The sequence below is a fragment of the Apaloderma vittatum genome, unplaced genomic scaffold, assembly GCF_000703405.1.
Source record: "Apaloderma vittatum isolate BGI_N311 unplaced genomic scaffold, ASM70340v1 scaffold23351, whole genome shotgun sequence".
NCBI lineage: Eukaryota > Metazoa > Chordata > Aves > Trogoniformes > Trogonidae > Apaloderma > Apaloderma vittatum.
Window position 1 is genome coordinate 10328 of NW_009698863.1, and position 72089 is coordinate 82416.

At 37.7% G+C, this 72089-nt stretch overlaps 1 protein-coding gene across 1 annotated transcript; it reads left to right on the plus strand.

The window, feature by feature from the left end:
- Positions 1-6394: 6394 nt before the first annotated feature.
- Positions 6395-55546, plus strand: NFATC3 (nuclear factor of activated T-cells, cytoplasmic, calcineurin-dependent 3; the record flags this gene model as incomplete). The annotated part of the gene is made up of 9 exons (XM_009878186.1): positions 6395-7526; positions 17331-17493; positions 30802-31001; positions 32141-32313; positions 33066-33206; positions 35168-35223; positions 35833-35959; positions 37037-38089; positions 54979-55546. Coding segments are annotated over 9 exons (3170 nt in total), but the record flags the coding sequence as incomplete, so codon positions are not given.
- Positions 55547-72089: the final 16543 nt, after the last annotated feature.

Sequence of the window (72089 nt, forward strand, 5' to 3'; positions counted from 1 at the left end):
ACTTCCGGTTGCTATTTTTTGTTCTTGTAACTGAACTTAGAATGACTAATTCTTGTTGAACTTTACAGCTACAAGCTGCATTCTTTACCTGCTTTGTACATTGTTTTATCCATGTATCTCAAAGCCCTCTGCCATGAAAGATTACAAGATTTTAGTGGTTTTTTCTTTAAAAAAAAAAGGGAAAAAACCTTGACTGAGATTAACTCAATTTGTTGCAATAGAAGTGTATAATTTTCTGAAACATACTTATGGCTTAAGCAGATGCATTTGATATTCATGTTTATTTAGTCTATTTTTCTTACACACCAAATAAAATTTCATTACTGCTATTTCCTTATTTGGAACTTAATTCTGTTACTTCAGGGTGAAGCTGGATATACACTTAAGACAACCATTCTGATTTAAATGCATGCCAGGCTACGGCCTCTAAGGGTTTAGTTGCATGTTAGATTTTTATTTGATAGTGAAGACACCTGCAGTTCCTGTCCTGGTTGCTCATTTCTCCCCATGTCCTAGGGCTTGCCATCCTGTCAGTTGTATATATACAGGTGTTTATGTTAGTGCACTGCAAATCTGATTGCCCAAATCATCTGAGCTAAAAATAATACTTCTCATTTCCCCTACCCTTTTGTGTGTGGAAGGGTGGTTGTTGCTGAGGAAAAAACCAACCATCTAGTTACACCCTGAGAGCCAGTATGTTCTTATTTTGTTCAATGTCAGTTGTAGACGTGTGATATGCTTTATTATTCTGTTGCTTAAACTGCTTAGCACGGCTTCGTTATTCTTCTGCATTTCTACCAAGGATAATGAATTCTCATCCGGGCTAGAATTTTAAAAAGACTCATTGACGAGCTTCTGCTGTTGAGAAGATTGTTTTTCTTGTACATTTTCAGTATTCTTGTTTAGCTCAAGAAAAGGATTGAAATTTTGATGGGCAGGACAGAGCTGCCTCTAGAACACATAACTGACAGAAGTAAAATTTATTGTTATCCTTTTTGAGTAATCTGATATGACCATGAAACAGAGCACAAATTCATTGGAAAAGGAAAACGGCTTCATAAAATTACACTCTTTGTAAATCATCCTTTTCTGAAAGCTTAAACTTGCACTACTGTTTCATGTGTTGCTAAACTTAGTCTGTAAGGATGTGTCTTCCCCCTGCTCCACCTTGCTACCTTAATTGTTTTTCACAATTTATACTTTTTTAGTACTGTATTTAGTGGGTTACTAGTCAGTTATACTCCTTGTAAACTAATGTATTGCTGTGTTTTTTAGGGTGGTTTGGGGCTGTGTTTTTTGAGTTGATGTTCAAGCTTGTAGGAAGTGTCTCTGGAGAACTTACAGCTTGCAATGGAAAACTGAAGCTAAATATCCAATTATTGAGCCTTAATGTGGTAGTATAACAACAAGAACTCTGACTTATTTTAAGTGTACAAAAGGAGAACTATGACTATTGGGTATTTTGGGTTCTTTTTGAAGGTTAAGACTCCTGTTTCATCCCAAGAACTATGTCAACTGCTGCAAATCAGTAGGATGACGTAATTAAGAAATGGAGCTGCATATGCTTTTTGTCCTTATTTACAGATATTTCTGTGACATTCTTTATAGTAACATCGTGTTGTGAAGAAGATAATGAAAACTGTCATGACAGAACTGTAAACATTTTTAAAGTCTGGGAGTGGGGAACACACATGTCTGTGGCAATGCCCAAGTCTTTCCTCATGCTATTTAAAGAACTTGATTACTGATCCTATTTTCACAGTAGTATTTTTGTAAGACCTAGGTCATGTTGCACTTTCTTAGTACCTTGTAACAACTCCTACTGTCTGAACTTGTTTGTTTATGGGCTTACCAACCTAGAATAATTAAGTGGTTTGAATAATTTTGGCACAGGGCTTGTGTTCAGACATTGATAGTAGTTGACCTTCCTTCTGTGGAGAAATGGGGCTTAATCCACAGCTGCACATAGGCATATGCCAGTGCATTGCTGAGGAATGAACAACTGGTGGGCAAGCATTCTAGTCCTGAATGTGCAGTCTGATATGACAAATAGCGAGCAAAATGTACTTTAGGAGCAGTTGTTCTGGATATTATTTAATTATATTCTTCAGTTATGGCAGCTTGTGTTGAAGTGTAGTTAGCAGCTTAGTAAAGGATGAGCCAGTGTTGTTTTAATATTGAAGGAGAGCTTCTGTAAACTAGTCTGTTTCCAGAGGGTAGTATAGGTACGTTCAGAAGAACAGACCTTCTGGTTCTCATTGATAAAGGATGACACAGGTGCCTGATATAAGATTGCAATGGCAGTCTGCAGCTTTATATAGCTTATGCACTATGTCAATATAGAGCATCTGATTATTATTGTGATCCCTCAGTAATAAACCTGATCTTGGCAAATTTCTAAAGACTTGGTGGCTTCTCCATGTCTAGTAGTGTTAAAAGGCTTAGTAAGTTAAAACAAAGATGAGTTTCTTTCTATGTTCTCTATCCAGAAAACCTTCTTTGATCAAAGAACACAATTTATCTGACACGGTTTTGTTCTTACAAACACTTACTTCTTGTTTTGTTTCCCTGTCTCCTGTTAAAGGTATTAATACTACTGCTAAAAGTGAAGTTAAACTTATTGGCCCATAATTCTTCAGTGCTTTTTAACCTTGCAATTAGTCCAGTTTTCTTTACTCTGCATTGTTATTTGATAGCAGTTTACTCAGTTGATGTTACTAAAGAAAAAGCATTTGACACACCTGCCTTTTCAGGGTCGTGGCAGGCTTTTGATGTGTGTGGTACTATTTCTCTTGGTCTTTGTATTTTGCTGTGTCTGTCCTATCTAGCGTCATGCCCCCATACGATTATGGTAGTTTTTATGCTCTACTTTAGTAATCTGGCCTGGCTTCTGTCTCTTGAATGCTTCTTCCTTATATTTTACAGTTGGTGAAGATCTCATGACTTGGCCAACTTCAGTTCTTTACTATCTTTCCTTCCCTCATAGGATTATTTGGATGTAAAAGCTCTTCTATTAAGTAACCAGGTTTCCATAACTCCATTTTTTTGCCTTGGGCTTCTCTGTGACTCTTTTTGGCCTTGCACTTGTGAGACGTCCCAGAGTTTGTTTACTCTCTGCTTTCTTGAAGTCTTGTGTTAGATTATTTTTTTTTGAGCTTTTCTCACTCCTTTCCATCTTAAAGGTTGTCAGGTGTTTTCATTTGTTTCCTTTCCCATTTTTTCCCATTTCCTTCATTCAAGTTAGATTCATCTTTGTATGTTTACTAGTTCCTTCATATTTCTTAGAGGGCTCTTCCAGATTGGATTCCCTCTACAGTCTTTAATAGGACAAAAACAATTATTGGTAAATAATGTAGTAGAATTAATGCACTGTTTGTAAAGGTCTTGATAGTTAGTGTTGTCTTTGTATGAGCAACTAACAGGTTATTTTAACACATGACTATAAAGGGGAGGGTTTGTACTTGCAAACTAAAATAAATCTATTTGTTTATTGATCGTGTCTCAAAATGGTTTGGGTGATTTAGACTTCATAATATTGTTTCTACAGTCTTAAGCATGCTCTTGGGATTTGTTGTTCATTACATGCATAATTCTTACTCTAGGTTTCTAACTTCCTGGTTTTTGAGCATATGTGTGTATGCTACTGGGGAGGGGTAATGGGAGAGCAGGGTGCCCAACTTATTAGAAGCTGTTTCTTGAGGAGAAGTGACGGAAGTAGCCTGATCAGAAGAGTGCTCTCCTGGCTTGTCCATCTCTTCCCCAGTACTTCCTGGCTGATGTTGGTGATTCTGTGCTACTCTCATCTCCCCACATCATCACCACTCTTGAAATTCTGAATGTACTTCTGGTTTTTGTAAATCCCAGTGGCATTGAAAAGTGGACAAACTGTCTTAAATATTTTAAGACTTCTTGATTATTGCTGCAAGAGAAATAAGCCTCTTTGCAATGGTGAGAGTTTTAGCACAAACAATGTGTGGCTACTGTTCGTAAAGCCATTAATGACAGGTTGTGCACAGGATTTGCAGACTTCCAGCTGTTGCTTTTGTGTAGCATTTTTATTAATATTTCAAAATTTCTGTAACTATAATTGTTTTATTTATAAGTTTTGAGCGGTGGATAATTGTGCTTGACCTATGCTTCTAATACTGAGTTAGGAAACAAGGACATCTATGATCTTGTACATGAATATGGCGGTAGATGTGGAAACCCTTTAACTACTGGCTATCTGCATTTTGTGTTTTGATGGGGAAATGGCAAAAAGACAGACTCGTAATTAAAGTTTTAAAAAGTATTTGTTATCTTAGTGAAAAGATAGCGAAATGCATTTTTGATAATGTTCAACATAGTGAGCTTGTAGTAATTATTTGAATGATATACAAGAGTCCTTCCTGAGTATCCTGATCCTTTTAGTGTGTACATATTTAGAAATCAACCTATACTGCTTTTTTATGCTCTCAATGCATATAATAATGGTTAAAGATATAATTATTTAATACATATAGCTATATGTAACAATTATCTGTAATACATATAAAAATCACACAATACATATAAAACTACTTAGGACTAGTCTGAAATGTAATTTTGTGCCTCCTTTAATAGATTACTACTAGAGCTGCTCCCTGCCCATGAACCTTCAGCCATTTATTTTTTTAAAGTCTGCGGAACATAGTCTGTTTCTTGGTAACAGTATGCTTTCTCTCCATTTGAAAATGCTTTCTTGTTGTCTCTGAGGAGATGCTGTTTTGTTTTTGCTTTAGTTAATTTTAAGCTGATGGCTATTAGTGAAACTGACTTCATTAACATACTAATTTTTTTTCATCGTGGAAAGGCCTAAAATACATGTCTTCCTGTCTGGATCCTTTATCTGATTGTGAGAGACACTAGTTTAATTTTTAAAAAAGTATTAATATTCTACCAATACTTAGGATAAAAAGCATTTTAAAATAATACCCAGAGATGCAATTACTGTCATCCAGCCTGGATTTATGGAAAACAGTTGTATGAACATGGTATTGCATTATCACATTTGACACAGGAGCATTTTAGTTTGCAGAAACAGAAACATTTATGCTTCTGCACAATACTCCCCTACTAATGAAGGGAAAAAAAAAAGCCCCAGAACTAACTTTGAAAAGTAAAAACATGCAAAGCACTAGAAACTCTCTAATTTTAATGATGATGTTAAATGTTAGTGATGGGTCAAAAGCTCTTAAAGCATGAAAACAAGTTACTTGAGTTGTAAAGACAATGTTAACAGATTTTGAGACTGGTTTTAGTGTCTAGTGAGGATGGTCCAAGTATGTTTCATGTCACCTGCTCTAGAGACGATAAATTAGTGAACTGCCTGAGGTGTCCTGCACAGTTATTTCTGTAGAAGGAAAGCTCTGTTTCAAAAGGGGAAACAAACAAGAGTGGAAGCATAATGGTTACAAAATAAGAAAAAAGCTGTGTTCACCATGCTTGTTTCAGACAAATGTCTCGGACTGGCAATTAAATCAATATTGAGAAGAGAGGCAAGAAAGTCTGCTTCAGTTCTGTGTGACAGAGCTGCTGATTTTGCTAACTGGACTTGCACTCCCTCTCAATTGCTTGTTTTCTCTGGAATATTTTCTGTGTTTTGGATAAGTTAATGCAATCTGAGAATATGTTGTTTTGCCTTTTTTTATGCTGAATAAGTTGAGCTCAAACTTCATGAGACTGCCCTTGAAAATTCTATTTTGTGGGATGGGTACTCAAAGAGTTTTCTAAGCAACTAAAAAAGATCTTTGAAATAAGATTCCTCATAATAGCTTTAATATTCTTTGTTAAGCCTCTTTTGAATGTTTTCAGTTGTTTATAATCTTCATTGAAATTTGAGTCACTGTAAGATGCCTTCCTAGTGTTAAAGGAGATAAATATTATGTATGCGATATTCTGGTGCTTGTAAGTATTGACTAGCGTGCTTGCAGAAAGTATCATAGTCCTATTTGTGTCAAAAGGTTAATTTTTAATGGATTATGACTAAAATGTTTAATTATGAATGGAATGTAGTTATGAAAGATGGAATTTGAATTGAGTGTTCCAGCTTACATATTTTCAAGATTTTAAGCCCATTGTCTCTGTGTATTATATCTTCTGTCTTCAGCCACTGAAGATGTGTGTAAACTGTGAAATCCATTTGAAAACAAGATTTATGACAGAAAAGTACGCTGTAGTCATGTTTAGCTGTAAATATGTCTGGGGAAAATTTAAAATTAAGAACTAGTTTTATTTTGTGTGACTAGAGTAATGGGAAATGTGTAGAATGTTGAAAACCGGCCATACCTAGGAAACAAAGGATTTTGTTTATGGAATTTTTCATGTATTGCATTCTGACTGCTCTTTTGTCTTTTTTACTTTTTTTAACCTTCAGATCTTGAGTCAGATGACTGTGCGTCTATATACATCTTTAATGTAGACCAACCATCATCCTCTGTAAATCAGCCAATTTGTATTCCTCGCCATGGATTGCAGTCTCACTCCTCTCCTCTGTCACCACCTACAAGACTTCAGGGTCATAAGAACTACGAAGGAACTTGTGAGGTACCAGAATCCAAATACAGTCCACTAGGTGGACCCAAGCCCTTTGAGTGCCCTAGTATTCAAATTACATCTATTTCGCCTAACTGTCACCAAGGCATCGAAGCCAATGAAGATGAATTGCACACAAATGGCACAGAAAATGAGTATCTGGAAAGGCCTTCACGGGACCATCTCTACCTTCCTCTTGAGCCGTCGTATAGGGAATCATCCCTTAGTCCAAGCCCTGCCAGTAGCATTTCGTCCAGAAGTTGGTTTTCAGATGCTTCCTCTTGTGAATCCATTTCCCATGTCTATGATGATGTAGACTCGGAGCTAAATGAAGCAGCTGCCCGATTTACCCTTGGCTCTCCTTTGGCATCTCCTGGTGGTTCTCCGAGAGGTCCCAGTGATGAATCTTGGCAGCAGCCATATGGATTTGGGCATGCTTTGTCACCTAGACAGTCTCCCTGTCATTCTCCTAGAACTAGTATTACAGATGAAAATTGGCTAAGCCCTCGACCAACATCAAGGCCCTCATCAAGACCTACATCGCCCTGTGGGAAGCGACGACACTCCAGTGCTGAGATTTGCTATGCTGGTTCTCTCTCTCCTCACCATTCTCCAACTCCATCACCTGGCCATTCTCCCAGAGGAAGCATAACAGAAGACACGTGGCTAAACACTTCGATCCATAATGTACAAGGCCTTAATTCTGGCCTTTCACCATTTCAGTGTTGTACAGAGACTGATATTCCTCTAAAAACAAGAAAGACCTCAGAAGATCAGACTGCCACTTTATCTGGAAAAATAGATATCTGTCCTGAAGAACAGGGTAACTTATCGTCATCCCTTGAAACTGCAGTAGATGAATGCTCTGGATCTCAGCACACCTTGAAAAAAGATTTGCCTGGAGACCAATTTCTTTCGGTTCCTTCGCACTTTACTTGGAACAAACCAAAGCCTGGTCATACTCCTATATTTCGGTAAGTGATTAGATAGTCCATCCCCTCCTGGTTTTCCCCTGCTGTGTGTCTTAAATAGACCTATTAATGTGCTTCTATTTCAGTGATGCATTGAGACTTCTTGCAGGCAGGTAGATGGTACAATTAGGAAAAAACAAGTTGAGACACCAAATAATTGTGGTTTTGCTTTTTTAAAAATACAGTAGATGCATTGTAGCATAGGATTAGTTTTATTTGAGTAAAGTTTATTTGCATACATGCTCAGAGCCCAGCTGAATCAAATGTATGCAGATTTTGTGCATCCTTTGCAGTTCCTCTTATCTGAGCAGTTAACTTTTTAATATAGCAAGAGAAACCTGACTTGCATGATTTTTATAAAACTGAGACCACAAAAGAGGTGGAGACTTTATTTGCTTTTGTTTGTACTTGCTTCTTTGGGCTGACAGAATTCTAGAAATAGAATAGAGATAAAAATTTGCATGTCGTACTGAAAATTGTCCAGAAAGAACTGATTTCTGGACTGTACTTCCAAGTGTATTTTCAAAGGTTTTTTTTCCTAGCAGGATGATTTGTGGAGTCTCGGAAGAAGGAAGTAGTTGGTTGGGGGAAAAAAATCACCCTCCTTCTCATTTTGTTACTTTTTATATAGCAGTTCTGTGATCTTTCCAACTATATGGCTTCTGGAATCACTTTGCCAGTACAATGCAGTGGGCGGAGTAGAACTGACAGCAGCATTGCTGCTGGATGCACACATATTGTGATTACTCAGCTCAAGTTATTCATTTGATTCCTGAACCTTTTTCTTGCTCCACTTGATTTTAAAAATAAAGAGTATGGAGGTATCAGGAGGAAGAAGCTGTGAAAATTTTTTGTGTGGACATTTTGTAACAAAGGCAAATTAATATCTGTAAAGAACATTTATCTATATAAACGCCATATTATAGGTTTAAATGCCAATCTTTCCATGCTAGTCTGTACTGATTTTAAAACAGCTTTGGTTAAAACAGTATCATTCCATCCACAGGCAATGCTTAAGATTTGCTTTTCAAGGATGTAGTGGATGAAGCAATTCCTCTTACTTAGAGTGCAGGAGTGGGGAGAATAGAGTAGAATTCTCCACATACATGCTTTATTCTGAAAAGGGCAAAGCTTAAGTCCTAAAAGGGAATGACAAAATATAACGTTCATCCCATTGCAGTTATCTTTGCAAAGCACTTTTCACACTCTATATTTTTAATTTTAGAAAGAATGGCTTAGAAAATATTCATGGTTTTAATATTTTCCTTCCTTCTAGCTCCAATTCCCCCTAAGTAAGTGAAGCAAAATAAAGAAACGTTTCTGACCAAGCTTCAGAGATGCCCTGTAGGAAGCTTTTTGTAACTGGCTCTCAGTGTTTTAAATTCTTAGCAGAAAACTAGAATAAACTATTGCCCAGTAAGCCAAGCTTACTGAAGAGGTATTCTTTTCAGGGACCTCCTTCAAAAGCACCATTTGTCAAAAAGGGGATGCTGGCTTTCAGGGCAACATATGAGTTTTAATATAATTCCCCTTTCTAGTGACTTTTTCCAAATTCAGTTATCACTCTTGCATCATTTTAGCATTTTGATGTAGTACTTCCTGGCGACTTGTCAGATGAACAAGCCTGTTGCAAAAATGTTTTGGAATACTTATTCTCCTTCTCTGTTGGGTACATGAGTATTCTCAGGGGCGATCATCTTGTGGAATATAGAAGTGCTCCGCCATCCTTTAAAGATGACTATAGCTGACCCTTTCCATGCATATTTCAGGCAGAGAACTAGTGGAGAAAATTCAGCTGTCATTTTTACTATTGAGTACCTAAGAAGGTAGTTACAAACACAAATGGGTGAAGTATAAACTAATACTTTCAGGGTACAGTGTAACATCCTTAAAACTAATGGCAAATAAGTGAATCATAGCTTTAAAAGCTTCATGAAGGGAACTTCTAAGGAGTACTATCAAATAGTCATCGATGTTCACCTGAATTCTAACAGTGAACTTTCAATTCTACTGCTGAATGTATCCCTATGTGTTGATAGATCTGTGTCATACAGAAGGGTCTTGTTTATTAATACATATCTTCTATTAATTTTAAAACTAAGTATTGTATAAATTCTTTAATAGTTGTCAACTAGCTTAGACTTAATATCTAAATATATTTAAACAATGTTTATTCAGCCATTTTGCCATTTTTTGCCTGATTGTATAACCCCAAATTTTAATTTCTCCTCAGAAAGTTATTAACTTTAGTGAGTAGAAGTGTGGGGAGATTGGTTTTTTATTTGGCTTTTTTTCCTTAACATCCATCCATGTAACTGTTCACGAATGTGAAGTTTAACAGTAAAGATGCAAAGCTTCTAGCTGGAAAATTCTGGTTTACTAGATCTGAAACTACTGTGTTGACAGATACATTAACTGTCTTGAAGTTTGGTCGTTTTTATTAAATTCTGTTGCAATCTGCTCATCTATTAATAAAAGGTATTCAGTCTGTTTCTAGAATCTTTTTGTTCTAACACAACAATAATTATTTTTTCTTAATTGTGTACTTTGGAATTGTATTATATTCATGTAGGATATTCACCAGTCCTAACTTGGCTTTTTTTCTTAGCTCACAGGCTAACATAGTTGAGTGCTACTGACAGGTAAAGCACAGGAGCATACAGACATGTGGCAAGATGGGGCATGGATCTTTTGTGGGATGACCAAAATAGTTACGAAAATAGATACTCGGTTCCAAAAACAGATACTCAGTTAAACCTGCTTCCTACCAGTTTTACTATTTTCGTGAAGTAAAAATACCTTTTAAAATATCAGAATTCTATTTAGAAGCCAGCACCGTGGAACTTTCTAAATCAAAAATGGGCAAACAGGCAGAAGACAGTAAGTCCTTATTGTCTACACCTATTCACAAGTAAACTAAATAAAATGATTAAGCTGCATACATTTGGTGCCAAAAATGTAGTCTGACTATTGAATTAGTGGAAATGGCCACATTAGCAGCTGTATCCTCAGTGCAATGTTGAATTACTTAGCAGCTGTAGCTTGTTTCACAGATGCTGTGAGAGTATGCATCTTCAGTATGTTGAAACATTTCATTCTGTCATATAATACTTTATAATTCCAATGCTTAAAAAGTAGGGCAGCTAAGCTGACTCTTATTTTTTATGAATACAGATGAAATTCAGAAAGACCCACTGTTTCTTAAATAGTTTGTGACAGTGACCAAAAGTGAGCACTTCAGTTGCCGTAGAGTTTGTACCTTTATTACGTACTTTATGTCACAATTAGTATATTACTGTATATCTTACAGCATGTATTACAATTACCAAGCTTTTAAAATATGTTGGCTGTATTGTCAGGTACAGTGTAGTGCATGACGTGAACTGGAGCATTGGTTCCAAGCATATGAGGTGACTGACCAGTGTGTGCACTCAGCTGCCATAAACCCACTCGTGGGAGCAGCTGGGGATAACTTGCCTCACATGTGACATGGTGTGAAATGTGCAGATAGCACATTCTTCTCTGAATGCTAGCTAAAGCTATGTAAAACTGTAATCTAGTTTATCAATCACGTCATGATCATGTTTTCCTTCTTTCATCTATATTCAGTTTAAGTGTGCAACACTTAAAAAGTTTTTAAAAGTGCAACATGCTTTTGAGCATTTAGTCATATTTCAGATGCCATCCAAACAGTTTTGTTAGGTGACAGCTTGTTATTTGGTCACAGAAACCCATAATATGCCAGTGTGTTGCATATGAAAAATGTATTTTTATGATGTGTCCTGACTCATGTTTCTGCTCCTTGACAAAGATTAGTCTAGACAAGTGACAATGGACAGAACCAGAGCAATTCCTTTCACATAGGTAAAGTGAGCTAGATAGTGTCTTCTGTATCTAGGAATAGCAAAGGTATCTGTTAATGATGTCATTAACCAAGTACCTTGGCAGATGAGCACTCTGGATGGCAGATTGAATCAAACATTTTACAGAATATTCAGCAATGAAGTTATTTGATTATATTAGTTATTACATTATTAGTCTTATTACTGTTATTTAAGTTACCTCTTTCTGCCACCCACAGCCTCCCTCTAGGATGATGGATAAGAAATGGCTTTACCTGTTTCTCTCCTGTTTTCCTCCCCTTGGAAAATCCCTTTTTTTTTGAGGGATCTAAGTGTAGTGATAGTAGATCTGACATCTCCCCACTTGCTTATTGCCCCAATATTTCATGAAGATGCTGAATTTATTACTTTCTCATAGATCTACTATTAGAGCCTGAGTTAACTCACAGAAAAGAAAATAATTTTTTTCACTAAATACTGAGCAATTAGTGTAGTACCTTTTGTAACTTTGGAAGTCTGGGGAGAAGAGAGTAACAGAATTTTTATGTTCTTTTTTTAAATGTAACTATTGGGACTTTGGTCTTAAAGAAGAATAAGTTCTTCACTGTGAGTGGACTATATGCAGACTTAGTGTACTAAGTACTTGTCATCTTATTTTGATAAATAGAAATAACACCAGCTATGCCTCGTTAGCAAAACTTTAAAGTGAAAATATTTGCAAATCGCTGACTTTGAAGATAAGGACCCACTTAAATGAGACAAGCAAGAGAACTTTGAACCTCTTTGATTTTTAATAAGCTAGGCTATTGCTGTAACGTTTACAAACGATTAATGAATTCAGATAAATTCAGGTAGTGTTTGATACTGGACCTTTGTGCTGTACATGTGATCTGCCTGTCTACTTTGTTCTGAAATGATAGAATACAGATTTTACTTGGCAGCATACTGTATCAGTACTCTGAAAGCATAGCTAACTGTGGATCTGCTAGTAGGAGAACAGAGATATTTTAAATGTAAACAGTATTTTAAAAGTCTACTGATAAGCTGCTGTGGCAACTGGAGTGGCCCCCAAATTGTCAACTCTGAAATTATTCCACCAGTGAAAATGTTACTTTGTTCTAGATACTGAAGATCAACCACAGCTGTATTTTGGCTCTGTGAACGTTCTTGGAAAGAACTGTAGTACTGGATCATAGTTATGACTTTATATTCATGGGAGTTTATTGTATTGCAACATGGACTTGTCACAGGATACGCTGTTGGTTAATCTGCAAAAACATGGAAGGAGGAAAATATGTGGAATATCCATTGTGTGGTCAGTGAGTTTTTTCCCTTTTGATATGTTGTGAGGAGCTATAAGTGGAAAATGTTATTTTTGCTGCAACTAAGAAATAATCAGTCTAGAAGATCTGTGAATCTTAACCACTGAAGAAAATACAACTTTTTCACAAGCATCTTGAGATCCCATTGGGTATCTTTGGGAGGTTTTTACTAGAATTAGTGACTATGAAGAGGCAGAAACATGCTCATACAGAGTGGCTAAAATGACTTCTTAGGTTTAGAAGGTTTTCAAAGACAGATCAGTTCCACCTGTGTTCAAACAACTTCAAACAAGGAATCCAGGAGAGCATGTGAGCTAACGGCACATGCGTTTCAGCTGAGTTACCTGGGTTAGCAGCCTGTCTGCACAGAGCCCTAGCTCTTTGTCCAAAGAATTACCCAGGAAGACTGCTACACGTGGAAGGTAACCTTTTTAAGTTTTTAACTGGATTATTTTTAATGGCTTTTGTAGGCTTTGTTCTTCCTTCCAACCCACAGGTACTGGTGTGGGGTCCCAGTCAAAAGCAAACAAGCAATCTTGTTTCTGGGGCTTGTTTCTTCCTGTACAGGAGAGGCATAGTCAGTCCGTGAGCTGGGCCCTGACTTCTACAGGTCCAAATATTAATACTAAATGCTAATATTGATTACTGTGTGTCCATATGGACACATTTAGCTGTCCTTATGCTGAATATTAGAAGTTTTCTCATCAGTTTGTGCAGCTTAAATTGGTTCTGCTTTAGAGATAATGGTTGCAGAAAAAGAAGGTATCAAGTTAATACTGATAAAATTATCACTGGAGTGATAACTTTAAATGCAGTGGCTGCTGCTAAGGATGCTACTGAAAGGTTCCTTCTTCTGAGTTTCCTTTAATAGCTGCTGTTCTCTGAAGCCTTTAATCTTGATGTGATAGGAGCATGAGCTTTTGGAGGCTTGCATTAATCGGATCGTAAAACTGTTGGTATTACTGGAGGAACATTTGTAGGTTTACAGATTGGTGCTGTTTCAACAACACGCTAAGACTTGATTTAATGAAAGTTTTAGAATGACTGTCACTCATTATTTCTCTTTCCTGACAGGTGATTTGATGTTTTGTAGTAGGTTACTGTGTTGTCAGTAAGGTTTTTACTGTTAGAGAAACTTCTGTAAAAGCTGTTGTAATAGTAATTTGGTGATGAATCAGGTAAAATTTTGTGGAAGTGTCTAAAAAGGTGTTTCTCCCCCATCAAGTCTGAAAAATGAGGGGCCTTATATAGCAAAGATTCTTATTTCTTTGAATCTTTTGATCTGAAATGACTTGGGAAAAACCTCACAGTAGCTGATGTAGATTCTGGGTTCTGAATGCTATCGATAATGCAGATGCTGTCATGCTGTGTGTAAGCTGGGTGAGACAGAAATCTTTTTGTAACATCAGATTTTTTATCATTTCTGAAGCAACTGAGCTTTTTAAACATGTGCTGGGTATTTTAAGAGTGATGCAGCACTACATTTTGCACTTTTATAAGTTCTGAACTATCAGACATCACTGCAGTTCAGTGCAGTGATAAAATAACCATGGTGTGTTAAAAGTTTAGCTTTCTTTCCGCTGCTCCTCACCTAAGAGTGTAGACTGAACATTTTCCTGAGAACAGATCCTTAAATGTGGTAAAGCCAGCAGTTTCAGTCTTACTTTCCCATGTCCAGCATCTGCTACAAAAATAGCATAGCTTCATATTGAGAACTGTTCAAAATGTAAGCAAACTTGTTACTTCTTACTGCTCAAATGCTGAGGTGTTTCTTCTCATTTGATAATGATTTCTACATAGTATAAAAAATACCCAGAATTTGGTCGACTATATTTGATATTTTTTTAATTTATTTAGTGAGCTTGTGTGTTCATGTGACTTTCAGCAGGTGACAGCGCTAGCTAGGAAGTTCCCACTCTGCTTCTTTTCCACTGGTTCTGTTTAAAAAAACTGTATAGACAACTGGGGCTCTAGAAAATGAATAGAATTCAAAAATTCACCTTTCAGAATTATAAATCCAGGTCAATTTGTATCTCTGCAACATTTCTCTCAAAAAAGGTGAAAGGCTGATGTGGAAGCAGAAATTCATTGAACTGATGTGCTCACAAGGCAGAAAGGTGCATGACGGTGTACTGTAAAATTTTTTTAAGATTTCATTGCTGCTGAGAAGTTGAGGGTGACAGAGACTACAAGAAAAATGTTCCGAGAGAAAAAACAGTGTGGCTGTCTGACATCAAACTCCAGAGAGAAGCAACTGTAGCTCTCTAGCCTGCTACACCTAGAAAACATTGATATGACGCAGCACAGCCTCAAAGGCTATGTCATTTATTTGGGGAACTGTGTTTTGAAAACTTTCCGGTTTTTTGGTGTTTTAGGCATCTGCGCATGCGCTGTGTACTTGCTTGCTCTCTCATGCTGATATTCTGTTTGTTTCCAAAGAATGACAAAATCTTGAGACTTGGTTATTTTCCTGTCTCCATGTTTGTTCTAGTATTCCAAATATTTTTTCAGGAGATAATGGGACTCCGATACAGCTTGTGCCACGTTTTTATTAGTCAACTGCAGAAGGAGTAAACCTCTCTGAAAGACTGTATGGAGAGTGGTCACAAGCCACAAATACTTTTATCTTAACTAAGTTTATTATTACATTTCCAGTAATACCTGCCAGTAATTGGCATATAGTCTATGGTGTGCGTGTTATATGAAGTGCTCGTAGGGCCATATCTGTTTGTTGTATATGCCAGGTATTTTGACCTAGAATTTCTGGTTATATTGAGGGGTTAAAAGGTTTTCAAAAATACTAAAGAAAAATTTCTCACATGCTACACTTCTCTTTAAACTCTTTTTAGTACCTTCTAATCCTGACATTTTCTTTCCTTTTTCAGACTGAAGACTTGAGTCCTCTTCTCCTTCAGTAGCTATAAAAGTGAATGGCAAGGTCTAGTTGATAGCCAATAGTAGCATTTAGGCAGTACGACTTGGCCTGTGGTAAGTATCTGGAAGGACTGGGCTTGTACTGCATTGCTGTCAGTTCACCTCTTTTATTGCTGACACCACCACTCCTCTCCTACCCGGTAACTACTATTGCTGGGGAAGGACCAGTCATCAGACCTCCGTACTGGGGGAATAAATCTTTGCTGTACACTGAATGCTTATGGAGGTGATTTATTGCTCACATTTCTTCCTCTCAGTATGAAGAAAGGGAAATACTCCTGTTCCTCTTGTTGCTCTCAGAAAGGTGCTTCAGGAGATAAGGCTTACACCATTAGCTCTCTCCTGAAGTGCGCAGTAGAAGTACCTCATGAAGTAGCAGGTCAACAGGCTTGTAAGTTATTCTCCTGTAGGAGGAGCCCAGCAAGTGGTGCCATTTTTTTCTCCCTCTCTTTCATGCTTAGTCACAGTGATTTTTGTAATAAAAGTTAGATGTATGGTGCTGCAGGCTGAGCCCAAGTCCGTCCAGATACTTGCTAAAGATAGAGCTTTCTTTTTCTTTTTATTCAGTCCAAACTTTATCATCTTTCTCAACTGTGGATATGTTTGATAGGTCTTACCTAAACTCTCCAGAAGGTATAATTTATCTTTCTTGGACCTGTGGCTATTCATGTTTGTGGAAATTTGCATGGCTTTAGATTGGTAGTGGGGTTTTTCCTGACTTTCTATAAAGTGGAAAGAAATTGGATTGAGCTTTCTCAGATGACAAGAAAAACCAGTATTTGTTCATTTCTTAACAACTGAATTTGTTTTCCCTGTTGCTCAGGGTAAGGTAGTTACAAAGCTATTTTAATAGAAGCTTATTTTTTATTGTAAATGTTCTTGTTTGGTACACAATGCTATAAATGTTGACAAATTAATTTGCTCTACCAGGTGATTATTGACTTGAGTCTGACTGTTCATCTTATTAGAATCATAAGTCTATAAATCTGTGCAGGTAAAGGGTAGGTATGAAAGCACTGATGATATCATGCAGCTTATTTCCCCTTGAGGTTCTTGTATTATTGTATTTTGTTCTCCTTCTTCCCTGGAATGATTTTGCTACTGTGAATAAGGGTATATGTAATCTGTGGATGGGATAAGCATGTACTTTAGGTGTTTGTTGCAGTAAGACTTTATGCTTAGGACTAGTAGCTTGAAAATTTTGTTTTGTCATATAGTGTTTATTTTAATGATGTTAACAAACTGCAATGCTTAGCAGTCTTAGGAAGACGAAATCGACAAGCTGGAAGGTAATAATGCAGAGAGTTAGAACTTTATGACTTAGAGACTAAATTTATACTGTTCCCTCTAAAAAACATTTGAATTTGCTTGATGATACACTTGAGGATAAAAAATTAAGGTGAAGATGTTATTGAACAGCATTGTTAATGTGGGGCAGAGGGGGTCATACAGCCAGTAGCTTTCTTTCAGTTGTGCTTTAGAAGGAAGAAATTCCACTCAGTCCCAAAAGAAATATTTGATTGAAGATTTTAATGCACCAGCAAAAATTTGGATTTTTCAAGTAACAATTTTCAGCTAGTAGCTATTCTGATTTGGTTGTCATTTGTAAGGAAAGTGACATCATTGTCTGCATTTTACAGTGAAGTTACTTTGTTCTGGGGCCAAATGACACAGTTTATTTAACCATAGCGTGCTCGTCTTGATTGCAGCACATCTTCATTGCCACCTCTTGATTGGCCTTTACCAAGTCATTATGGGCAGTGTGAACTGAAAATAGAAGTCCAGCCTAAAACTCATCACAGAGCTCACTATGAAACGGAAGGAAGCAGAGGAGCAGTAAAAGCATCTACTGGAGGACACCCTGTAGTGAAGGTAGGAAGTCTGGCTTTCTTGAACACAAGATAATTTTTAACTACAATTATTGGTATTTACAGCGCTGTGAATTGTTACCTCATGTGAAGCTTACAGTCCTTCCTGGGTAAGATTTTCTCTCTTAAATGTAACTTATCCAATACAAAAGTTTGGTTTAAATGTTTAAAAATTTATGGTTTGCTACAGTTACAGTGCATGTCACAATTTTATGCTCTATGCATCTTTATGCTTGTGAATGGATTCAGAGTGCAGTAGTGTAACATGAACTTTAAGGAGGAAGGAGTGTGCGGGGGACAGGTAAGACAAGTCACAATAATAGATTAGTCAGAGCTGTAGTGAAATATAACATAGCTTTGAATCAAAAATCAAGTTTCTTTTTGTGTTGAGACAGGTTCTGAATACTAGAAATGCCTCTTGTTCATGTATTTATTAGGTTACTTCTGTGAAATGGTACCCATAAATTCTGTTAATTTTCATTTATATGTTTAGAGTGAACTACATGTGACTCTTCTTCAGCATGAACTAAAGGTTATTACTCACAGCAATGGTAGCTATCTCCTTAAAAAGTAAGGTATCACCTGGTTTGATTAGATTTGGACTGGTTATCTGAATAGGCAAGTAAGACTTTTTTTTTGGTTTTGCCTTTTCTTTTCTTCTTTTTTGACATAACTTCCATTGTCTTAACAGAATCATGCAAGTTTTATCAAAACTGTTGTAAGAGACAATCAGTTTTAAGAAAATGCAGTATTACAGGCAACAGTGCTCATCTGGCTAACAGAGGGCGGTGACTGTTTTGGTAACTGCTACCTGCCATTAACTCTTGCTTTGGCTGGCTTCTTTAGCTAATGCTAAATTGGTTAAATATGTTGCAAACACCATCCAGTTATTGTTGAGCTCAGAATTAGATGTAAGGTCCCAGTAAATTCGGCCCGGCTTTCATAAGAAAGTATTGCCATTGTATTCTCTTTGAAGGGGAAGATGTCTGGGTTTGGTGTTGTGGGTGTAACTGCAGATGAGCTGTGATGTCCTCCTCTGGGCTTTCGGAGTTCAGGTGTGTACACAGATATTTTACTCTATGCTGGGAAGAGTTCTGGGTTAGTTAGGGGTAGTCACTGACGTCTTTAATATCTGTGGTGCCAGCTGGCACATGCAGCTTGAAAGGGAACCCACCCTCTCATTCACTGCACATGGGGAAGACTGTGCTGAGGAACTATGCGACTTCTTAAGATGCCTTGATTTATTAGCTTGCCACATCCTTGGGAGAAAGCAATGTCCCCTTACTTATTCACCTCATTCTTCCTTAATGGGCTTTATCTTAATCCCAAGGCAGGGTAAGATAAAATTGAACTGTTCATTTGCAATTTGTATCAGACAACTGTTATAAAATTCTTATTTAAAAAGTAAGGAAAAAAGATAAGGTTACAGCAGGGTTTGTCTTTTCCCCCAAATCCAGGATATTTCCTGTTCTTTTCCAGCAAAGTAGCAGTCAGGGTTTCAGTCCTTAATATTACTACAGCAGTCAAATAGATCAAATACATTTTTACTATATAATCCTATTTTGGTAGTTGGAAGTAACTCATTACTATTTTAGACCACATGCAAAGTGCTCATAGGACTGGCATAATCAGTCCCCATTCTCCTTCTCCTAGTATAATCTTATTGCCTTTTCTTTTTATAGTTTATTCCTCCTCTCTGGCAAGTGAATTCTGCATGCTTTGTAATTACATCAGTTTTGGAACAGCTCTAATGTTGTTATACCTGTATAAATAAAGACATACCAGCAGAATTTAAATGTATTAGACTATCTTCTCCTTTTTCCTTGCCTAAGCAATCTTCGCCCTCGAAGCTCCTCACCTGATGAATTTCCTTTCTGAACCTGACTCCTAATCATGTTCTCTGGGCTGTTTATCAGACCCTCTTTCTTCTCTGATAGTTTATCTTGAATTTTTTTATTCCTTCTTTTTTCCTTTTAAGACTTTGTGTCTTTCCTTTCTCTCTCTCCAAAAAAGGGCTGGTTATGTGCATTCCATCTTCTTTCGTGAATGTCTTTCCTAATCCTTCCATTTCCATTCTTAATCTGAGCTCTTCATCCAACTTTCACGTTCCCTATAAAGTTGCTCAATGTTTTCCTTCTCGTCACAATACGATGACCTAACCAGCTCTGACTTTCTCCTATTGTCAGACCTATTATATTGCTTAACACAGTAGATGCAGGGGCCAAGTGTGTATCAGGGAAGTCCATGCTCCAGACTAGAGCAAATGAGGAATCTGGAAGTCAGCCGGGCACCTATCTTCATGTGGAGCATTGCGGTGCTTTAGGGGGTGCAGAACAAGGAGACACAACTTTCAAATGCCAAGGTGCTGGAATTTAATGCATCACTAATGACTACAAAAGCTTGAGAGGTTTTAGCTGACAAAATAAGTCTCTGCTGAGCTTTTGTGAACTGCATTCAATTACTTATTTATTTATTTCCTGCCCTAGCATTTATGTCTTGCACTAGTATTTGCATTAAGGAACTTGTTTTGCTGGTATTTGTGATTTAACAAATATATACAGGTTTTGGTTTGCTTACAGAACTAGATGCTTCTAAGCTGCAGCACTAGATGCAAGTTAAAAAAAATATATCTATAATCTATGTGACTTAGACCAATAGTTTTAAAAGCTTTGTGTTACATTCTGAAATACCTTGCTATGACGAGAATACGGTTTTAAAAACAAGGATAGTATTTATGTGTCTAACAGTCTCATGTTAAAACACATGGATTGTACTATGCCTCTCTAAATTAAAATGAATACAAATGCAAATCAATATTCTGTTTTGCAATTTGGTCTCTTCCAGCTGGATTAGAAATTAATTGTGCTCGATGGGAGAGAGGAAGTTGTTATGAAACAAAACATCGATTTGTATTAACTTTTTACTCACTGCTGGGAAAAACAATATGTTAAGGGTGAAGTTTGCTGTAAGGTAAATACTAAATGACTGTGAGCAGTTTAAAATTACTTTATTTAAATATAAAAGTGAAATCTTTTCTAGTGCTTCCAGAAGCTTATTATGCAAATCCAGTTTACTTCCATGTGTGTGATCATTGCAGTAAAATACTCGGCATTTTCTTGTGTGAAATAACTCTAAGTTAACCAGTGTCAGAGACAAGAAACGATGTGGGCGTATAGAATATTTGAGCTGAAAGGGACCTGCAATGATCAAATGCAACTGGGATATCTTTGGGTGCCTGAAGGCCTGTGTGCTTTTGCTTCCTACACAATTTGTTTTGCTCTTGAACGTTGTTTTATAGAAAGCTAAGAGTATTTAATTTCTGAACTGTGAAACCTCTATTGTTCTGCGTGTGCGGCTGATCTATTATTTAAAATAAAGATTTCTAAGATAGTACATAGCTTCAAGCCATTAATCTATTAGTGCATGTCATTAATCTATTACTAACACTGTACCATACCTGTTGCTAGGAGACTAAGCTTCTGACAAATTTGGCATCATCTGCTGTGCATACGTTTAATCAGCTTATTTCCAAATGTAAGGAAATGAAACGAGTAGAGCATCGTGCTTTGCTTCGTAAGTTCATTGCTCTTAAGGAAATAAACTTTGTAATGAAATTCTCTTGTTTTCAGCTTTTTTAATGCAAAATGTTTTAAATAGCAGATACTTGTCATTTTAATCTGCTTTCTTGGGAGTCTGTTCCAGCTAATCCATGTAATCTGAAACAATTTCTTTTACACTGGTAGAGAATCCGCAAGATAATGCTGACAGTTTTCCCAGGGAAGGAATAAATAACTTGGCATAAGGGTCAGCAAGCAGAAAGGTAGCATGTTCTACTTCTGTCATCCAAATTGTGTGGAAATTTTGTATTGTGTTGTTGAGAGACATAGAAAGCCTCTGAGCACTGTCTACTTTTACCCTCCTAATTCCATAGGTTAAAGTACTTACTTTACCCTCTTCACCTTATTCTGTGAAGCCTTTTAAACAAATAGCTGCCACATTTCATCTAAATGAATGATCATCAATGCTTAAATTTCCTACCCTTCCCGTAGGTCAAACTGTACAGAATAAAATAATGTTCATGCTTAAAATTTGCTAGAATGAGTTTTGACCGTTTTCTAAAACGGTAGGGTTCTTAATCAGACTTCACTTGAATAATGATTATGATTAAAAGCATATAAGCCTTTTAGAGCAGGTGGACTGTGATAAGGCTCTCTTGGGGATTTTTATTTTTTATTTCATTTTCGCTTTCTGATCTAAATTGACTCTTTTTTTTCCCCAACTTGTTTTGTATACTGTGTTCCTGCTATTCATGTCAACTTCTCCAAGTTTATGGTATTTTAAATTTAATTATGTCTTTTTGAAGAGCTGCAATGGAAGAAAAAGCAAACTAACTGAGATAAAGTAAACTAACTTTTAACTACTTTGAAAATTCAGAAACAGAAATCTCTTCTGAAAAAGCCTGTCAAACTCTGTTAGAGTAGAAGAAACTATAACCTACAAGAGAGGATCTAACCAAGCAATGTCAGAGATAATCCAATAAAAATAAATTAACATAGGATTGTCTAAATGAGTGTATGTTTCCTGGCCTGTAATTCTGAGGCTCTCACCTTTTCCCAGGTGTTCTGTGTGGCCAGTTCATGAATTCTCATGTTCTCTAAGCCAAATAAACAGCAGACTTTTTCTGTTTCATGACTCTTCCCAATCTTCCTGCCTTTCATTTTTGATTTTTGTCTTAAATTCTCCCCTATTTTGTATATCACCAGAAGGCAAACTGTATCACAGCTCTAATTGCCTACTGTTGTTTTGTGACAGCAGCCTACAAATAAACCCAGAAGGCAGAAAGTGGTAAGTCTCAGCCTGTGTGAACCATACAGTGGTCTGTATTGAGAAAAGAAAATTGACCATTGGATGATATTCTAAAAATACCTGGCTTTCAGGAACAGTTTGATGCCTATTTGGGTGGCTTCTGCTCCAGAACCCCCAAAATATATAGTAAAAGCCATATTAATACATCTATTCTGTGTTTGAATACACAGTCTAGAACATGCAATAGTTAATATGAAGAATGTTTAACATGGGACACTGGTTGACACGATTATCTGCTATAATTTATTTACCACAGTGTGGAAAAGTAGTAATTTTTTACCAAAGTAAAACCAATTCATGGTGGGTTTTTTTCCTATGGCTTATGTTAGAATAACCTACTTCTATCCTGGAAATGATTGTCCAAAAGCTGTCCATAGCAAAGTTTAGCACTGGGAGTTGGTATTTCAGCAATAGCACATTTTTTTTGACTGTGTAAAGCAGACTGCAGAAGGGTGATATATTGTGATGGCTTTTTAGATGTGAGTGGCAATTCTGCACTGCGTGAAGTTGTACTGTTAGTCTAACTTTTAGGTATGAGTTGATCAACTTTTTTGAATAGTGTAGAATGGGATGGACTCTGAGCTAAAACATTCTTCAAAATATGCCTGAAATTAGTATTTAAAATGCTTTCAATCCTGTTTGCAAGCAGTGTGTAAAATGTGAGATTTCAGAAACAGAAATCCAAGTTTTTAAACCTTGAAGGATGTTCTGTATGTTGTGTAAACATATGGTATCATGACCAATAGTGCACTGATATTTGCAATATTACTTGTTTGCTTTAGTCCTTTGCAGGACCTGTTTGTCTTTGATGACCTTTAAAATGTTTCTCAAATTGGACTTGTGCCCCTACCTAACAGTTTATTAAAGTTTGTTCCTTTTCTGTCTCAGTATTTTTTTAGAATTGCGAAGGTCTGTACTATTTTAAAGTCTTCAAATCAGTGTACTCGTTAAGTTTATTTAGTAAAAGAGGAAGGAGAATGCTTTTTTGATGCACGTGCTTTTCATTCTCAGTTGATAGAAAGGCACATCAAATCATCAAGTGTAGAAGATAGGACTGCACTTGAGGAAGGGGAAGTAGATGTTGTTTTGGTTTTACATATAATTTTAAAATCAGATATTTAACTTTTTGTAGCATTATAACCTTAGCAGAATCAGAATGAAGTAATTAAAAAATTCCCCTGTGCTGAGCCAGTGGTTGGGATATTGCCTAAGAGATTTGACTGGCATTTTCTTCCATGAATTTCTCCAGTGTCATTGAAACAGTCCATTGAAGATGACAGGTCAGCCACTGCTGCTCTGCAAGGCCACAGAGGATGGCTGTGGTCAGTCTGACTTTCAATAAGTTTCCTGAATTCTTAATTTCTTGCATTTATATATATGGTTTGTTTCAAGCTTTTCAAAATGCAACTGTTGATAAATTACTGTACCACAATAGTGGTAGTCATTGTGTAGTGTTAGTCACACACAGTGGTGTTAGTCATTGTGTGTCTTTTGTTTCAAATTATGTTCATCTTCATGCATTTGGACCTTTGTCATTCCTCGCTCTTATCCCAGAACATTGTTAATAGGTGTAGTGAGCAGCTTGACAGAGTAGCCCTTCAGCTTCTAAACCAGCAGTCTTTACAGTCCTTTAGCAAAGCTACAGCGCACCACTTGGAAGGGAAATTCATGTGGAGAAAAAAGTTTTGGTTCTTCAAACCCATGCACCAGTGCCTCTTTGATACTGCGGTCCAAAAGACTACAGGCTGGTGGCTCACATCTCTGTTGTCTCAGAGGGCAAAACATTTCAACGGCATGTTTTGCTTTTTTTCCTGTAAATGAGATTTTTAAAAAAATAATTATTTTCGATGTTTGGTTAAAAATGGCAATTTCCTAATAAATGCTGGAAAGTTCTGCAGGAAAATTGCTTTAAAATACAATCAAATGGGTTTTGGCACTGTCTGAATGTCAGGGATTTTTCTAACACTTCCCCCCAACTTTTAGTTCCATTTTTTTTCCCTTAGTTTTTAGTCTGAAAGAGTAAGCTTGGGAAACCCTGACAGCACTTCTGGATTCAGTGACACTGTTAAGTATTGGGGGTTTTGTTACTAGACCAAGGGGGGTTTGGTTCACCAAACCAGACTGTTTCAAAGTCTAGCAGTGTTGTCTGATCAGTAGCTGTTTACTGTGAAGTGTATATTTTCTGTTGGATACTTAGTTCAAGTCTTGTTACAGATCTTAAGAAATCACATCTTGTGGATAAATAACATTTACATTGAAATAGAGATTGGTAATACTTGGGCTGCATCGATGAATGGAAAACATCGACAGAACTTTCCTAATTTAAAAAAAGGTGGGGAGGTAAAATTTCTAAATGTGAGATTTTTCTCAATCTCCAATAAGCCTGTTGAGGGTTGCAAGCTTTCCTTTAGCTCAGAGCATGGAATTGCTGACATGTGAGCCAGATACAGCCCCAGTGTACTCTGTGTGTGATCTGGAAAAATTCTAACTTATTTTTTCCAGGTTGATGCCTCTTATTTAATGGGACCTGTTTGTTTTTCTTAGCAAGGAAAATGTTCTCACCACTACCACAAAATTCCAAGTTTTATTGCTGCATTCAGTGATCAAATTAATCAACGTACTCTCTAGTGTTACACATTTTTTAAGGAATTTCCATACGTGCATTAAGAATGTATTTTATTTTACAAAAACATTCACACAACTTCTTGATGATCCAAAAATTTTCTCATTAACTTCCTGACTTTGTAGTTCCCCGGTAAAAATGATAAACTAAGTACTGACACGCATGCATGAGTTTACTGCACGCAGTATAGTAATACGGCTGGAACTGCTTTGGCGTGAAGCCCTCCTGGCTTATCCTGTAGTGACCTTCAGTCTTTAGCCTTCCAGCTTTAGTTTAACTTACGCATGCACTGACCTTTGCTATGGAAACGATATAGAAACACAAAAACAACTTGGCTGAGTTTCCTGGGCAAAGCAGTGGGTGGTGTATCAGTATTCTGTTACAGAGGAGGGTTTCTGGAGGTCAGTAGTGACAGTGTACAATAACTTACTAGTTGTCTGCAGTACATTGTTTGCTACCCCTGGGAAAATGTTGTGTGTTTTTTTTAAAGTAACATTAGTAAAAATTTTTTTTGTAGTGTGCAGCTGCAGGAGTACACATAGTAGAGTAAATGCTGGAAGGTGTATTGAAAACATACCTAGTGCTGAGCCAGTAGTTTTAAGTCACTTTCTCTGAGTGACCCATGACTGAATCTCGGGCAGGCTGCTGTTGTAGCAGGTTATTGTAATGCATCGTCATCGAGGTGATTCTGCAGCATTTACCAGTACGTTGTAAAATGCTTTCTTACTGTAAATAGCTATGATCCATAGAGACACTGTTCTTATTCATATACATTGTGTATTCTTTACTAAGGTGACCTAAAGGTGCAGATACCATGGCTTCATTAGGTATTTGAACAGAACATGGAATCTTTGAAGCTTCTGTTCTTTCAAATTGATCATGTAGGTATTTTCATTGAAGAACAGTTAGCATTTTTTTTTTATACTAACTTAAATGTTGGGGCTGTTCTACATGCAGAATTGTGCAGAAAGCAGATGAGGTAATAAGAAAGTGTCATCCCACTGTCAGTGAAACTAAGAATAATCAATGTTTTTATGAATGAGAACAAGCTGTATTTAATAGGAATGCATTTTGAATTCCAAAATATGTAATTTCTCCTGATTTGGAGTAGCAAATCTCCTTCATTATTCACAAGACAGGTATTGCATCAGTAATGACAATTCAGGCTCCAAATATCATCTTTTGGGGGAGGGATGACACCATTCCTAGGAGACAGAGAGCAGTTCAGATTCTGTGATAATTCAATCTCCAGTGGGGACCAGCTGTGGTGGGCACAGAGTTCTGCTTTGCTTACCTTGTAAAGGTTTTGTGTAGGGAGAGACATCCAAGGCTTTACTGTTACAAGAATTATTCATATAATGGACTTCAGAATAGTTTCACACTCTTCAGCAAACTTTGGAATGCACCTGCAGTTAAATAAGGTAGGAGAATTTTCAGGTGAATTAAGGTAATCCAGCATTATCCTCTGTTCTCAGGAATGAGTCAGTTGTTTGGGTTTTTTTTTAATCAACACGTTTTTGACAGTCTCTCCAGCTGCCTCTGAGTTCTAGCTAGTGCATAAGGCTGTCTCATTAGCATCCTTAGCTGATTAAGTTTAGTGTCTTTTGTGCTGTAAATGCGGCTGTTGGGAACATGAGGACACTGTGCAACTGCTCATTGGTTGCTTAAGACTGTGATATGTTTCATTTTTTTATCTGCACCCGTTACTGTGATCAGGCGCTGAATTTTACACTGTGATGTGGGAGACAGGGTTATCCTTTTCTTCACCACCCCCCTGCCGCCTTACTTGATTGCCACATGTACTTGCTCACATTGGTTATATTTATGGCTTTACATTGTTTTTCTTTTATGCTCTTCTCATTTTAAATCTTGAATAAATGCAATAAACCATCTATAATGCAAAGTATAAATTTACAAAGTCCCTGCTACCTTGCCAGTATGTTAGAATTCTGTGTAAATATGTATATATATATTCCAGTACCTTTAACAGGTCCTTTACAGCAGTTCGTATGAGACAAAGCTGCAGAGCTAAGCATGTGGTTTCACATGGTTGGGGGTGCTGGGGGGTGATTCTGGCTTGTTTATTTTGAGACTGTTTTGACAGTTTTTTGAGGTTGTTTTGACACTAGCATAGCTTGTAAGTATGTATGAAATTTTCAGGGTTTTGTCCTGATGTTATCACTAGACCATTATGAGATGCCTTCTGTGTTGCTCAATATGCACAGGTTTCTTCTAAATTATTATAAATGTGTATTCTGTTGCATTATAATATTTTTCCCTTTCAATTTCCTTGGAGCACTGGAGTTCTTGTTTGTTTTCAATTAATAAATAAACCAGAAGAGAGATGACTAAAGGTGGTACTACTGTGTGGGGTCTTGTAGGGTTTTTTCTGACTTCTTTTGAAGCTGTAATAATATAGTTTCACATTTCTGCTTTGGGATAGCTAATGTACTACACTGATGTGAGACGCTCAACAAGCACACAAGCTTGGATCGCAAGAGCATCATACAGAAAATGCATTTGATAACCTACTAATAGATAACTAGTCTGTTGGTACGGCGGCACTTTTCGTCAGACTTTCTCACCACTTTCACCTCCCACAACACTCTGCAGAAACCAGACTTCCACAGCATATCTGGGTGAGCTTGGAGGGTGAACCTTTGCTCAAAAATAATGGAAGAAAAACTGGTGTTAGGCACAGCTTTGAGCATTCAAATGTGGCATCAATTGCCATAGAATGTCGTAGGCAAAACCACTGCAACTGCTGGCAGGGGCTCGAGTTTGCTCCACCAAATTAAGCTCCCGCTTTGTGCAACCTTCTGTAGAGGGCAGCTTCTCCACTGACTGTAGAAAGACCAGCTTAGTTTTACAAGTATCCCTCCTTCCCCCACCGCCCCTTTCTCTCTCTCTCTCTCTCTCTCTCTCTCTCTCTCTCTCTCCCCCCCTCTCTCTCCTCTGTCACTGGTATATCTGGAACTGTTGTGTGCACATCCATTGTTAAGGAAGGGGAAGATAGCTTTAATTGGAATTTGGCTTTGTCACAGTGACCCCATTTGGAAGTTATTCAAATTTTTGAATAGGCCTGGCTTGTAATTTATGTAGTTCCCGGTATCGGAGTGAAAACATTTTATGAACATCTCATTTAGACTGTATTCCATTGTGTTAAGATTTAATTTTAACTCTGAAAAAAATGGATGATGGAGTTACAGTGTTGAGAACTTGGGACAAGATGGCTGCTGTAAATGCCAAACTAATACATGTCCTTAAGTTTTCTTTAAACTCCTAAAATAATTCAGACTCACAGAAAATGGGAATAGCTCTGTTTGTACCAAGAACTCCAGGAAGAACAAAAAGATTTTACATATTTGACAGAAAAGCCGGCAAATAATAGACATAGATATATATAAATGCAAATAAATGAGATCATGTAAGAAATTAGTTTGAAATAATGTCAGTTACAGGACAGGGCATTGTATTTTCTAAAGCTTACATGACTGTTGGGCAAGATTTCTTGGCTTTTTGTGGCAGATATTTTTTTTTCCTTCATTATAATGAGGGTCTGAAGGGACAAGGATTGTTAAGCCTATGAGATGTGACATCTTTATTTAATGTTAAGTCGGGCTGTTCAGCTTGCCTGTGTATGCGTGAGCCTTCGATGGTAGCTGGAATCAGGTAGGGAGACAGATGAGAATTCAGTGAGTTGAAGGACAGAAATCCATCTGCTTTAGCACAACCAGATGTGCAGTCTGTGTGCAACACAGCACAGACCTAGTCTGCGTTTTACAGGTCAAGTTGAACTCGACTGGCCTCTTAAAGGCATGACGGTGGGGAGATACTGCACGTCTCCCAAGAAGGGTACAAGGAGATTTGGGGACAGCAGAATTCAAAGTTTTTTGTTCACAGGCATGCAAAGCAGCACAGTCTCCTTACTGCAGTAATCGTCTACGAATCTCCCAGCCCAGAAAAGCAATAGAAGCAGTAAATCTGAACTGTTTTCTCTCCATTCACTTAAAACCAAACAAAACAATAGAATGGGCGTGTTCTTGGAGAGCAATTCCATAGTGCTGTGATTGTAACAAATAATGTATTTGACCTATCAAGCTTTTGTGTCAGCTGCTCAAGGTATGTATGTTGTTGCTCCGTAACAGTTATGTGCTGTAGCTTAGCTGTAGATTTTTATCTACAGCATGTCTTGTGAATTATTTTAGATTGTGTGTGCATGCCAGGTAAGAAGAGGTAAAGAACAAGCCCCAGTTTATTTTGGGTCCATTTGAGTAAGCTCGGTTTTATTTCTGTGGTCTAGATTTTGACTGTTCTGCTTCTTGATCACGTTTAACCTCACTGGGAAGAACACTAACTAAAACATGAGCATACTGTTGTATCTTACTGGATTAATTAATGAGCGTTACATCTTGGACAAAAGCATTCAGAGAAGGCTGAAAGCTTTGAGAATAGCTCTTTAAAGGACCAGACTTCTGTCGGAAACTGAATTTCTGTTCTTGATTGTGAAAGCTATAATAAAAGCAGCAGAACTGGTAGGTGCTGTCATAGCTGTAACTCAAACACAGAAAATAGGCCTTAATTTCGTGTGTGATGTACAACTTGCTGCCTGTGGTCCTGGGGCATCACGGCACAAGGCATCGACAGTGGTGCTTCTGACTGCTGGGTGTGGGTGTGTTCTGGGGTTTTGTACTGCTGACTACCAGCGTTAAATTACTCTTCTAAGTAGGTTAAATTGACATGAGTTTGTTTGTTTTTTAAGTGTTATTTCTGTAAAGAGCTTGGATAATACTGTTGTGTGACCAAATAACTCTCCCTAGAGACAAAAATATTGACATGGCAAAACCACATTTAAAGGACTGTCTGTCTGGCCCTCCCTCCAGTTTTGAACATAAGTTGATATCAAAGTGGATGAAATGTAAATTTGCTGCATCACTCTCTAGAAATTACACAACTTACAGACTGCATCAGCCTGCCAGTTGCAGGAAGGTGAAATAAGCTCCATAGATTTATAAGACATTTTGTAGGCTTCATATTTAAAATTGCAGCAGCTAAAAGAAACTTACATGTTAGTGTGGGTTAAATTTGTTTCCTTAATCTTCTGGACAATATGTTACTAATGTACTATCATAAAACTAGCTTTTTCTTTTAGAAGTGCCTGTTTGTTGGGGTTTTTTTCTGATGTTTCAACTTGTGCCTAGAATTCTTACTGTTAACTCAAGCAACAGCTGGTTTTTATGATAATCGAGTGCATTGAGGGGGTTAGTCTTATATTTAAGAAAAGGAAAGGTGCTTGAATTAACATCAAATCTCGGTTTTGAAAACAATTTGTTTGCCAAAAATTAAATTAAATTTTAATTAAATTTTCTTTGTCCTAACATAACACGTTTGCGTTCACAAAATCTCTTAATAAAACTCACTCTTGCATTTCACGGTAGAAAAACTAAATTTGAAAATGTTTGTAATATTTTTAGAAACTAGGTGTAGCTTAGTAAAATTGATCATTTGACTTTGATTAAAAACACTATCAGAAACATATCTATAACTTAGCATAGCTTTGATATAGAAATTCTGTATATAAAATGATTCTTTCTCTTTGAGAGATCCAAAAGTAATAATGATTTTTTGGTATCTTTGTTCTGATAAATGTTGCTGATACTTGTATTGGGCGACAGATACTGTACTGAGTTTTCTGATTTCTGAGGAGGTTGAAGAAATCTGTACTTACAGATGGGTCTTCGATGTTTCAGGCTTTGCTCTAGTGTTTCTAGGTAACACACGCAAATGTCAACTAATATTTTAATACTGTATCTTTTTCATCAGCTCCTGGGCTACAGTGAAAAGCCAGTAAACCTACAAATGTTCATCGGAACCGCGGATGATCGCTACTTAAGACCTCACGCATTCTACCAGGTGCACCGGATCACTGGAAAAACAGTGGCAACCGCTAGTCAGGAGATAATAATTGCCAGCACCAAAGTTTTGGAAATACCACTTCTTCCTGAAAACAACATGTCAGCCAGGTACCTCATAGCTTATATTAGCTCTTTAGTTGCTGTGTGAAAGAAAAATTCCTGTAGAATAGCGTATTTTCCACAACTGTGGCTCACGATTAAGATAGATGCATCTCTTTAAATATGCTACTGTGTAGATGTGCAGAAGTAAGGGAGAAGAGAGCTGGGGAAGCTTGTAAAATTGGCGAGGAGACCGCTGAGTGGTTCTGGGATTATACTTCCCTGTACAACTCATACGTATATGTGACTCCACACTTGTAGAATTGCATGTGGGCTACTGGCTGGTAGAGTTTTTTTGTTTGATTTTACAAAGACATCAGACTTTTTTCATAAAAGCGTGGTCTAGTTCTTTGTTTCTTGTTTGAATGTGGTGATTTATGTCCTTGTATTGTAGTAGGCCTTTTCCATATTTTGATGATTTTTTTATTTTTAGCAGTTGCATTATTCTGACATTTCAGGTCCTAGCAGACAGAATGTGCTAAATAACAGTTTAAAGGTTGGCTATGGCAACAATTAGACTGCTCTGTTGTAGCTGGAAGGTCAGTGAAGAGAGTAAAGCACAATTATTTATTTATGAAGTACATTTATTTCTTATGTCGCTTGCTGAAGTCAGCTTAAGTTTTCCTAGTTGCAGACTTCATGCTAGTGCCTTGGAATGCTGTGAACCCACGATGACGTGCAGCACTCCCCCCAAGCTTGTGTCTACATGTTACTTGATTAAAGTGTATTTGTGTGTCATGAATAATTGATAACTAAGTGGAATGGTGGCAGGGATTTGATGGCTAAACTTCGGTCACTCTCTAGTCCTTAAGGCAGAACTAAATATAGGTCTCTTACTTCTTGTAAACGAAGTTTACTACATGAAAGAACTTAACTTCAATGGTTAAACAATGTGTGCTACACATAATCCTTTAAAGGTTCAAAAAAGCAGCTAGATATTTACAACACAAAGTATTTCAAGAGAGTACTTGACATTTTTTTAACACTTAACAGATCTCTTAGACATTTAAAATAACATTTAAAATAGCATATCATGGGGACAAAATAGAAGGCTGTTCATTCATTAACGTAGGAAAGGCTTACAGTGTGCTTTGGCAATAGTTTGATTCATTCTCTTTCATTTCTCTTCCGACCTCACCTATTTCCAGTATCGATTGTGCTGGTATTTTGAAACTTCGCAATTCAGATATAGAGCTCCGTAAAGGAGAGACAGATATTGGAAGAAAGAATACCAGAGTGCGACTTGTGTTTCGTGTTCACATCCCACAACCTAGTGGAAAAGTCTTATCTCTGCAGACTGCTTCCATACCTGTTGAATGCTGTAAGATTGCTTTAACTATACCTCATTTATATTCATGTTTTCTGCATGTATTGTCATTTTTGACAATATCTATTGTCAGAATTATGTATAACAAGTGTGTGTAAAAGGCATTGTGTGTAAACAGCTAAATTACCAAATATATGGCATATACCGATATATGATATAGCTTTCTTTAAAGATAGTACTTGCCAAGTGGCAGCTTGATGGTCTGGAGGAAAACCAATGATTTAGGCTTTAAACCTGATAGTGTGGTCATGCAGGGAGCAGCTTCAGTAGTTCCTGTATTTGAGCAGAAGCAGATGATATTAATTCAGTGAAAATAAATATTTCGAGAAGAATTAATACCATTTCATTTGCAAGAGTCTATACTGTTACTTTTCTTTAAACAGTATTATCTCCTGAACAGCTGAGCTTCTAGAGAGTTCATTTGTTAAATGCTGTTAAACAATCTGAATTTCTCCTAGAGTTCATTTTGTCTGTGAAATACTAAAGTAATTTTTAAGCCAGTGTTCCTAAACTAAAAATTTCATCTCTGCTGTTACAGGAGAGATGGTTGGGATTCATGGTTTCTTGGCGTTACATAATTTCAACAAAATTTTAGAAAGAAAGCTAAGTCATGCACAAATATATGATGTACATGTAAATAGATGGTCAATTGAGCTTCACTCCTGATTCTTCAAGTTAGGATCCTAAGAGATATGTCACTATGTTTAAAATTGTGAGTAATAATTTTTCCATTACTTTTTTTAAAGCTCAGCGATCTGCTCAAGAACTTCCTCAGATTGAGAAGTACAGCATCAACAGCTGCACAGTAAATGGAGGCCATGAAATGGTGGTGACAGGATCCAATTTTCTTCCAGAATCCAAAATTATATTTTTTGAAAAAGGACAAGGTAAATACTATCTTACTTTCTTTTTTGAAAACAAACCCAAACCCACTACCTGTGCTTGATTTTAGGAAGCAAGGGTGTTTTAAAGAATAACAGAAAACAAACAAAAATGTTAAGTAAGTATCCTGAAACTTCAGTTTGGGCACTGATCTATATGCTGATTGGTAATTATTAATACAGTAGTGACTGAAGAAGACAATTACAGGCCATGTATTTTCTCCTCACTATATAAAAAAAAAAAGAAAAAATGAAAATGAGAATTCATGGTAATATAGGATTTTGCATTGATGTAACATCATTTAGTCATTGCATAGGAACTGACTTACTCCTAAGGTAATGAAATAAGTATTAGTTAAAAAACACTAGTGATTATTTCCATGTATTTGCTTAAAATTTTCTATACAAGTTACTCTTAAGGAATGCCAGTTTTTCAAAAGTCTGAAGCTGTGGCTCAGATGCAGTGTGCCGCACGTGCTTCAGCCATGTCTGTGCCTCATTCGCATCTGGCACCAGGCAGGCGTAGGTAAAATACGGACACTGAGCTGTGATATGAACAGCAGCGACCCTCGGCACGCGTGTTCAGCGTTGGTGTGCCTGACAAGCCAGTCGACTATTGAATTCCTCTAGAATCCACATGCAGTCTTCTAGGCAACCCTTGGTCATGGGTGAGAACTGTAGCAGGCTTACAGTAGCGAAGTACAGTTAAAAATTAATTGAAGGCAGCATTTCACTTAAGGTATACTGAAGAGAGTGCTTCTTTCATGCAGTGAAGTCTGTAGAAAAGTTTTAACCGCATCCTACTGATGAAAATAAAACAAATTATTGATATAAAACAAATTATTTTTTGTCAGGGTAGTAGATTTATTTTTTCAGTCTAATATACAGGAAATAGAATCTCAGAGTAAGCAGAAGAAACATGAAGATTTTGGATAAATATTCTAAAACATTTATCTTTAAACGTAAGCAGAGGTTTGAAAGCTTTTTCGTTTTTTCCCCGCAAAACCAATGCTCTTCCTCTCTACTGTGTTATACACACAGATGTGCACACATGCACAGTCAGGTACATACATAGATATTACTCAGAGATGTTCAGATACTCAGCATTCCTTGCTGGTTCTCTAGCTCTTGTGTTTCTTAGAATAAAATGTACGAATGAACTTTTGGGAAACAGTAGCAAAAATAAATCATTACAAATAAGTTTGCAGATAAGTCCAATTCTTCTACATCTTAGTGTTTTCTGAAACATTTAACTAATAGAATTGGGGTTTTTTTATTAGCAAATGCAACACAAGTGGAGGTTTCATGTTCAGACGCACAGCCTGAGCGCCTGTTAAAGAAGTGCTGCTGCTGGACAGTGGGTTCCCTGAGAACCTGTAAAAACCCCAATAACCGAGAGAACCATTAGATTAGGGGTAACGGGTTATGCTCAGTCAGAGCAGAGAGAGGTCTGCCAAGGTGAGTTACTTCCCTCACAACACAGCCTATTTGGACTATGGGATCTTTCGGTTCTGGGAAAGGTGGTGGGTTTTTTAACTGTTTAACCTGGGGGGGGGTGTGAAGATATGTGTGTGTTTATCTCTTGCACAGTGACTTAAAAGATTAAGTTGTCAGCATGTTTGAATAATCACAAGGGTTAACAGTAATTTAACTACCTTTCCAAAATGTTTTTAGAAAAAGGAGGGGGGAAAAAAAATCCCTCTGTACACTCAAAGCACACACTGCCTCCTCTGGAATTAAATCTGCCTCTAGGTAACCCGAGGTTCTGTTAAAAAAGCAGTTTGCCGCACAACAGTCAGGCAATGTCTGTAGTGTTGAAACTCCTAAAGCATTCCTATACTTTACCCTTTGTTTACAATATATCTCTGTCAATTGAATGTCTTCTTTATGAGTATTTTTAAGATTAAGTACTTAAGTGTTTTAGAAGATGCTTGTTACTTGAATTATTTGTAAATTTCCCTCAACAGATGGACGACCTCAGTGGGAGGTAGAAGGAAAAATAATCAGAGAAAAGTGTCAAGGGGTGAGAAACAGTTTTTCTTACTTTTAGAAAGCTTTCTGTTTTAAACTAAGAAACTAGAAATGTTCAATATTGTTTTGAAATTTAGACTTCATTTAGTAAAATAGATCAGTGGCCGATGCAGACAACTGGAGACCTAAGTAGCCATTAAGATGATGCTTTGAAGGAACTGGAAATAGTCTGCTTGTTGTGAAAGCAATGAAGAAAATAAATTGAAAATTGAAAAAGAAACCTGAAGATAATTTTGCTAAGATGACAGTTTCCAATGCATTAAAATTTTTCTTAAAAGCTTAATGATCCAAAATGCAATTATTTGACTACTGGAGGTTTTTTTATGCTCTGGCAGAGAAACAAAGCATCCTTTAGATGATGTGTCTATTTAATTAAAAAGCATTACCTTCGGAACACTCATGTTTAAAAGAAGAAAAATCTCAAAATAAAAGTTTTCTTATAGTACTGGTTTACTATGTAACATGCATAAATTTGAAGTTTTCCAATTTCAAAATATCAGTTTGCTTTAGTTTTGCAATAAGTGTTTTAGCTTTTCTGTGATTAAGAGCAGTTTCATTTGTATTTGATATGTAAAATGTTTTTGTTTCAACTTTCATATAGGCAAACATCATACTTGAAGTTCCTCCGTACCATAACAAAACCATTACAGCTGCAGTCCAGGTGCAGTTTTATCTCTGTAACGGCAAGAGGAAAAAAAGCCAGTCTCAACGTTTCACTTATACACCAGGTATTGAATCAAGAAGTTGCATTTTTATTTTGCTTTTTGAAGTAGACATTGAGAAGTAATTTAGACAGCCTCATACCTTGGACAGGTAGCCAAGACTACCTGTGAATTGTTCGTAAGATAATTTTTTGACATTTAAGAGTAATAAGTTGCAGTGCTGTCATTACAGTCAGGTATTTCTTTGCTACACTTTTCACAGAATAAATTACATTCTACTTTTCTTTGAGAATGATGATGAATTCCAGAAGCTGCTCTTCTAAATAATCCTAATGATGACATGGAGGTTATTTGGATCATAGAAGAACAGCTTTTACACATTCTCCCTCTCCCAAATGTCAGAAAATGCCCCAGGGTTTAGGTAGAAGGAAGATTTAAAAATATTCTCACTATGAACACATTGCAGCATGTTGAGAGAAAACAGTTTGTAACTTAGCAGAAGTGAAAACCGTACATGTAATTAAAATGGCTTAGGCCCTTCCGTTTGGTGTGAGGAAGTGGTTATTACTAGATGTGTGATGTCTGTTCCTTTGCCTGCCCCTTTCTTTTAAGAAAGTCATAGGATGTTGTCAAAATTCCCAAGTACCGGTAATAGCATTAGACCCTTCAGTACTGTTTGGAGGACCTGAAGTCAGGTATCTGAAGGAGTCTTTAGTTGGATATAGATGTTAATGTCATAGAATCATTAAGGTTGGAAAACACATCCAAGACCATCAAGTCCAGCTGTCAACCCAACGCTACCACAGCTACTAAACCATGTCCTGAAGTGCCACGTCTAACATGTTTTTTGAACACCTCCGGAGATGGTGACTCCGCCACTTCCCTGGGCAGTTAAGTTTTGCTCACTTATGCTCTAAAATTACCTATTTCATGCACAATTTAAGCAATGTTACCTAGGCATTTGGTACACCAAGTATACTTTAATTGTATTATCAGATTTAGGTTGTATGTTTCAATTGATCTTAAGAATATTAGCTACTAAAGTTATAAAACACAAATTCCACGTTAAACAGCAGTTAAGTTTGTATTTATCACAGGTTACAAATGGGTTGGAATTGTAACCCAGCGTTTTACTTCTTCTAGTTATAATGAAGCAAGAGCACAGAGATGAGGTGGATTTGTCTGCTGTTCCATCTTTGGGCCTGCCTCACACAAGCAACGTGCAGGGCCTGCATTCTATCCGAACTCAATTGCCTTCACCAGAGCAAGGGCATCCACATGACAATTTACTGTCTACGTCACCCAGGAGCCTTGTGTGTCCAGTTCAACCACCATACACAGCAATGGTGACCTCAGCAGTATCCCACCTGCCACATATGCAAGGTAGAAACCTTAGTCCAAGTGAAGAGTGTCACGTTTTGCCTCCTGCTGTGGTTCAGTCTTTTCAGGTAACATCAGCACATCCTGTGAGACCGCCTTACCAGCCTATGCAGTCTAACAATGTATACAATGGACAGTCTGGTCTTCCCATGAACTCTGCCTCCAGCCAGGGATTTGATGCTGTTTCATTTCAGCAAGACACAGCTGTACCTCATTTGATAAATCTTAGCTGCCAGGCTCTACCACCAATGCAGTTTCATTCTTCAAATCCAGGTTCTGTGTCACCATCAAGTACAGCAGGACACGCGCTAGCACACCCAGCTCATTCTGGACAGTCATCTGCTCACCTGCCCTCGATGGGCTACCACTGCCCAAGCACTGGGCAGGGCTCCATCCCTTCTGCAATGAGTCGGCCCCTTGGGCAGTCTTCTCCCCAGCTGCAGCAAGTCTCGTACCATCCTACAAATCCAGCGTCCGCTTCGTCCCCATCCCCCACAGCTTCCCATCCTTTGGTCCATTCACCACTGTCTGGACCTTCTTCACCCCAGCTGCAACCTCTGCCTTACCCATCTCCTAGCTCAGGACCTGCCTCCTCTCCCCCACCAGCCACTGTCAGTCACTCGGGACAGCACTCCCCTCAAGCACATAGTCCAGCACTGGGAGGTCTTACTGCAGCGTCCTCCCTCGGACACCACCCCGTATGCGATTCATCTCCATTTTCACCAGATGGGGCAGCTATTAACATTAAACCAGAACCTGAAGATCGAGAATTGAATTTTCAAACAATAGGACTACAAGACATCACGCTAGATGATGGTAAGTGGGCATGTAGTTTAATGTAGATTATATCAAGAGTATTAAAATACTAAGTCACGTGTCGGAGGGCTGTTTTGTTCAAAACACAAATTTACATCTGTCATGAGGAGTGTATCACTAAAACGGGGTCGTACTTCTGTGTCAAAATGACTGAGATAGATATCTATCTATTATATAGCTATATATTTGTACTTATACAGTTCTTTGCCCATAGACTTTCCTTTTGTCATAGAGCAGAGCTTGAGGATTGACACCTTATATACCAAGGAATTAATCTGAAGCCTTGGTATGTTGGTATGTTTTAGTGAAAGTCACAATAATATATCTAAGCTGCATAAATGTAGTTAGGAGTCTTGTTTCATGGAGTTGTCCCAGTTTTGAAGGGCAGGCTAGTTTTTCTGAAAATCTCTCACATGCATTCTGGCACTCTCTTCACAGACATTCTGTAGATACGCTGTCATCATCCAGCACCTCTGCTCACAATAGTTGTCTGCTTTCTCCTTACTGCTCTGGCTACCTTTTTGAGAAATTCACTTGTTTATGTTAAATAGAACAAGGGCATTCTAGTGCTAAAGGCCAAGCTGTAAAGTTTTCTACTTTAAATACTTTATTTTATACTTTATTTTATTTTACAAAACTTGCCCAACAAGTGAAAAGAGATATCAGATCCTAAACGCCAGACTAGTTGAAGCACAGATGCAAAGCAATTTAAAGAACATGTCATGTTAGTAAGGCTTAATAAAGGGAAATTACTGAATTGTTTCTGCGCTGACAGAGACATCGCATCACAGAAAAAGCCGCAAGAACCATACTTAAAAGTGGGGCTAGTCTAGAAAAGTATAATGTACATGTAAGTAATACGGCCACAGCTTTATTAATTTCTTTTTTTTACATAATGCATGCTATAGAAGTTCAAAGAAGGTCTGATAATTGGTGATTAAACTATATATGCTTTCTATATGGAAAATTCAACATGGTTTTCAATGCTAAACTAAGCACTTGGCTGCAACAATACGTCTGGGAGCACAGAGATTACCTTCGGTCTCCTACTACCGCTATTCGGTGATTGCTTGTGGGGAGCGAGTTCGAGTGTTTTTTTGTTTCCAATGTGCAGACACAAGTCCGATGTCTCGCCTAAACCTGCTGTTCCAAAAATATTGAAGGGCATAATGACAAGAAACAAGCTGCTCAATTCTCTCAACATGAGTAAATACTTCCTCTGCTTAATCAGCTTAAAAAACCCCAACAGTTTAGGCAGGAAGACTTCTATTTTTTGTAAGGTAGCTAATTTATTACTGTGGTTTAAAAAATAAGCTCAAAATTTTTCTTTTGTGTAGAATTGAATTTTAGTTTCTGTACATATAAAGCTAGACACAAATAGCAAATCATTTATATTCTACATTAATGTTATAACAATTAAGGAAAAAAATCTGAACATAATTGCATATATAAATGAATGCTGATACAGCATGTTCTCCCAGCTAATATATCAAACTTGAAAGCTATATTTATTTGGAAAATAGGTTTTTAAGTTACCAATTAAGGCAAATAAGCCTTCCAAAATAAAAAACTAAGGCAAGGCCAATTGAAAACTTCATAAATCGTGTCTGGATTACTGACCTTAAATATTTAGGCAGCAGTCTTAAAAAAAGTAAACAAAAAACTTAAAAAACCCTGACAGCATACATAATTTTCTTTCAAGTAAGATGCACTGTTTCAAAATCAGCATAGGAGATATTTTTTTGCAAAGTAAGTAAAATATTTTAAGACATTTTAACAACATATGACTGTAGTATGAAAGTGCTACCTCATGATAATATTACTAAGCTGTTTATCTTGATAAAATATTATTTAAAATTCTGGTTTATAAAAAAGAATAACAATAAAAAAATTCACCACAAAAAACATGTACTAAAAAAGCCCCACAGAAGTAACTATCTGGATAGCAGTTACATAAATTCCTTTAAGCAAGACTCCCAAAAGTGAATCTTACTGCCTCTTCAGCCAACACTCACGCTCGTGCTTCAAAGTGCTCCAAGAGGCCCCAAATCCACTGCTTGGTACAGAAACACAAAGTTCCTTCATCGAGTGGTGCTCAAGGCAAGGGCATCTGGATTAGTCTCGATCCAGGATCCCCTGGAAGGTGTAGCACACCTGGAGCCACCTGTTACAGCTTCTCCGCAAAGTCAAACACACGTGCCAAGGACCAGAGTGGAGAATCTTGTTTAATTCAGTTGTATTCCTCTGCCCTGCAGCAGTTAGAGCAAGCTGGGATCTGTTCAGCCTCTGAGTGAAAAAGGATTACATAATTTAAAGGCAGTTTCTCTACCTGGGTGTCTGCATAAAGTACACTTTTTTTTTTTTTTTTACTTTTTTCTTACTGAAGTTGGTGTGGCTCCGTTTTCTTCTTTTTCAAGAAAAGGATCTGCCTGATAAATTCAGGCGTTTCTTATCTCCACCTTGAATTTGCTCTTTTGTTTAGCTTTTTCCCTCTTCCCATCCTTGCTTTCTACAGGAAATTTCTAATTCACTTGAAGAAACAAGGAATCAAAATGCATGAGAACACCTAGATATAAAATTCAAGTGATACTACAGAAAACATTTGAAACATAAAATAAATTCAATGTACTTTGTACTCTATGTTACTACTTAAAAGATATTCTGAAAATCAGTATCTTTTTCTGCTCAGATCTCTGCATTAGTCCGTCTGCACAGGCTGTAAACCTCTGGACTGGAACTATGTAAAAGCAACTTCTTGCTCTTTATTCGTCCCCTCTGCTTTCCCTCCTCCCACCCCAGTATGTTGGACCTTAACATCTTTTTCCCTTAACATCTTCCAGCAAGTCTGCCCTCTGCCCAACTCCCCAGGCTAACATTTCCGGGGATGGAGAGCGGAATGTTTTGGGCTGCAAATAGGTGTAAACAAGGCAGATGAAATCACAAGAAACAAGCAGTTGATGGTTTCTGTCCTTTTCCATATCCCTCATCCATACTGTGTTCATCTAATAAAGGTCCCACTTCTTCCCCACTAGAAAAAAGCTAGTCCAAGTTAGACTCAGTCTAGTTATATGGTGAGGCCTTACTAATTTTTTCCCCCCCTCTGCTTTTAAAAAGTGCTCCTAGTGTGGTAGTTTACCTATTCCCACTGTCAAGTTTTAGATTTAAATCTATTCAAATACTCTCGATCTAAAATTTAATCTCGTGTGGTTTGCAGTTTAAGAGTAAGTTTACCTTGGATTTCACGGCTTTCTACAGCACTGAGATTTCTAGTATGTACAACTGTAATCAACCATTTTTAAGGTATTATGTCAGGCTGCATTCAGCAAATCAGGATGACCTTCTACTAATCCTCTTACATTTTGTTACTCATTGCATCTCCATTACATAAAGCTGGAGATTAGAAAATACAGTATGTGGATTTACTATAAATCATAACTAGAAATCCTCTGCTTTGTGTACATAAAGCAATAAAGTCTGCTTTGTCAGACAGTCCGTGTAGAATTCTAAGCCATTTCCATTATTGTAATAGTTCTGTGACAACTCTGTAGTTTATAAATTTTCTTGCTGGGAAGCTCAGAGGATATTCTGGTCTTTAGCAGTTTACCATTTTAATTCTTCTCATGAGCTTACAGGCTCCTACAGTAAGGTGTTGAGGCTGAGTAAGGTGATAAAGGCAGAACTTGAAATGTATTGCAAGAGAGCAGGAATCTCCTTTTAGAAGTGGGTGAACGTCAGGAGTTAGGCATGCCCTCGTAACACCGGCAAAAATACACTTCGACGCTTTTGCACTGCTTTCCACTGCGCAGCACGTGTCCTCTAGCCACAAGATTCACAACTAATAGATGAGTCTTAACATACTTAGTATCTTCTTGTGTGAGAGAAGGGGGTAAACATATGACTTCAATGAGCTAGTTTCACTACAGCACCTAAATGCAGAGTGACATCGTAACCATAACATGAAGAGGGATGTTGGTTACTGTACCAGGTAACTGAGGAGCTCGTGCTGTGGCTGCACAGGCACATTCAGACTGTCTACACATAATGTGCACAGGAAAACGATACTCCTAACATTTCAGACAGCCTTATTTTATCAGGTAATGAAAAAAACTCCCAAAGCGTACTTCCTAGTACGGTTGGCATTGAACCTGAAATTACTAAAGGTAAGCCAGTCTTATGGTTTGAAATAGTACCGTGCAAGGCAACCCACCATGTCCTTGACAGCTTGCCATTGCACACACTCTCTGCCATATGACCAGTTTTGATGACAAACCAACAGTTAGCTGGCTGCTCCACAGCAGAGGAGACTGAGGGTTAATTATAGCCTGGTGGCGTGTTTTTTTGGGGGGGGGAGGTGGAGAAAGTTGACACTGTACTACTTGCTGGTCATGCGGAGTCAAAACCAGACTAAATATACTGCACTCACCAATGTGACGTAGCTGCAGAAATTCTTCACATAAATGCAGCTGATAGAGTTCTATTTGGAGTTGACAAAAGAAGGCCTACATGCAAGGAAGCGTAGGCTGCAGTTGACCCATGATGTTTTTTGAGGTTTACTGATCCTCATTACCTCTGTAAACACAGCAAGTCACTCATCTGTCCTCTAAAAAACAAGACTTCCTGTGTGGATGTAGCAATATTACCAAACCTCCATGGCTGATATGATCTGCCTTACAGTTATATCAGACTGCTTTTTGCAAAGTCTGTTACAAATCCCACTCTGTGCCACTTACTGTTGCGCAAACAACTGTGCATTCTAGAATATTTTTGGGGATTTACTTTTCTAAAACCAATACAACTTCTAGTTTAAGTCCCATTGCCCACACATCCTAGTTCAGTCCAGTGGTAGTAAAGGATACACAAGCTAAACTTTTCATCAGACAGTGCTACAAAAAAGCTTTCCTGAAAACCAAATGGTGTAACTCCAGTAGCTTTTTGGTCTGCCTGTATCCATAACAGAACTCTACTTTTAGGTTGACTTAACTGCTTTGACCCAAATCTGGCACAGATAATTGAGGGTTTAAAGTTTTTGCATTTCTTTACTGAAGGAAGGGGACAAGACAAAGAGGTGATTCATAAAAGTACAGATTTTTGATCTGTAAGTAGATAGATATAAAGGATGCCAGTATATTTCTATTTCAGTTTACTAGTTTTAATTTTAGTTGTGGTGCTCTTTGGGCACAAAACATATTTTAGTATTCCTTAACAAATAATTCTCAAATGTTTGTGAAAATATGAGATAGAAAAAATATTTTTTGTGTATTTATCTGGCTCCTCAAGTTCTGTCTAACTTCATTGTGCATTGAACAAAATCTTTATGCTGCATTACACACTTCAAAGGCTGTTGCTTTATTTACCACGTTTCACAGACAACAAATACTGTGTGCCTGGAGCAAATGCATGCTTCATTCTAGAAGATGCCGACTGGAGACATGTTACACATGCTACGCGTGATGTGTTTTGTCAGGGATTTATAAAAATCAAAACCCAATACTGTGAGCAGCCTTGTTAGGACATGCAACAACTTCAGAATCTCTCTATGAAATTATTTAGAAAAATCACTCATATTTGTCTGCTAAACTGACAGATAATCTTTACCTGTATATGCAAACTTTATGGTGCAGAGACTGCTTAAAAGAGCTGATTAACTCACTGTACCCTCTGGAGGCTTTTTGTCAGCATGTTTGTTGTCTGCTCCTTTGAAAGCCTGAGCTATAAAGAGGTTTGCTGATAAAAGTTAATTTCTTTCATCCCAAGGCAGTTTTCTGCCCATTTCCCTGGATTCACTAGATCTTCACTTAATGTCACTTTCTTTGCTGGTTCTATCATAGTTGGTGGAAAAAACATTCTTTTCTTAATCTATTATTTGACAAGAAGTTGTCCTTCATTTACACCTTTCCTTCAAAAAGGCAGTGGATATTTTCATTGAAACACAGATAATGCTTTCCACTTCCTGTTTAAATGAATGTAACTTTACACTTTAAACAATTAAGCATAAAAAGTCATCCAAAGAAGTAATTTAAACTGCTTGAGTTTCAGAAAGAAGTAGGAATAGACTCTTTCATTCTCCCAGAAGTCATCCTTAAGCAGGGTTTAGAAATCATGCTGGCAAAGCAAATGTGTGGCTCTATCCAGAAGACACAAATAAGCCAGTTTCCAGAGTAATTTTGGTAATTGTTTTAAAGCCTAAGTCACTAAACTTGCACCTTTGTCTTGGGCAAGAGGAAAAAAACAAAACAAAACAAAAAAAACCCCCAACCCAGTATACTGTTTAAGCTCTACCTAGTCACTAATCACAACTGAATAAACACACGCTTGTTGGTTACAGTAATAAATAGACTATTCTACATTCATGTTTCCTCCAGGAAAAACAGTTCAGTGGAATACAGCTCTTCCTCTGAGGTTTCCCACATTGCCTTGGTCTCACGGAGCCACCTACGTACCAAGATAATAGTTGGTTTTCTGATGCTTCAGACTGCACGTGGCCTGACTGCAGATCAGTACCTTGGGCAAAACATCCAGGCAGTCTGACAAGTAAAGGGGAAGCTAGCAGCTGTTTACAGCAACAGTTTCCTTTGTTGAAAGGATAGGAAAAATAAAGGTTTTCTTTATGAGTAACTCCTTTGCCTACCTTGTTCAGTGGAGGTGCTGTCAAGGGGCGTAAACACTTTTGATTTGACCACAGTAAGTAAAGCAGATTGAGAAAACTGCAGGAGGAATTTTCTAAACTAACACAAATACTACACTGAAATTTATGTAGTATAAAAATGATGATGACACAACAAGGCAGACATCCAAAAATATTAACCATTACCTTTATGGCTCTGGCTGCTAGCTAAAAAGTAACTAAATATACAAGATAAGTGATATTGTTTTTAATAGGCACTTTTCATTTTTTATAAGTAGTTACCTATGTCAAGATATATAGCAGTTGTGAATGAAACTGGGTATTTTTAAAGTTAGTGCTGTTAAAAGACAACTGAAAGTCACTTCCTGGTTGAGTGAACTGTAACGTCTTGGTTTAGTCCAGTCAGTAGTTATGTCTGTCTTCTTCTCTGACACAGACAGTTTTATCTCTGACCTGGAATACCAGCCATCAGGTTCAACAGAGAAATGGACTCAACATTCAGCACTCATGTCCAACTCCTATGTGGAAAATCTAGAGGGTGAGTCTGCTTACTGAAATGCTTCAATGTTTGAAATTGGAGCGCAAAGGAAAGGGGAAAGTGTTTTAATAGTCTTAATATCTACAAGTGAAAAGCGGTATGTAATACTTCAGTATTGCTGTATTAGGACACCTGTGTATTCTGAAATAGTTGGAAATTCAGAAGTTGTGAGCCAGGTGTACACTCATTCAGTAAACCCTCCACTTCAAGCATATATAGCTGCCACAGAACTTCCCGAGCGCTGTAGGATCTAGTAAAACAACAGAGGAGGACATGAAAATCTTAAGCCAAATATATGCACAGTTATAGAGTGGCCAAGATCAGTTAACTATGAGAAAGTCAGAATGGTTCCGCTTTTTTTAAAAAGCGGAAGCAATGTTAATTTAAATCAATGAGATACAGTGGTATGCACTACCAATCTAAGTATTAGGAATACAGACGGATAAATAGATTAGCTAGGAAATATCATCTGGATTTATTTTAAGATGCCATCAACTTCTTTATTTCACATATAAACAAAAGGATTATGCACTATGACTTTTAAAAGGTAATGATATTAGAAATTGGCACATTAGTCATGTTTGTGCTTATACTCATTCTTCTTAAGTGTTTTATCACTTTATTACAAACATGCCTAAAACGCCAAAGAACTTTACTGTCCTTTCCCCCCCGCCCCATACATATATAACACATTTTACTTTCCCCATAGATTTTTAAAGGTGTAAGTGTACAGTACATTTGGGATTCTTAACAGTAAAATAACCAAGCTCTGTGTAGAGCCTTAATAAAACTCGTACCATTAGTGTGTAGACTGATCTTAAGTTTGCCCATGAAACTAAAATAAATCACAGTGTTGGTCTTTTACCATCTTTCAGAAAACTGACTTCGCTTTGCTCTTCTTACATATCAAAATGTTAATAGTAAGGTAAGTAGCTACTGTTCAGAATTGCAAAACTACGGAAAGGACTGTGCACACTAACCTGACATTAATATATCTCAAACCAGCAAACTGATTAGTAAAATACCAGTTATGGCTTCAGTTATTTTTGTGTTCTAGACTCTGTCCTGTGCAGCTCAGAATCTGGCAGGTACAGAAAAATTGTTGAAGAGCAGGAGTTATTGAAAAATTAAAACTCAATTTAATAATAAAAATAACTCCCAAATACCAGTATCATCGACTGAAGAGTAACACACAGCTTGACAAACTCCACACAGGTCCCTTTTTAAAAGGGCACACAAACAGAAGACCAGACACAGAGAGAAATATACTTGAGCACGAAATGCTAGCATCTGAGAGATACAGTTGACAAACTGGCATTTTTTTAAATTCAAATAAGGACTATTTTAGGTATGTGGTGTTCAATATCTCTAACGCAAGAGATATGTTTACACAGGAGAGTTAGCAGAATGGTTCTGTACCCTGAAGAATGCTCAGTGTCAAATCAGACAAGCTAAACTTTTCGACTAGTAGTACAGAATGCTTACAGATTTAACTTTCAGGCTTAAAAAAGGAAGAATATAGCTTCTAAATTATACTGCTGAGCAGGAGAGCAACCGTAACTATAGTGTGCTACAGGAGAACAGGCAGTCTGCAAAGGCAGGAAATACACTAATGGAATACTTGAGTCATCCCTTATATAAAGGGTAAGTGTGATGATTGCTTCATGGAGCACTAAGCCATGAGAAGAACTCACGAGGGGAAACAGGTCTTTATTTGGTCCAAAGGAGCACACAGGAACGGCTTTAAAAAAAATAATTTAAAAATCTTTCTTTGTTTTGTAGCAGTTTCAGTATTACAGGCTGTGACAAATTTCAGGAGGGGAACTACATGAAAACAATACAACTTAAGGAAAAATAAATGGTCAAAAGGGTAAAATAGTTGCAAGCAGTCTGCTATTTATGAAGGTTCAGATGAAGTGTGCAATTACGCTGCAGTGAGAGAGACTACAAGCCGTTTCAAGTGCAGAAGATGGAAAAGAACATGCAAATTTACTAGGTTAAATGTGAAACCTGGCCAACAGATGACAAATCAGGAATTCAGTTAAAATGAGATAAATGAACTTAGAAAGTTTTCTGTATTGATGCTCACAGTTCCAGAACTAGATGCTTATGTTGCAAGACTTGTCTCAAGTTGAAGTGTCCATAAAAACGTTTCAGTGACGATTCACCTCAACTAGATGAGGTATCAGACAACAACCGTTGCTTACTCTTTCAGAGCTGAACTATTAACTGTAACATCTAACTTCTTGCTTTAAAAAATCAGATTTATCTGATTTTGAGCCAGGAGACTGGAAGTTGGTAAATGTCACACTGCTGCTGCTCAGCTATTCAGAGTACTGAAAACCAAAACCAGTCTAGAAACCTCTGCAGTAAGACCTTGTGATTAAAGCAAATCAGTTAGTTAAAGGAGTGGAAATTAAGGAAAGGGAAAGAAAGGAGACAGAACCTGCCCTAATTCAATACATACAGTGACAAGCTTTCTGAACTATCCTCATTTAAGGCCATCTTGAATTTAAAACAGACAATTCTATGAAAACTTGCTCAGTAGTTTTAAAAGTAGTCTTAAAAGGGTAAATAAATGCTAAGAATATTTAGGAAGCCAGCAGAGGATGAACAAACGCCACTCTAAACATCCATTATGTGTCCATGTCTTGTCCCTGATGTCACAAAAGAATTGGATGCATACATGTTGTTTTGTGGGGTGTTTTGGTTAAGGACAACTAGCATTACCAAAGATTTGGAGCAGAAGTTACCTTGAACCAGCTAGGGCTCTCCAGTCAGAAAAATGAATGAGGAGAATATGCTAAGTGTTAAAAAGTGAATGAGTGGCACGGAAAAGGTAATGGAAATACTTCTTGGGAGAGAAAATAATAAAGTGTTCATGAAGCAATCATGCAGCACATTCAACACTTGCAAAAACTATACCTAGTTAAGCTTTCCAACTCGCTGTCTCTGAATGTTGCAGATGACAGAATTCTGCACAGACCTTAAAGATCACAGGGAGAAAAAATAAAATGAGACCATTCAGCAGAAAAGATACCCTCTCCAGCACAGGAGTTCCCTAGGACAGACACATATTGGAGGTTTGTGGGACATCCTGGAGAAGCATCATCATGTTTCCCTCCTAGGTCTCTAGTATTGCCCATTACAGACCTAACAGTTTGTAATCTGAACTGGTTTGTTTGTAGTTCTCCATGGAGGTCTTCAGGCAGTATCTTTGACCTACAAAGACCTAAAATGCTTGGTAGCTACCTATTAGAGAGATTGAACTGCCCTGTTTATAGATGCTCACTACGGATTACCAGCTTCCTGCACTATTCCCAGAAAGGCCTTTGGGTGTAGGAATTGCTTATATTTTCCTTTTTGCTCCACTACAAAATACTTGTCTCTCACACAGGATTAGGGGGAATTAAGTACAGAGCAGTTTAGAAGCGTGCTAGTATTTGACATTTGATTTTAAAAGATAATGCCTTTACTTCTGATGTTAGAACTTCAAACCCCTATCTTGGAGAACATATGGCATCTAAATGTCATATGATTTTATTCTAATATAAAGTACTCAGTAAGTTGGTACAGGTATAGAAGTTGACTGACAAATTATGGATTGGTCTCACACTGAGAGAAAAATGACGGTAGAACTGACTAAACAAACCAGTGGGGGGAAAAAAAGCACAGACCTTACAGACACATCAAAACACCAGTTCCTCTTTTAAGAGCTTTTTACTCTAGATTTGGGGGTTTTTTGCTTGTTTTGGTTTTTTAATTTATCCAAAACACTCAGCAACTTATTATTAAAAGCACCAACTTTCATGATACTTCATAAGTATTGTGTTCAAACCAGCTAGCACGGATAACTTTTTTGTAGGTGAGAATTTCTCGCAAGAGGTTGGGCAGTACTGCTCACAGGATGCATCTCTGTTGGAACAGCTGACAAGATTATTACCCCTGGCTGTATGTGTCACTCACTGCACAAATGGCCGAGCTGTTGAACCTAATTTTAGTTTATCCTTAAACTCTGGATTGGAAATTGCAACGGTTTTAAGAGATCTTCATGACCAGTCTGGCTGTTCATGCAGTAAACAGCTGGAGGAATAATTTTATCAGCTGTCGAGTGCAAGTTTTCAGTGACCAAGGGACCAGGGAGGCCTCCAAGGAGCTGTGGCCCAGTTTTCTGTCATCTCAGAGGCCCCACTGTCTTTCATGTGTGCAGACACCGGTGACTCAAAAAAGCAAACAACACTGTGAAGGCAGAACAGTGGGAACAACCCAATAAAATAGAGTAAGTGGTTGCTCGTTTTACAAGCCTGACAGCAGATGCAAAATTCAGAATTAATTATTTTCTACTCTGTTCTGCTGGTATTGATGTTAGTATGTTGCTTAATTTTTTGAAATGTGATAGAGGCTTGAGCCCCGAGATGACTCTAAGTGCTTTTTCAGTGGAACACAGAGAGGGAAGAAAAATAAAATAAAAAAAAAAGCAGAAAATACTTTGCAATACAATACTACAGTATCACCAGTATTGTCAGGGCCAATCTAACCTGTCTGTAGCAGAAGGTTTTCTCCCCACCATGTTAAAAATTCTGTTCTACACAATCTGTTTTTTAACTATTGGTATAAATTTACCAGCCAGCTTACACTATGTATAAATAATAAGGAAGAAACAGGTGAAACTATTGCAAATAAAGTAACAGCTGAAATTCTGAGATAACTGTAAAAGAGATAGATTAAATAGACATAGGAGAGTTGTTAAAATAATTTCCATTTCACAGCCTAGTATAAAAAAATATATTAAAAAGCTGTATTGCATTTGAACTGCATTGAATTTGCGGTATCTGCATTGGATTTGTGGTTTATAAAAGGCAGTCATCAGGTTGTAGTGGAGGAATGTGCCACATTTCCATGCAGTGTCATGTGTCATCCCCCTCTCTTGATTTGATCCAGTCGTTATTTCAAGATTTCAACCTGCATTGTTAGCACAGAAGACATCTGGTAACACTTCTGATATTATCCGCTAAATTGACACTGATCATCCAAAACAATTTCAGGTGATCGGTAGGTACCAAGTGAGTAGAAAATATTAGCTAGACCTCTGTAATTATTTAGTACATAAAATATTTCTGTTTCCTCATCTCTTGACTGTAGAGGCTCAGCATATGGGATAGCAGGCACAACACCTGGCACCACACATACCAAACAGGCAGTGATTTAATTGCGGGGCGGGGGGAGGATAGCAAGAAAAAGGGAGTAGACTGAAAGAGTCAAGGTCCTATTTGTGTAACTGTTCACCTCCATCTTAAACCTCATAAGACTGTCCCTCTTCAAAGAGGCAGCGGTGTATAAACACCACAACACAAATGAACCTGGCAGACATACCATAGAGAACCTCAACAACATACTCAAAACCCGTATTGCAGAATCCTGAACAAGCTCTGCAACCTTCCCCTAGAAACTTGTGCTGGACAGAAATTTCATTAAAAGTAAGCCTCTGTATTAAAGTCATGTATCTTGGTTTCCCAGGATCTAGTTGCTGACTGGATGGCTTTTTAGTTTAAGCAAACGGGCATACGAAATCTTTCCAGCTGTATTTCTAGGACAGCATAGCCCATTACCCCATAAATAAAAATAGGAAAGGTGGGATAAAGTATTCTTCTGGAAGTATACAAAATAAGTTTTCTTTTGTCTGTAAAGCATGATCAGTGTAGCCTGAGCTCTGTCCTTTCTCAGGGCTGTTGAAATAGACTTCCTCTCCCAATTTCTCATCCAAGAACTTGAATTCTGCTAGACAACATTAAAGAAAATGTGTGGTTATGCTCAGGAGCTGTGATTGGCCCTGTGTGCAGGAAGGTAATGTGTCATACACTGAAATACTAACTTTTGGATTTCTATTTTAGTCTTTAAGCTAACATGATTTTTTCCCATCACAAATTAATACAAAAAGGAAAATGCCTATGATTTCGTCTTCAGTCTTGTACATTCCTATGCAAGATTTTAACTGTTCTTACTGGCTGCGGGATTTACATTTTAAACTACTTTAATTTATACCACTCCAGTGTCAGAAAGACAATTTAATTACAATAATGCTGGTAAACACGGTATGTCCCTCATATAAAGCAATTAGCAATTCAGATATATACAGGCATCTTATTCTTTAAAGCCTTAAAGCCGAGCTGAACATCTCTTTAGCGACGTGTTCCAAAGGAGTTCCAGGCTACCTAATTTTGGTAAATGTGATGAAATATGAGGAAAAATTTCTTTACTGGGAGGGTGACAAGGCAGTGGAACACACTGCCCAGGGAAGTTGTGGAGTCTCCATCTTTGGAGCCTTTCAAAACACACCTGGATGCAAGCCTGTGTCATGTGCTTTAGGCAATGCTGCTTTAGCAGCAGGGTTGGACTAGAGGATCTCTAGAGGTCCCTTCCAACTCTGACGATTCTGTGATTCCATATTGCTGCTTTACTATGTTTTTTTCCAAGCTTTCTAAGACCAGCTTTCTCTAGAAAAGGGGCTTCCCTGGTTTAAATGCCCATTCCTTCATCTGCTGTCCTGCTAGATGGATACTCCCCCCTGACCCCATTCATGCCTTGCCTGGCTTGGGCGTGCTGGGCAGAGCCCGGTAAGCAGCAGGCCCACGCCTGTTACCCCAGCACCACTCCCGATACCGCCCTGCCTGCTTGTCTCAAACCTGGCAGCCAGACCATTGCACTGCAGAAGATTAGAGCGCTTTCATCTCAGCTGCTGGCTTCTGCAGGCTGTGCTTCCTTTGAAGCATTTTTACTATCATCTGTACATACTCTAAATCAACATATAGTCTTCCAGAGTCTCTAGGCTTCCCCCATCCATTTGTGGCTTACAGATTTCCAGAAAAAGTAGCACAGAAAGATGTGGTAGGAGGATATGGTCTTTGAAAAAGTGAAACACCACCTTTGCCAGATAGAGCAGAAAAGGCATTCTGGCCTTTTATTTAGGCCTGCATAACACTGACAAAACACCAATTTAGATAGTTTTTAATTTAGAAGCACACTTCAGTACTGGTTGAGTTAAAAATTAGCATTCGTAACAAAGTCACTGTGGCAAGTAAAACTATTCCATGGAAGAAGACAAGGCACTACATTTCCCTTAGAAAGGATAGATGCTTCTCCAGATAAATCTCTACTGGTCAGATGCTAAAAATGTTGCCAAAAAAAGTTCTCAGACAGCAAGATGAAAGGTATGACAGAGCTATCACACTGTGCTATAAACCAGCTTCTCGTAAACAAGCTGGTGGTTATTTAAAAAAGCAAACCAACCAAGGACAAAACCACAATGCAAACTAACCTGTAACTTTATACATCATGAATTATACAGAACTTCAGCAAATAAAGCACTACACGTGACCAGCTATTGTATTCACAGTGTAATGTGATTTAAGGAAAATTTAATGCCACACAGCTACATGTTGTTCAGTTAACCACTTTTGCCTGTGGGAACTACAAAACGTTACAACCATATAGACCAGTTTGTTCTGATGTTGCCAGTACGGATACATATCATCTATCAAAACTTAAATGAAGTAATCATCTAATAACTTAAAAATATGAAATATATTTAGTTGTGTTGCTTTTATCACTTATCAAAGTTTTAGTAGCACTGAACAGCTGCAATACTTGATCAGCACAAAGCAACTGTTGAGTAGCATGCAGTAGCTAATAGCTGTTAGAGGTCCTGTAGTTGGAGCAAGCTCATGAGTGTCCTGGCAGAAACTGAGGGAGAATAGGTCTTACAAGTGAACATCTAAATTTTGTGGTTCTTCTCTTACAAAACAAAAATAAAAAAAAAAGAAAAAGTTTTGGTTTTTAACAGCCGTTTACTTAAGCATTGTGTTGGTGTAATAAAAATACTTGGGAAAGTATCCTACCTGCAGTCAGGTGTGACACCTTTCAGTGCCATAGCACCAGTTAAGTTCATTGAATGAACGGATTTTTTATTTTTTGAGGCCCAACAAATTGCAAGTCTTGTAATGCTTGAGGCAATTGGTTATTACAGATCTCTTCTGAACTGTTTTTAACCCTCAGGCTGCAATAATGTGTATTTTTAACAAGCTCACCCTGCATTCATGCAAGGGAATATCGTTGCCATGGATTGACTTTTAGATAACAAATAACCCCATCATGATTACATATAGGTATATGACATGAGGACTTTAACGCTTTCTGAAGTAAACTAAAAGTATATAGCCAAAACTTGTCAGAGTTGAAATTTATATATATTATATATATACTCCAGAGCATTCACAATATTCCTACATTTTCTTTCAGACCCACTTGTGCTACTGCTGCAGCAAAAGGCAGTGCTCACACCCTTGTACACTCTATAAACATACAGAATTTACACTACCTGTAGATTCATTTTGTTACACTGCTGCCAGATGGGAATGATTAGTAGGAAGCTAAATCCTGCCATGAAAAACTAAGGAAGCATTAAGAAGAGGGGTGAAGTATATCAGTATTGTTCTGTGAAGTTACCCAATGGAAAACAAAAGAGCAAAAGGTTAGGTTCCAAATCTGTTAAGATTTTCAGTAGAACAGCTTATTAGCAAAAGAGAAAGTCCTTATTTTTACTAGGAATTGTCCTTACTCAACAATAGAATCCCATTAAATGCCTGTTTATAGAAGGTCCAAACAAAGCCATGTTAGTGTTTTACTTATATAATTCAACATACTCAATTCTTGCTGAATAAGAGATACTGTGTACCTACTGCCACTCAGCCATGGAGAACATGAACAGCTGCCTCTTCCGTTAAATAATAAATATTAGATGATAACTAAAATAAAAACTATCTAAAATCTGTCATTACTATTTAATGTGTAATTTCATCTCCACTTAGAATATTATTCAGTTTTCTTAGTTAAACTTGCCATTGCCGATTTTGTAAAATGGAAATTTGTATCACCACATCTATGTTTATCCATTAACATAATTGTCATCTTCCAAATGCAGTTGTACTGCAATCAATTATCCAAGCTTTAGAGTAACACTCCAAAATTATCATTTGTTGATAACTTAAGTGCTACTTTGTCATATTCACAGTGGTACCCCTCACTTTTAAGTAGTAATCTTTTAACTAATCTTTGCTGAATTTCACACACACACACTGTTGTGACTTTTATATAAGCCAACTTAAATTCTTCACTGTGGAGAAGTTGACTGATAACTAAGAAGATATATTGCTACGGTACTTTCAGAGATGCAAGTATTCAGAAACCCGGCCAATTAAATAGGTATACAGTGTTATAAAGAATACTGGATTAGCCCAAATCCAAGTTCTGAGGGAGTTCTGTAGGTAGCTTGAAAGAGGCAAGAGTTATTACGCTTGTGCCTGTAACACACCTGAACAGAGAGTTCTGTGGGGAAAGCCATACTAAACTGACCTGTGCTGTGCTATGGAGTTATCTGGTCGTCGTGAATATGTATGTGCTTAAGTGGTTTAGGGATTCTCCAACATGGGTTATGGTAAGTACAAAGTGTGATACTACGAGATACTCTTGGAGTTCCCCCCACCCTTCTCTTCAACTGCTACTGAAGTTAGGTTCCCCATTCATCCTCTTTTACTTAACAGCATCAGGGCTTAGCACTGAAATAGTTCTTTTTAAAAGGGGTACGCTGATGAGTTCTGCCCTTTGGAAAGCATAACAACAGTAACTTTTTTTCTTTTTTACCTTTTTTTTTTTCTTTTACTTTTTTCTTAGTGAATGAGATTATAGGAAGAGATATGTCACAGATCTCAGTGTCACACGGAACAACAGTGGCCAGCCAGTCTGCACGTACGTGTCCTGGATCTCTGGAGACAAGAATATCTGATGGAATCCAGTAACGGATAAGCTTACAACTAAACATCCATGAAAACTTAACGGTTTTTCTGAATATTTCTTCATCCTCTTCCTCTTTCGACTTACTGTGCTTCCAACTCTGTGGCCTTTATGAACTGGAACAGTGAATCCTTGCAAAGCCCTCTTAGTGGGTTACATTTTTGATGTAGAGACAGAGCATTTTAATTATAGTTCCTCAGATGCTGTAAGAAGACTTCTTAAAATGGACACACAGAATCTACACCAGATATTTTAACTGTTTTAAAGTTACAAACAAGCTTTGCTTTTTGCATTTAAATAGAATACTTTTATATTGTAAGTGCTTCAGATGTGTGGAGATGTTAGTTTGCTCTTATAATATTCACAATACTGAATGTGGAAAAAGATTTAATACACATCTTCAGTGTGCTGCTTTCCCTTAGAGATAGTATAGTTTTTAACCGATGATTTGTAACACCTTTTGGTCATTTTGGAAAGCCTTTAAAAGCTTCTATTGTTTAATTTTTTTAATATGAACTTCCAGTGGCAAGTCATACCTGTCATCTGAAGCCAATGCCATGGAAGCCATTGTGTATACAAATACTGTAGCGTTTTCTTTCTTAGATTCATAGGAAGCAAAGCCAAATGTAGATCTGCACTTGTTTATAAACTGAAAATATTACTTGATAGGCTGCAAAAAGACCATTCCATCATGAAAGTGTTGGGATAGAAATGACATTCCAAAATTTTAACTTTTATAACTTTGTGGATAACCTTCCTGTTCTTTATCAGCACAGGCTCCTTCTTGAAATAGCTTTTTCTTAGAAAGTTACTGTAATCAAATTGAACAGTAGGATTTTAGATTAAAGAACAGCAACATCAAAGCCATGTTAGATACAGGAGAAATTTTAATATTTGTTGAGGATCTAAGTGTTCCTGATATCCCTGCAGAATACGGTTTTGAAATCACCAATTCAGTGGCATTCAAGTTTTCCATGCAATAAATCATTTGATCACATCTGTACCTTTTATATGCTGTATGTCTGACCATGCCACTTGGAAGTCCTAAGGAGATGACAATTACAGTTCCTTAAATTTAATCTGTTTGTAAATGTCAGTTTGTTAAAACATAATTTACTCTCAGTTAGCAATTAGCTTGTATTACTTGCCCATGTTTAACTGTAAACCTGTGAAGCAAAAGCTACCAAAGAAATACACCAGATATGCTCAAAGGATGCATTTCCCTTACCCACATAATCTGATACATTTGAAACAATCTGTTTACATTGTTATTGAAAATCTCAGGCCTCTATGATTAGAAATCTAGGAGAGGATCTGAAACTGCCTGCTTAAGCCACAAACACTTCCCTCCCCTAGAAGATGCTGGCGTTTACAATGCTTTCACATATGGAACATACAGGGTACAACAATCGTGGCACAGTAAGATCGGAAATGTATTGAACCTCGGAACATTTAAGATGTTAGTTTTAGTTCCTCATCTGAGTGAGCCATGATGCTCTAATGAAACTTAAGAGTGAATACATTCAAAAACTTTAAAATATAAAAAGTATTTGTACTGAAACCAATTCAGACAATTGTGGACATTTTAGTGGTTTAACACACATAGAGCATATGCCTCTATCTGTAGAAAATTACTACAGACAGTAAAATGGTCTTAAAGTGGTTTATAACTGTAATACCTGTAAAAGTAAACACAGATTCTACTAATACTGCATTTTGGCAGACAGTCATGGGGAAAACTTTCCATTCAGCATTTTGCAGGCAAAGGATTACACCTAAATTTAAGTTGGCGTCCAAGCAATACCATCAAAGTAGCGATAACTGCATCTTTGTAATGGCGAATCATGAATTTCTAAAAAGAGCATACATTAAGTGGGTGAAATTACAACTCTTTGTCACATACTTTCTTTTAAGAATGCAACCGAAGGCTATACTATCTTGATGTTTAGTTATTTCAGACAACTTAATGCAAGGCCACTATGTGTGTGCTGGGAATCTTGAGCATCCTTTTTGTGAATGTATTGTTCAATGGTGCAAACCTTTACATTTGCAGAAAAAAATTGCAGGGCTGTAATCAGAAAAGTGTGATACTGTAATTGTCCCCCAGTGATGGTGCTTTACACTGTCCTCATGTATGTTAAAGATCCTAGAAAATTGTTCACATGCTCAGAAATACATTTATTTATGTTTTTAACACCTTGAAACAAAACACCAAACAACACTGTAAACTATGTAATTGTCTTCAGACTGTGCTGGTGGCAAGGCACGTTCCAGTTTTTAGTCATCTGTTGGGTCTTTTGCATTAACCATTGTTTGTAGGAGAATTCTAACTTACAAGCTTTTCATACTGTATGGGATTTCTGCTCCTTTATCCTATTGGTACAGCCTCTCCTTGCAGGTTCTCCAAGTAGCTGGAATTCAGACTGTACATAAAATACGGGAGCCCAAACAATCCAGAGTTGCTATGCACTAAATTTTCTGATGCCTTTAAATACCTTGATGCCTGTAGACATAGAGACGCTTTCCTATTTAAAAGTTAAATAAAATTAAAAAAATATAGCTTTGGTTACTAAAGCAGTTTTGTATTCGCCTTGTAAAAGCTTCAATACAAGGGTCTTAATTTTATTTTAGCTTGTGTGATAACATAGGTAAAGACTGTTAATCTTGTATAATTTTAGTGATATAAAAAGCACACAATCTCTATTGGACTATGCAAATTTAATTAAACAACAGAACCCAGGAACTGTTGATATTTTATTGGCATCCACTTCCTTGCCCTTAAGTCCTTTCTTCTCCCTGAGTACTTTTCCAAAACTTTTAAGTAATTTAAACTATCCTGAAGGAAAGCCTTAACAGTGAGGTAGCTTTTCTATACGGAGGGTCAAAGATCAATGTTAAAAACAAAAAATTAAGGAATAGTGTGTTAATCGGGGGGCGGGGGGGATGTGTGGAATGTGTGATTTCTGAAATTACCATAAACTAGCAATCTGAATTTCTGTAGTAAAACTTCTGTGTTATCAGGGGAACTGCCATCCTTTTTAAACCAAAGATTGAAAGTAACATGACAATTTTTGTTCTGATACAAACAAAGCTTTGAAACTCTATTTTTGATACTCATAATGGATGTCACTCCTTGAGGTTTGGAAACCGTTCAAATTGAAGTTTTATATTTAAAAATGTGGGACAATAAAGATTAAGTTCTAGATGTTTACAGAGCCTTGTATTGTAATTTCATGTACATTTTGTATTTTAAACATTTTTGTAAGTTATGATTGCAGTGCTACTTGCAGAAATAAAGGGAAAAACTTGCATTTAGGCTCTTAAATCATAGTGTTCAAATAAATAAAGAGAATGCAAACGCATTGTCATTTCTTTAAAATGCAATTCCAAATGCAGAGTGGGAAGAAACTCCCTGTTTGTGATGCAGTGGTAAACAGCTATGCTCAGCTGTTATATACAAAATGAGGGACATTTAATATTCTCCCTACAAGACTGGCGATTTTGAAACAATATGGTAAGAGTTTGGGGCTCAACATGGAGCCAGCAAATGAGCAAATGAATGGCCAGCAGTGCTGACAGAGTGTTAGTTTGCAAAATAACTAGTCATTTCCTATTTGCAAATACCATTGTTTCTATTAGACAATCACAAGATTATTTGGGGAAATTATTCCAGAAATTACTATTCAGGGAGTGCATCATAACAGTAATTTCCATTCCTGAAAGGATATTATCATACACAAGATGCAGTTAAAGTGTTTCAGAAATAGATGTAAAATTTCTACAAAGTCTAAATTATTTGCCAAATCTCAGCTGATCAAGCAGTACTGAGGGAAATTCCTTAGGGAATGGTACAGTAGATTCAGGTCTTAAAAATATCTCTCTCATCTCAGTGATATTAATGCTACTGAAAAGATTTTTAACTCCCTTGCATTTTTGTTACAAGGTCTTTTATTTGTCTGTGGAATCCCCAGGCATATTAAGGTATACAAGCATTCCAAACTCAACATTGCAGCAAATCTCTGGCCTTTGGTTAGCTGTGCACCCCTGCCCAAGACAGAAAAGGAGCGATGATCTACAGTGATCTGCTCGCATTGCAGAGGGAGAACATGGGCCAGTTTAGGATGAGCTTCTTACTTACAGTGCATGTCCTGACTGATTACCGTCACCAATGTTTTTATCTATAAATATAGATAGAGGTTGCTACCATGCCAGTAACTGAATGCAAAGTAATTATATCTGAGTTTTACTAAAAATAGCACAAGCACTTTGAAAGCTGTTCCACATGTTTTCTGGTATGATTACCCAGTATATAATTAGCATATACCAACACCAGTAATAATCCACGGATTGAGTGCGTGTACTGTGCTGTCAATTCAAGTCGTCTTTCAGAAGCAAATAGGCTGAAGGCTGATTCACCAAGATTGACAGGAGAGATAATTGGATATGCAGACATGCCAGGGCATTTAAACCTGAACACAGCTAACCCTGAGCACTCACACTGACACCCTTATCTGTTGGTCTGCAGAGAGGAGACTTTCTTCCAGGCACTGTGAAAACATCACTTCTACCTTGCAAAACAGTTTTACGGTTTCCGGTAGTCAGAGAGGAGGAATTTCCTGTTCCTTTAGAAAAGCAATCGGAAGTTTCTTTTCATTTAGGCCCCAAACCCAAAGGTAGTGCTGACAGAAATCGAGGCCTTTTAATTCCTTCATTGTAGCTACTATTTCCTTACAATATTCCATAGCATTACCTGTGCTATCTGCTCCCCTCTGCTTGTTGCTGGACTTCCGTCCCTCTTCCTGCCCTCCCTTCCAGCCTGATTCCAAATACCACTGTATGCTTTGAATCCAACACTTACTCCACTGTAGTGAATTAGGTGAGGATTAAGATCTTTTCCAAATGGTCCCCCTGCTTTTTTTCCTCACTCCTTGCCTTAATTATTTTACAAGAATAATATTCAGGAACTAGCTACTCCTGTAGTAATTAAAGTATTAAGGTATGTGAAAGGCTGTTAAGAGTGTTCTGTCAGTTCAACATGGAAAAGAAAAAGGGTTTCCAATGTATTTAAATTCACGCATAGTGTTGCGTACAGAATTCTCTGGTAATGGAAGTTAACGCTGGACTTTATCCTGCCTCCAGAAAGTATACTATTTATCAGTCATTCTTAACACTTAAAAGCATTGTCATTCACTGCAATTAATTATTTTAGAATAACCTGCTGTTACCTTTGTTACCAGTAACATCTGCTACATGTAAAAGAGAACAGAAGGGAAAAATTAACCAGACTTTAAGATAAAGAAGCAATAAAAATAGGATACTTGCTTTGCAAAGGCTTGCATATGCCATGCATTTTGTTCTAGAAAAGACTGATTTCCTAGAAAAGTCAAGCTATATAAGTTCTGTGAGCTGTTTCTGCAAATTTAGAGTGAAGATTTTGTTGGTTTATTATTGTTAATTATTTATTATCTTTAAATACTGTTTGAAAATAGAAAAAACAGACAACCCCCCCCACTTTACTGTCATTGTTGTGACATCTGCTGGTAACAGCTGCAAGAGTGTTTGGAGTCTGTGCTTGCCTCCATTACAAGGGCTCTCCCTCCAGAAAAAGTTATTCTATGGCATCTCTTATTTGACACCTTTATTCATAAAATACCCACTTAAGTGTTGGTGTGATTGATGTGTATCACAGAGAAATGCAGACAGTCACAGACACAAGGAATCTTCAATAGTTCATGCCTAAATAAGCCAAACAGAAGTCACATCAAGCTGCCTGTACATAGCTTAACCTGTTTGCGAGCTATGTTAACTTCTGCACACACTTACCAATTTAGTCCTGGCCTCTTAATATACTGCAGAAAATGTTAAACCTTCCATAAAGAAACACAATCACATATATACTGTGACACTGAAACGCAAGCATTTAAGAGGAGAATAATAAATCTCGGTGGCCAGATAAGCAAAGAACAACAACAACTGTTTTTTAAGCAAGGCCATGTTTTGCTGCAAGTCCATTAATTAACCAAACCAATCTTGTTAGAAGTAGTTTTTGTGACAGTAGGAAACACACAGAATCTTCCTTAAATTCACAATTTATTGCCCAGGGGTCTCAGCCCTTGCAGATTTATTTGAAAAATATGTTATTTATTTGAAAAGATGTTACTATTTGACCTTTCTTACAGAAAGATTCACTGTCACAAAGCAAATAAAAAAGACAAACTATTGATGACAAACACTTCTGCATGTAGAAGCTGTGTGATTCATAAAGATAAAAGGGAATCAATAAACGTATAAAAAAGTTGGTTCTGGGAGAAGTCAAAAAGATGTACAGCACAGAAAATGCCTGAAGACTGGACACACTGACCCTCTAGGTAAGAGGGTGGGGAGCACAGGCTAAAGGGCCTGAAAATGACACAGGCATGACAGTCTGAAAATAATAAAGAAGAATTCGGATCAGAGAGGTCCTACCTCTTCCATCAAGAAGTTCAGTGCCAACAGGTAACTCTGATAGTTCTTGTCGCAAATAATAGACAGCGAGTATTTGAATCTCAGATGCTGTTATTGGGTGTTTGCCTTTGGTCCTCCCATGCACTAATACTCTCCCAGCCACCTGACATCCAGTATATGAGAAGAGTTACTGTCAGCCTGTTCTTTTCTGAAATTTTGGATCATGCGATTTTCAAAGAGCGACACACCTAAAGAGGACTCAGACGTTCATGAAAATATTGCTTGGGAATGCAGTGTTAGATATTCAGTGGCATCACATGAAATAAGAGGGAAAAGGGAGCAACTACTTTTAGAAACTCTTGTGTCAGTGGAATGAGAAATGACCGATGGCTTGGAAAAGTCCTCCTTCTCATAAAAAGCAAAGACAAGGAAGGAAACTTGAAAATCCCGACAGCTGGGAAGGTGAATGTTTCTAGAAAGTGGGTTGTTTATAAAAACAGTAAGCATCTCTATACCTTGACTACTATAGCATCTATACTAAACATAAAATTTCCTAAGCCAAACGTACTAGATCTTTTGCAAGCAGCAAGAGTAAAGCTAGCATAGCACTGACTTTAACACATTGACCTCCAGAATTTAATCTGATATTGAGCACTTTTTAGGACAATACATGAAGGGTCATGGTTGCCTTCTTAAGTTTAATACAGCTTGGTACAAAAGCTGTGATGATCTCTGTCTGCCAAGTTGGCAACAACACTGAAGAAACATACAGAACACATGACAGCCAAGTGTTCTCCCAGTTCTCTTACATGCATCATAAACTTCCCCTCAATGCAATAAAAGGATCCGTTTGTAAATATTCCATAAACTCCCTGGTGTATCTATCAGCCAAGTGTTTCTTATAGTGTGCTGGAAAATGACAAGACAAACTTTTAGAACTAAGTATGTTACTGTTTTCAAGTAGTAAATTTTGTGAGTATTATGTAAGAACAGATTTTTCCAATCCTCTGTCATTTGAACAAGTGCTTTCAAAGCCGCTGCACAGCCTGCTCCAAAGCACTGGTTTTCTGTGATTTAATGAATTATGTTTCAGTTTTAAGGCTTGGCATTCAGAAACAGTTTCAGTTCATAGCAAATACGCAGATTTCCAGTTTAACTGTCATTTATTCAACATGTACACTGTGTGCTTTACATGCAGTGTCTCCATGCATACTGGATGCTCCTAAGACATAAATCCTTACAACTGTGTGTTACTTAAAACACTTCCTGTTCAGGTCTGTACTGTGTCAGTGTCCCAAGTTCTTGTAGTAATTGTTCCTAGCTGCACTAATTGGCACAATTATTGTTTTGCTAATAGATGCATTTGCGCTATTCCACATTCCCACCACTTCTTCCCTTACCAGGAATAAAAATCTGCGTACAAAATCTTCAACAGAAAGCAAATATGAGAGGTCATGGATAACTTTATTCAAGTAACAGCAAATACCACCCTGTGACATTTGCCTGGCTGTAGTCACAGTAGCTGGATGAGGAGTATAAGCCATCAAGCCAATAGGACAAATAAGGCAATACTGAAACTGAATTAAGTGCTACTATGGGATCATTTTTTCTAAGGATATGAAAAAAGAAGCTATGCCAAGAATGTCATCATTGCCATCTGACCTCACCACTGACAGAAGTTATAATGGAAAAGCTGCACAAACAATGGAGGAAACAAGCAATCCAACACTGGCCAAGTACTGGGCTGAATGACATCGTGGTTTGGAGAGACAGAGACACACATACATTTTGTAGCTGTCAGCAGAGTTTCACTGGGAGTCTAAAATGCTGATTGTCTGAGTTTAAACCCTTTGGAACTAATCCAGCTGCTAAAATGACACTAGAGACCACTAAGGTTTCCTTAGCTAGAAAGGGGAATACAAAACATAAAACGACAACAAAATATTTTGGTTACTGAGCAGGTCTGTTTCCAATCGCAGTCTTTCACTACTATGAAAAGTTAACCTCAACTACTTCATAGCAGAAAGCAGAAAAATCCCTCACAATGTTCTTAATACTTTTAAGATAGCCGTTAAGCAGTTAGGCTGTACCCTTTAAATAATCAAGAGTTAAAAAACATTGCTTGGCTAAGCAACATGTTCTAGTGTTTATTGTTGAATTTTTCTGTGCCATTTTTACCCTCCCTCCTGGATCTCCCCTACAGGGGAGATGTCTTCATTGCTTTGTATCGCTTCCGCATGTATTACACCATGCTCAGTATTTTTCCGACAGTATGTGAACTCTTAGCAGTTCAAAAAACATTCAGACTAGCAGAGTAAAATGGAATCCTATCAACTGTAACAAAAAAGTCCCCTTTGGTTGGGGGCCTAAATACAGTAAAATACTGTGTCATATTAAATATTTAAAGTCAGTCTTTCATAATCAAAGTAGTAAAAATGAAAAAGGCAATCAAATTCTATCTTTCCACTCGGCTTGTAATATAGTTTTTAAGCTATATTGTGTTTCTTTCATCCAAAATAGACTTGCATAGTTCATGCATCACTGAAGGCTACTTAGCAGACACTAGAGATGTGCTGCAGATGGGCCCAAGCAAGAAGAATCAGAAGCACATACTGTTCTAATTCACCCCAAGAAAAGTCGGGGTAAGTAAAAAAGTCCACAGACAGACACAACTCCTCTTTTCACTGAGTTTTCAGGACACTTTCTCCAGAGTCTCTTTCGTCTAGCAAATGAGGTGCAAGCGCTCACAAAACCTGAATCCAGCATACACTATGTGAACTTCCTCCAAAAAGCAGAAACATTGGGCATAAAGGGAGACATTAATCGCACACCAGCTTTAGCTTTGTATTGGCAACTGAGAGATGCTTACGATCATGTGCCGTTTGATTTCTCCCCATTTGTATATTTTGAGTCACTTTATTCTCTGTGTGACTCCCACAAAATAAATATAAGGAAGCCAGAATAGGACATGAAATAGGACTCAGAAGGGTCACTGAGCGCAACAGCTTTGGCCTGCCTGCACTGCACTGCTAATCAGGAGTTTCACAACTTCTATAGTGTCCCTCAGTATCAAGCTACAGTGAAGCCACTGTTGCTTCTACTTCTAATTAACTAAGGGGCTAGACTATCTTATAACTTCTTCTGACCATAAACAGTGATGGAAAATAGCCTTTCCCAGAAAATGACAAGGGAATGACCATAAACCAAGACACAACGTCTCCAGCTGAAAACAAAGTCTGAATTTCTGTTCTCACCGCTAATACGGCAGTCACATACACTCGATCACAGGGCCGAGGAGAACAAAGCAGAAGAGTTCAGCAGAGACATGCTTTTAGAATGAGAAAAAGCTAGGAAGCCTACAAAGAAGAAAAGGCTGGAAATCTGCTACCTCGTGAGTGGTGGGTAACATCTGGTCTCTACCCAGACCCAGTAATAAGCTACATGTAACTGCAGCATGCTGGTTTGGGGGTACAGACAATACAGGGCCTCAGTGAAACTGTTCTGCAGCAAGGGGCAGTACACACTCGTGGGAGAGGAAAGAATTTAACACCTCATTGAGGCAAAACCTAAGCAGTTTAGTAAAAGAACTGATGCTCAATATGAGGAAACATTTACATACATATGGAAAGGAAACAGCCTTTATTCTAAGAAGGTGGCCCAACTGTCTCCCACTCAAGAAGAAACTAGGATCTGGAAGAAGGGGGGCAGTAGGACAGATTAAACTAGTATAAAATCTCTAGAAAACCTGAAAGTGAATAATGGCTGTAAAAGCTAAAGATGCCCCACCAAAAAAGTGGACGACACAAAGGCAGCTCTTACAAGAAAGGGGAAACCACACAAAGAGAGAGCTTTCTCGCATAGTATAAACACAACTAGACTAAACATGGGGTTGTTTTTTTATTTCTACTCTTATTCTGTTATTATAACAAACAAATCTGCTTCAGTATTCACGCTAGTTAAAGTAATCTGAGTAACAGCAAGGCATTCCTTATCCTAACAGGTTGGGACTCTATACACTGGGATGTCAGGACATTTCAGCAAGTGACTCAGCTACCTCTTCAGCCAGTCAGCTAAAATAGTAACAGACCAGGGTGCTGATCCAAAAGACACAAAGGCACGGCTCAGGGAAGAACTGACAGAACACATGCCAAAGAGGCAAAAACAACTTCTAGTAACTGTTGGCCATGCTGGAGGCTCTCTGCTAGGCAATCAGTTACATACAGGGCACATACTTGAACCCCAAGACTCACATGGGGCAGAACATCAACAGTGTTGAATAAACTTGGGCAAAATGGACAAAGGCATCTTAGCATGTACTGATATTTCAGTATCATCATATCATAGATAATCTGTGCGATAATTTTGGTTTTAATCCACTTTCCACTATATTTCAAATAAATAAAATCGTGTCAGTCACTAAGGAGACAACCTCCACTCAGCTGGAATGCAGCAAGTTCTTAATATTAATCCTATGAAGTCAAGAAATTAAGCAGTATCATAACTAGCTGAAATATAGATGAGTTTCAAGTAGGTCTTACATAAAGTTTGTGCAGGCTACTAATGTAAATGTTTTCTTAAGCAATTGTCACTTAAATTCCATCAAGTTATTTTCCACTATGTCTCCTAGAGATAACATAAAATCTCTGTTAAGTACTGTGATCTTCAGTTCCCAGAACTCATACAAGTTTTGGTTTACATCTCAGATCACTTATATAAAGCATTTTAGAGTCTTATTGGTTATGATGTGTACCTTTCAGTCTCAGTAGTTGTCAACATACCACATATTGATGATCATGAGTTGTTCCATCACTGACCTTTGCCATAGCTCAAACTTTCAACCAGTCACAGCTTTAACGATTATTTCCCTTCCTACCCCCAGGCAAATTCACCATTTAAAGCCAGTCCCAAACCGGAGGAAATTTAAGGTGCTAATAGAAGCTTAATTGCTTCTTTCCCCCTGGCATGCCATTTAGTGAGTCCGTATCAGCTTCCACTTGGAGAGGGAAAGAAGGACTGGTGATAAAGATCCTCCCAGTTAGGAATCCTCACTCAGAATCCCGGATTAGACAGGTTCAAACAATGCACTCACAGCAGGTCCCCAACTTACACTGTACTCGTAGAAGAAGCAAGCTGCTAAGCAGCAAACTTGGGAGAGAGGCAGGACTGCTATTCAAGTGCTTATATTATCAACAATGGTAGTAATGCCTCCTGTCAGCTGACATTCTGATGCTATTATTTTGTATTTACAATCCTCCTTTTCAGCTCTAAATATCTGCTACTGAAAGATGCTCAGGTTCACTTAATGCCTTATTTATGCCCTAACATTAAATTTCCTTAAGTAACAGATGGTGGTTGATGAACCCTAGAAATTTTTAACAGTTGCTTCTCTTCTCTATTTCATTAATTTAAACATAATCAAAAATTTATATATAAACAATTCAATGTCCCTCTCTTGTTTTTACAACAGTAGGGAACCATCAAAACCACATGAAGCAATTGCCTCAAACACCAGCCAAGCTAAATAACTGCTCAAATAGCCCTCAGTCTCCCCCTGCCACAAAAGGTAGTACCTGAGAGATAGTATTACATAACTGGTTGCTTCCACAAAACAAAAGCACAAGCAAAGAGGACACATGAACGTGTGTTTATGAAAAGCAGCATTAATGTACAGAATACATTGCTGGTATCTCAAAATTTACCATAGTGTATGTCTTTAAAAAAAATAAAAACGAGGGGAAAAACAACCACTATACAGCCTTATCTGTAGAAAAAGTAGTGCAGAATTTTGCATGGAAAAAATCTCATTTTGCAGGAAAGAACATATTTGGCAAAAGGGGCTAGATTCAGAGGCAGAGCCAGGTAGGACTGATGATTCAGTGAGAGCTTTGGGGAAGACAGGCCATTCTGAAATGGAAAATCTCATCCTTCAGGAAAACGGCTTCCTGCTCTAGCAGGGTTAAGAGGAAATCTTTGTTTGCTCAGTGTTGGGAACATTTAAATTATTTTCTCTTAAAAGTCTGCATAATTAAGGCTGACCTTGGTTAGCCTTCCAGCAACTACTGTAGCCACTCCACTGGCTTCACACAGCTGGAGCAATGTTTACAACAGCTAAGAACTGAGCTCTTCTCTGAACATGGTGGGTGGGCTGGGAACAGTAGGCACAAAGTGTGCTCACACTGCACAGCAACAAACTGCTCACCAACAGCAACACCCTCCTCTCTGCTCCCAGCTCTTAGAAGCCAGACTGTGCACCTCAGTTTGTCAGGCACCCCTTGATACTTCCTATAAATATCTTCCCATCAGCATGTCCTCCCAGAAATGTCCATTAAATTACTCTTAACAGCTGTGCAGAAAGGATTATTTATAAAGTTCCACATTAGCAATCTTTTAGGGAACACTGCAGTAAGATAAATGCAAAGGCACTTTCCGAAAAGGAGGAATGCTTTCCCATCATGAAGCATTATCAAGAGAACATTATGTTCAATACTTTAATACAATTGAGTCAAAAGGCTATACATGTGGTTTGACTACTGGTCTGAAACAGATCGCATTTACTGTATTCACCAATAAAATAGAATTTTTTAAAAAAAGTTATTTTTGCTTCTAAATGAAAGTCTGAACAATTGGGAGGACGAATAATAATTTAAAAATAAATAAGTAATCACAGGTAAATGTTAACATCATGCTTGAAATACACTCAAATGTAGCCAAAACTAGATGAGTTCCTTTCACAATTAAAGCTCAGAGGAAACCTGGGCTGGGATAGCTATTGCTTTGGGCAGACTGGTGGCCTAGACTACTGCAATTCAGTCAGAGAACGGTTCAAGAATATCACACAGCAGATAACTTGATATAAACCACTAGCTATGCAGAGGTTACAGCATGTCCACTATATACAAGTGGGGTATATTCTGAAGGAGGAACAGGGCATAGAAACGCAAGATCCCTAGATGTGGAACACAGTCTAGGCTGTGCCAAAAAGGCATTCTGGAAGCACAATTTAAGGAGCTACTCCGGAGCACCAAAAGGTTGGTCAAATGCTTGCCCATCACAGTAATTTTATGATATAACTCTTGGTATAAATTACCACTTCTATTTTCATATTACAAAAAGCCAACCAGACATACCCTGCTTTGCTCCTTCTAACATTGCAAAGCCAACACAGTGACAGGGAGTAGTTTGGATTTCTTCCCATATTAGTCATGGTCATCTATTTGCAGACCTTGCTGTTGGTGAAGAAACAGTGAGGCTGAGTTTCAGATCTTAGACTTCTATTTGTCATTCATGAAAAATATCTTGTTGTAAATTTATCAAATTTGATTGAAGGGTAGCATGCATGAAACTTTTTCTAAAGCATATCAGCAGAATCCATTGAAGAGGAAAGAGAGGGTAACTGGTATTCCCTCCAACATTCTACCTTCCAGAGAAGCAGACTGTGATACTAGTTAGCCTTTCTGCACAGCATGGCTACTCACTCACAGTACTGTCTAAACGACATGGATCTGAAAAGCATCGTGTAACTTACATCAAGAAATGTACGGAAAAACTAGTCTCTTAGGTATCAGTGTTCCGCTGTTGATTTGGAGGACTAAGGATGGAGTGGTTTTAATAAAAAAAGTTCAAAAAACACTCTATGGTTTATGTGGGTAAAAAAGAAAAATTAATTATAAACCACAGAATCTTATTTTTCCTGGGTACACTGAACAATAGAGAAAAACATTCAAATGGGGGTGGGGAGGGCAGTGGTTTTGAGCATTCAGGAAAAAATGCAAGTCCTCTTACACAAAGTGTTTGCAGAGTTTGACTTCTAGTGGCATAGTCCATTAGACAGCAACCGTATTTTTTTCCTATATACTTCACAAATTTTGTATCTATAGCAAATACGAAACTAGTATGTCTGAAATCGTTAACAATACATAGGAATGAGAACCATTTCTGAGGAGACATGCTATGCTTGCTAAATAGAACTCAGAAGTTACTCATTAAATCAGTAATAGCTTTTCTGAATAATTTCTGACTCAAATGTGTTACAAATTCAAGGGTGTCTGCTTCATTATCAGCCCCATAACTATACCTCAAACAAGGTTATGGGCTTTTTACAGTGACATCAACACAAATATTACATGTTCTCTCTTGCTAAGCAAGTCTTGTTTAACAGGGATGAAAACTGAGGAGCTGGCGTAAGAAAAGCTTTTTCTTGGCTCTTCCTTCTGATTTTAAATCCAGTTTCCTATTCTCTATCTAGAGGGTAAATCTTCTTTTATGCTCAATGACAGACATGCAGCAACCTTTCCCCCACTTTGGTTTATCTTAATTGTCTCTAAAAACCCCCCAAACCAACAAACCAAACCCAAAGAAACTACAGTCCATCATTTTATAATCAGCTGTGACTGCAGCTCACGAGATTAGCAACACGAGCAGAACAACCTCTGTGCTGTTAACTGCACCCCTACCTGTCCAGCTTTTTGACAGAACTACACTCAGTGCTGCTGAGGCTGAGTTGCTGGCAGTTCCAGAGCCACCCACCTCAAAGCTAGTTTAGTTAAATCCACAAAGGGCTTTTTTTTTCTCCTCACCTTCCCTGCTCCATTGCTGGCCTATGCAAAATTATCCCAAGAGCAGTCTGCCAGCAGTAATAGCTATTGCCTCCAGCTCGCCCCATCCTACCCACAGGACCGGCTAATACTGCACACTGCCTCCTCAGCATATTTCTAACCTGCTTTTCCTGTTCAAAACAGATCATAAAATCACACCACCTTCTAAATCCTTAGAAGAGCGATGCTAATCTCTATGCCACTAGCCAAAATAGCCTAGTCATTAAAATCCTCTGAAAGCCATCGTATCTAGAATTGAACTTAGCCTGCAGTTGCAGGGTCTTACTCTAGTGAACACACTGACATGCTGTTCAACTCTTAGTCACCAAGGTCTTATAGCTGAGCTAGAAGATTACATTTAGAGAGGAGCAGAAGTCACATTTCATTAAAAACATGGAAGCTACCATCCTTTTTCCTCCTCACAAGCAAGTTGAAAGGTCAATTATTCACCGGAGAACTAATAGGTATAATTCTAGCTTTTTACTTTTTGCTTAGGGTCTATCTGCTATGGCCCGCAGATCATCATCAAACCTGTGCTCCAGATCCCATTAGGAATACAAAGTACATGACCTATTACAAGTAATTTTAGAAGTAATTAAGAGGCAAATACCACACACAAAATGTATTCCAACGTAAGCAATCTCACAATTTATATTTATCAGGCATAGGTTAATTCAGTATCAGTAAAAATTAAGCAAAAATGATTATATTTTTAAGTTTCTGCATTGCTTTTCAAGAACGGTAGTCCTGACTTTTTCAAGGACATCTTAAATTAATGCTATTACTAAAATTCCTATTCAATGTAGTTTGTATGAATTTTCAGAGTAAAATCCCTGGTTGCACAAGGATTGCCTTCCATCAAACAAACAATGGGAACTCACATTTTCAGAGCATGTTTAATAATTCACTGGATTAAGTTGTAGCAACAAATGTCACACTCAAGATGAGACTCAAACTGTCCTTTCCACCCTTAACTTCTTGTGGACTGACTATAGATTTGAGGAAGCACCTGTTCCTTGCCTGCCTTTCTGCCGTTCGGTTAGACCACATCTTTTATCCCACAGCAGGTCTTTGCCTATCTGCCATCCATAATGCAGGCAGTGCACGTGTGGAACTAGGAAGACATATCCCCAACAGCAAAATAACTCAGAAAACATCAGGAAGAGGTCTTGCTCTTCTTGACAAGCCCACGAGGGCTAGCTCTCAATGCAGCAAAGAAAGCTAAATTCTACTGCTACTTCATTGCACACATCAGAGACATTTTTCCAGCAAACTAATCAACAGTTTTTCAGAGATTCTAGAAGGAAATTCCTGTAGTTTCTCCCTCCGCAAAATACCATCTTACATCTCCCTCTCCTCAGTTATTCTGATGTTGTCTCCTTCCACCTTTGGTCCCATTCTTGTAGATAGTAGTAAGAATAAATGTAACAATGTTTCCTTCATTTTGCTCTTGCATACTTTTTAATATTATTCTTTTTAAAAGCTTCAAAATCTTTACTCTGGATGCTTTTGCACATAAACTCATATTTTTTTAAGCCACTCTTGCATGATTTTCAAGTATCCTAAACTATTTTAAAAGGGAATACACACATACAAGTGACCCATGGCAGTAGTAATTTAGCTCTTCTCGCACTCCCAGGCAAGCAGAAAATTCAGGGCTCCTAACAGGTGATGATTAAAAACAAAGAAACAACAACAACTAGTTTCAAAACTTACAATGCTCTAACAGCCAAGACAGAAGATAGGGACTAGTACAAGAGATGTAAACCAAACTGCACATTCATCAGATCTATTGTAAAAGCTGCTCTCTCAAAACAAAAGTAATGCAACATTGACTATGTTGTTCACATTTTTACTCATTGCTCAACAAGGGAAGAACGTTCTTGAAGGTCTACAAGCAGCAAAAGGCCCAGTTGAATGTTCCCTGGCTTTTGACACAAGGTGAGTTGCAGT